The 72089-nt window shown below is 45.4% G+C and overlaps 2 protein-coding genes and 1 pseudogene across 2 annotated transcripts; all 3 read right to left on the minus strand.

Moving 5' to 3' along the window:
* Window positions 1-3187: 3187 nt before the first annotated feature.
* LOC132532734 (vomeronasal type-1 receptor 4-like) lies at window positions 3188-4129 on the minus strand. Its single transcript, XM_060171211.1, has one exon. It carries the CDS (start codon window positions 4127-4129, stop codon window positions 3188-3190), a length of 942 nt encoding a protein of 313 aa, XP_060027194.1.
* A 1757-nt stretch (window positions 4130-5886) lies between these two features.
* On the minus strand, window positions 5887-15528 carry LOC132532738 (vomeronasal type-1 receptor 4-like; annotated as a pseudogene).
* On the minus strand, window positions 15529-49254 carry LOC132532742 (vomeronasal type-1 receptor 4-like). Its single transcript, XM_060171222.1, has 4 exons — window positions 49184-49254; window positions 23238-23308; window positions 20243-21013; window positions 15529-15575 (listed from the first exon to the last, which is right to left on the minus strand). The coding sequence occupies exons 1-4, from the start codon at window positions 49252-49254 to the stop codon at window positions 15529-15531; spliced, it is 960 nt and encodes a 319-aa protein (XP_060027205.1).
* Between the last annotated feature and the right edge of the window lie 22835 nt (window positions 49255-72089).

Raw genomic sequence — 72089 nt, forward strand, 5'->3', positions numbered from 1 at the left:
TGTGTGGGAATCCCAAGACTCCCTGACTAGGGCCCCGCAAGATGGGGTAGCCTGATAGTGACCAAAAGAGTTATCATTAAAGTGCGCTGGTCTCCAGATTTTGGAGTCCTTACTTTATCTAACAAGATTAGACCTAAGAGTGACTGAAGGAAGTGAAATGGGAAGTAGGTGAAGAGGGTATCTAGGCATAAGTAGAAACTATTTGATTAACTACTTTATGGTATCTTTTTTTTTTTTTTTTAGGTTTTTCTATTTGCTTGCTGCGCTTACTGAGTCATTGCAAACTACTGTGCATTTTTACTTTAAGGTATATGTTTTCCCCTACCTTATGGATCCATGTGAACATATGCTCTGTCTCATGGTTGCTGGTCTATATCCAGGTTCTGTCACTTTGTCAGGAAGTGCACCACCCAAAATGGAGTCCTGTGAGCTAGGAAAGGTCTCCCCAGAATGATGGAGCTGAAGGGCTGACATTCCACACCTGGCATCTCTGGACACACTCCAGAGTGAAAGATGTCAAGGTGACACTGGTGCATTGATTTGGTTGAGATCAGTAGATGCAGTGTCACATGGCAAGGGATCGAAAGAAGCATGAGGAAAAACAAACAAAACCCCAGAGCTTCTAGGACTGGGAGAATGGTGGATGTTACAGAGAATGAGGAAGGTTGCTTTCTGCCTTAGAGTTTAAGAAGGAAATAGATAATTATTATTTTTAGTTCTTAAATTTTTTTGTTTTACTTATTTATTTATTATTGTATAGAGACAGAGAGAGATATTGGGAGGGGAGAGGAGAAAGGGAGACAGAGACACCTGTAGCCCTGCGTCACCACTTGTGAAGCTTTACCCCTGCAGGTGGGGACCAGGGGCTCGAACCAGGGTCCTTGTGCACTGTAATGTGTGTGCTTAACCAGGTGCGCCACTGCCTGGCCCCATGGCAATAGACAGTTATTATTATAATCAAGTTATTTGGGAACTTGGTTTACTTTGAAAATCCTATGGTTAGGATTTACTGTACCGTGTAAGATCTTACCATGATTATGTCATTTAATGGTATTTACAAATAACTGCTTCTTATATACTAACAAGACTAGTTGCTTCTGCTCTCCCTGGCCTAAGATTATAGGTGACTTAATATTTTTAAAAAGTTGTTATTATAAATGCATTAGCAATTTAATCCCAGTGGTAAAATTCAATCGGTGTACTAATTCACACCTTAAGTGCTTAGTTCAAGCCTCTGTCTTCTCACCTGAAGGAAGGTCACTTCGATAGTGGTGAATCAGGTCTAAAGGTGTCTTTCTCTCTCTGTCTCTCTGTGTCTCCCCTTCCTCTCTCAATTTATCCCTGTCTTATGCAATAAAACGTAAAAAAAAAAAAAGCCTCCAGGAGCATTGGATTCATAGTACAGGCATGCGGGTACTGGTCCTTGACTCTGAAATCTCCACCAGGCTAACTCAAAGTTAATCAAACAAGGAAATATATTTTAAGACCAAAGTTTATTCTAAGAAAGACCAGTGTGGCAAACACCTGTCTGAGGGAGACAGGAGAAGTGCGTGCCCTAAGAAAGAACAGCCCATCTTTTCATAGGTTTATAACAAAGAAAGTCCACAGGAAGCTGACATCAGCAAGAAGCATAAGGAGTATATCTGCAGAGGAGTTTAGGGACACAGCAAAGATATAGATGACACGGGGCAGGTATCAAATGGCAGCTACCTCAGTTATTGTTAGGGACTCGAACCTAGGAATCTCATTAGAAAATTCAGGAGACCGGAGCCAAGATTGGATGAAGGGGAAAGGAATTAATTGCACAAGCCAGAAAGCCCAAATCATTCAGAAAGCGCTGAGCCGCTGAGTTGCAGTCTGGATGCATTCTATGCCCCTTCAGCAAGGCAGAGGCAAGTTGACAGAAGCTGAGGTTGCTAGATATTCATTTTATCTGACACGCCCCACATGTATTCAGCCCTTAAGCTGCTAACTACATGGTAAGCTCCCTTTGATTCTCAGAAGGACTCAGCTAAGTGGAAGAGTTGCTATGACTTTGTGCTGAGCTCATCCTGTTTCTTTTTGCCTTCCTGCTGCCCTTCTGTTCATCTCTCCTTGTCTCATTTTCTCCTTCTCTCCAACTAATACATCCATGTCGTTTAACTTTTCCCACCATTATCTCAGGAGAAGTACAATACTTTTACTACTTTACTAACTAGTTCCACATGGTGTTGAGGTAGGTAATAATCTGCAGGTTAACAGGTCACCTAGTTTCCCATCAGTTCTGGGTGATCCCTGTGGTGGAGGGGAGGCTTTGGCCTCTCTCAATACCCACTGACCTCTGGGAAGCCATGGAGTGTCTTAGGGCCTATTGCTTTACTAAAACGCAGAATCAGGAGTTTTTTATTGTTAGAATTAAAATACTTTGAGTTTCATACGAGTGTATATAATGGAGATTCGGTGGTAGCACAGCGGGTTAAGTGCATATTTTGCAAATTGCAAGGACTGGTGTAAGGATCCCGGCTCCCCACCTGCAGGGAAGGTGGCTTCAAAAGCGGTGAAGCAGGTGTGCAGGCGCCTATCTTTCTCTCCCCCTCTCTGTCTTCCCCTCCTCTCTCCATTTCTCTCTGTCCTATCCAACAGTAAGAACATCAATAACAACAATAATAACTACAACAATGAAAAAACAAGGGCAACAAAAGGGAATACATAAATATGAAAAAAAGGAATCTACAAAACAAAAATAATTTGGGAACAGGGCAGTGACACACATTTTGAGTGCACCCATTAGTACGCTCAAAGACCTAGGTTTGAGTCCTCACTTCCCACCTGCAGAGTGGATGCTTCCTGAGCAGAGAGCAGATCTCCAGGTGTCTGTCTAATACACCTTTCTGTTACCTCTCCCCTCTCAATTTCTCTTTCTCTAAACAATAAAATAGAAGAGAAAAAAATAGAAGCCACCAAGAGTGGTAGATTTGTGGTACCAGCACGGAGCTCTAGTAATAACCCTGGAGGGAATAAAAAGATGGTACTTTAATATAATCTTCATTACCCGTTACTTTTTACGTATGGAGACAAAGCTTGGTCTACACTACTAGCTTGGTCTACACTACTTGACTGAATCATGAGAGTTTGCTAATCATAGTAAGCATATTGAAAAATATGAGGAGATAAGTGAGAAAAATATTACAACAACAAATGGTCATCATTAAAATTTCTTGATCATATTGAAGCAACTTGTATTCCTCATGCAGACACAGCAGGGCCCACACAACCTGGAGCTCTGGCTCATGAGGAGGAAGGGACTGACAGTGGGGAAAGATGCAGCCAGTAGAGCAGAGAGGTTCACCATCCACCAGCTGGGATTCTTTGACAGAGTAACACAAAGGAGAGAGGTGGAGGAGAGGACGTAGCAGGTGACAAAGGTGCAGACCAGCACCAGGATGCTCTGGGTGGCCCTGGTCTCAGGGGCAGCTCTGGGGCTGACACGAGCTCTGTGAAGGTGCTGGACCTGCTGCTTGTGCCTGTGGAGCATGGAGACCATGGAGCCACTGGCCCAGGTCATGAGGCCCAGAGACAGCGCTTCAGGGACTGAAAGCAGTGCTCTGTAGAGTGAAGCTATGATTCCACCTTTCAATGTGGCAGAACAATATCCAAAATCCTGTTTTTGTGTCATGTTTTTGCTTCTCAGTGTACTAGTCATACTTGCTAAAATGACGTAGTTGACTGACAGGTGCAGTATCCAGATGAGGACTGTGTAGCGCTCAATGTTCCTGGAAGCCCTGTTTTTGTGCTGGGCCCACCTGGAGGTCCAGGGGCTGATGGTGACCATCTGACACACACTCAGGAGACAGGTGGTGCCCATGGAAACCCCACTGCCCACCCTGTGAAGGTAGAAGACAAGTTTGCAGCCCAAATCACTGAGGAAGTCTGTCTCACCCAAAGCTGTCATGGTCTGTGTGACTCCTTTGGAGAGAATGACCATGGAGTTGGCGATGGTCAGGTGTCTGAGAATCATGTCTGTAGGCCTCACCCTGTGCTCAGAGAAGTGGAGCGAGATGTAGTGGAAAAGCAGACAGCAGTTCCCCAGAGACCCCACCAAGGTCTGGAATGCAAAGAGGAGTCCCACTGCCACATGCCCAGAGGACATTCTGGTTTCCAGATGACGGCCGTTCCCCTTCATGCTCAGAGCAGCAGGGAGACAGGCTGTGCAGGCAGCATGGGAGCTGGAAGCCACTGACTATGCTGCTGGGACTTCAAGCTCCAGGCTTTTTCAGATATAAAGCAAGGGACAGAGACAGACATGGAAAAGGGAAAGATATCACAGCACTGATGTTTCCTGCACGGAAGCAGGGGCCAGGTTCAAAGCTAGATCACAAGGCAAAGCAGGTGTATAGTCTAAGTGAACTATTTGGCTGGTTCCTGGTAAAGTTTTAACCACTGATGTTAATGACCTTTCAATAACAATTTGTATAAATCCCTCACAGAACAAGTGCACTGTGAAGTATAAAGAGCTCAGAGCTAAGACATGGGCTCTCCTGTCATTTCTCTGTGCAGAGACCAGAGATGAGACACGGATAAGGAAGCCTCTGTCAGACACACACAGTTCAGGAGCGGGGTGGAGGGGCGACTTGTGTCAAAGGCAGGACTTTCAGCCCCTCTCCACACCCCTCAGGACAGCTGGGGCACCAGGAGTGCTAGGCTGTGATATCACTGTCTCTTATTCATTCCATGTGACTTGACGGTTTAGACATCTAACAGATTTTGTTCTTATAATGACTCATGTTTTTGATCAGTCAATTCTGAATTGAGGTAAGAATCCTTGGTGAGCCCAGCTGAGCTGCTGCTGTCAACTGCAAAGGCAGCTGCCTCTGACCAAGGTCAGCTGAATGTCCACGTGCTGACCACATGTTTGAAAAGCCCCACTGGCTCTTCTACCAGAATCCCAGGCCACATCACAGGGCACAGGAGCTGAGAGGAATTTCCTGTTCTCATGCAGCCTAGTGACACACTGACTATGTGACAACACACACAAGTCTTTGATCAAGTGCAGCAGTGAAGGTTTCAGATAACCACGCTCTTTGGAGTGTATTGATTCCTCCCTAGTTTGAGAGAGGCAGTGTGGAGGTGAACACGACAGCTTGCACAGGGGAGAAAGGGACAGGCAGAGAAATGCAAGGTAAAAGTTGAGATTGATATAAACAACAAAATGCCATAAGGTATATTGTTGCTTGAAACTGCTTTCTGAAATATATATTTAAAATGTCCTACCTTATAGTTACAGAAAGAAAAGAGTCTTATCTTCCTCCTCAGACATGAATGCTCCCACTATAGACTGAACTAGTAGCTGCAGGAAGGCCTTGTCACCAGGGTTCAGAGGACACAGCTGGGGCTGCAGCCTGCTCTGTAGTGACAATCTCTGCACAGACCCCAGGATGCCAGTAGGTCCTTCCTGCTCTTTACAGAGGGACTAACAGGAATCTCCTCTCAAACTGAAAAGGGATATTCAGTTTTTGTAAGAATTACTGAAGTTAGATTTTCATACAGTAAATATTAAATATCTGAAAATCAAGCATTTGTTTTTTTCAAGTATGTTTACATATTTGTTAAAGAATTAGAGAGGGGAAGAGAAATAGTGATCACTGTGAACATATGATGCCAGGGACCAGCTGAGGGCCTCATGATGGAGAGTCCAAGGTTGATCCCCTGTGTCACCTTGCCAGCCATTCACGTGTCATTTGTGTTTAAAATAATGGCAGCAGTTCCTGCCAGCAAGGTCTGCAGCCGTGACAAGCTGTGTAGTCTGCAGCCCCATTTCTCCTCCCAGCCCAGCTCCAGTCTCAGGAACCTCCCACCCTGGGTCTCTGGGACTGGAGCCCTGTCCCCACAGAACCTCTTAGCTGACAGTCACTCACCAGAATCCTGCTGCACCTCCTTCCTTGCAGACTCTGCCCTGAGCTGGCACAGGAGGTCCCGGCTCTCTGCCACTGCAAAGACAGGGGACTCGGTGGGAAGGGGCCATGGCTTCTGCCCGTGTGAGCAGATGCAGCCAGACCCTGAGATATGGCCTTGTGACCAGTGACCTCACCTCCCTGCTGAGCCCCAGTGAGTATGTCACCAGGAGTGGCAGTGACAGGGCAGCCTTGGGGACTTGGGATGCTGATGCAAAGAGCCCAGGTACTGGCTGTGAGGACAGTGACACACTTTGCACAATGACTCCCACAGAGACCACTGCCCAGGGGAGAGGGACTCTGTTCTCCCAGGGTCCCTGGAGCAGCAGGGGCCCCTCAGAGGAGCAGGAAGGGCTGGGCTCTGACAGGAGCTGATGGCTCCTGGGCTCCTGGCTTCTCTGCTTGTTTTTCAGTTGGAAACTTTTATAATTTATAGAACTTTGAATTGTGTGAAGTCTCTTTTTTGTAAGATTTTTTGAAAATTTATTTTATTATCTTTTATTTATTGGATAGAGACTGCCAGAAATCAAGAGAAAAGCAGATGATAGAGAAGGAGAAAGACAGACACCTGCAGCACTGCTTCACCACTCACGAAGCTTCCCCCTGCAGGTGGAAACCAGGGACTCGAACCTGGATCCTTATGCATTGTAATAATAAAGTCTCTTGTTATGAGCTGAGATTTGGAGTCTGAGAATGACACCCACATGGTCTCTCCCTGGGATACAGGTAACAGGGGTGAACAGTCACCATGGAAGATCATTAGAGATTTTGGTCCTTTGCACAGCTCAGAGGCCATGAGCCTCCAGGGGTGACAGTGGACTCTGCAGGAACATGTGGCAGAGCTGTACTGACCCTGTGAGGACAGGAAGCCTGGACAAGCAGGGCCTGAGGAGAGAGAGCTTTATTAATTTTTATTAGTTAATTAATTTTTGTATATTGTATTTTATTTATATTTACCAGAACACTGTTCAGATCTGGCATTTGGTGGTGTGGGGATTGAACCTGTACTTTAGAACCTCAGGCATGAGATTCTCTTTGCAAAGCCATTATGCTATCTACCCTCTTTAGAAGTGAGAGCAGTGTAAACAGACAAGCAGCCTCTCCAGGTGGCATCCCTGGCCTTTTCTCCTCTTTGATCAAATCCATCAAGTCAGCCAAGCAAGACAGCTCACCTGGGAAGGTGTCTGCTTAGTGTCACCCGCAGCCTGGGTTGAGTCTGACCCCTGCACACTGGGGCCAGGTCTGCTGTGTGGTCTTGCTCTCTCTGTGTGTCTCAGACTCTCCATGGAAGCTGACTCACACTGAATCCCTGGCAATGAGAACAGGTTTCTTTGTTTTTTTGTTTTTGCCTCCAGGGTTATTGCTGGGGCTCGGTGGCTGCACCATGAATCCATAGCTCCTGGAGGCTTCCCTTTTCTATTGCTTTATCCTGCTGTGGCTATCATTGTCGTTATTGGTGCTGGATAAGACAGAGAGAAATGGAAAGAGGAGGGGAGACAGAGAGGAGGAGAAGAAGACAGACACCTGCAGACCTGCTTCACCACCTGTGAAGCGACTCCCCTGCAGGTGGGGATCCGGGGGCTGGATCCGGGATCCTTATGCCGGTCCTTGCGCTTTGCGCCACCTGTGCTTAAACCACTGGGCTACTGCGCAACCCTGTAAACAAATTGTAAATGTTTCTCCTCAGTCAAGACCCCGGGAATTCACAGCAGTTCTTCGCATTTGGTGGTGGTGACGGCTGAAATTCCACAATATACTTTGTGATGGAGAAAGTGACCAGAGTTTGCACGCAGTGTAATTTTCCAAGTTTCCAACTAGGAATTCCATCAATTCAGCAGATTGCCCACTACCATGGGCTCCCAGGTCAGGAATTTGAGTCTTAGTGGGGACAGACTGTTTAAAAGGGCTCAAGGGGAAGCCAGAGTGGCTGGCCTTGCCCCAGTATTAAAAGGTCCTTCATGCATTATCTCAACAAAGAATTGAGGAGAGCGCATGATTTCCGGTACTTTAAACTTTTGTTTGGTTACATTGAGAACAATGACATGTTCAAGTAGGAGAGGGTGAGAGGGAGGAGTGGTAGAGAAAGAGAGAGAAAAACAGAGTTTGTATTCACATGAAATCTGCTCTCACTGATTCTAGGGTTGAAAACTGAAGCCCTGCCTCCACCTTTCCAAGCCACACAGTCACCACCACTACCCTGGGCAGCAGGCTCCAGCAGGCTCACCCTCTCCCCACACCACCACATTCTATCACAGCACCATGCCCAACCCTCCCACAGCCTCCGCTCACGTCCTCACACTCGGACACACACAGTCACATGCAGATTCTCACATGGTCCCTGCACACCCACATGCTTGCTGTCAGGATCCCTCCCTCATGGGGGGAGCCCAGTGTCTGCAGAGCACAGGCTGAGGGTCACTGGCACCTCCTGGCCCTTTTCTCCAACCAGCCTCACACCCCTCAAAGGGATGATGTGTGCAGTGGGCGATGTCGAGATATTTCTTTGGGACCTCGCCAAGAGCAAGGGCATGTGGGGTGGAGCTCAGCGGGCAGGGTTCAGCTGGCGTGTGGAAAGCGAGCTCGTGGCAGGGAGAGGTGGAATGGACCCAAGGCCATTGTGGGACTCAGGTGACAGGAGACTTGCCATGTGACGTATTCTGCCTCTGTCCTGGCAGCTAAAGTTAAGGGAAAACATCAACATGAGGGTCCAGCAGAGGGTGGTTATGGCAAAGCACAGGGAGGAGGAAGGTCTAAAATGAAGGCCTTGGGAGGCAGCAGTAGGGACACAGACACAGACTTTAGATGGTGGGAATGGTGTTAACATATTTGGGAGCTACTCTCTTCCCTGATCCAGCTTTCTGGTCCTTTTTCCAGCCATGACATCATCTTCCCAGACAATAACTTGGATCCAACTGCGTATCAGGCTCCAAGGGTGGGGGGAAGTACTATAGCCACAGACCCTTTGAAATATAACTAAAATAGGCCTACTAGCTACCTACAAAGTGATCTCCCCCCCCACTCTTCATCTGCACTATTCCATGAACTTTAAGTTCATGATTAGTCAACAATTTGTTTAGCTTTGTATGTAAACTCTCTTTTCAACCACCATGTTCCAAATGCTAGCATGATGCCAACCAGACTTCGCTGGTGCTCATGTGGAATGGCTCCATCTTGGAGGTAAGCCTCGACCCTCCCTCACCAGCTCTAGTGACTGCGTGAATTAGAAAAAGGCATCAGGTGATATTCTGGTATTAACATCTGTTTATTTGGAGATGGGTACAGGATTTTATGTGAGTTAAACAAAGAATATTTTTCATACATGTCAGAAATTACAGGTTTCTTAAAGGTCGGCATGCCCCCATGGTGGATGGGTTGGTATGAGAAGATGATGAGATACATAAAGGTCAAGACAATTAGTTTGATTCAGGCAAGTTAATTATCTAAAGGTATTTGAGAGCAGCATAGGGGTTAAACCAGTAGGTGAGGTAGAGAAGGAGAAAAACAAAACTTGATGTAAATCACAGATATCAAAGGCACAAGGAAATAGAATATGGGGTCTCACTTCCCGGTACCGGCAAGGGTGTATGATAGAGTGTGTTCTCCTATATGATCAAAAGAAGACCTTATAGTGGATGTGAACTTTGAATAAACATAGTGAACTTTGAGTGAACCCTCAAGCAGGCAGCCATTTGGCCTGCTAGCAGGAGGAACTAAGTGTGAGAGGCTTGTAGGCTTTCTGTGATCTTGAGAGACTAATAAGGAGATCCCTCTTGCCTCATCTCTATAAGGAGAGAGGTTAACAAGTGGGGTGTCTTTCCAGACCTCCATCCAAGGATGGGAGAGCACCCCTAAGCTCTACCAAGATTTCACATAGACCCACAAGACTTCCCTGGACAGAAAACCCCACCAATGTGTCCTGGAGCTCTGATTCCCAAGAACCCCACTCCACTTGGGAAAGAGAGAGGCAGGCTCAAAGTATGGATATACCTGTCAATGTCCATGTTCAGCGGGGAAGCAATTACAGAATCTGGACCTTCCATCTGCTTATCAGATGTCAGGCTCTGGGGGAAAAAAAAACTTGTATAGCCACAGGCCCTTAGGACTATCACGAAAACAGGCCTACTAGCTACCTACAAAACAGAGACCCCCCAACTCTTCATCTGCACTATTCCATGAACTTTAAGTTCATGATTATTCAACAGTTTGGCTTCATATGTTAACTCTCTTTTCAGCCACCAGGTACCAGATGCTAGCATGATGTCAACCAGCTTTCCCTGGACAGATAACCCCACTAATGTGTCCTGGAGCTCTGATTGCTCAGAACCAGTCCCACTAGGGAAAGAGGGAGGGAGGCTGGGAGTATGGATATACCTGTCAACACCCATGTTCAGTGGGGAAGCAATTACAGAAGCCAGAACTTCCACCTTCTGTACCTGACAATGACCTTGGTTCCATGTTCCCAGAAGGTTAAAGAATGGGAAAGCTATCAGGGGAGGGTATGGGATACAGAGACCTGGTGTTGGGAATTGTGTGGAGTTGTACCCCTCTTAGCCTATGGTTTTGTCAGTGTTTCCTTTTTTATAAACAAAATAAAAACATACATTCCTATTCTGGTGATGCAGTAAACCTGCCACCATGGATGGAAATGCTGACACAGTGCTGATGTCAGCCTTGGTGACAGAGTATGCAGTGGTCTGCGCAGGCACGTGGGGGGACTGTGGGCAGATCCAGGCTGTGCTGGTGTACAAAGAAAAGTACAGCCAGCCAGAACTGGCTCTCTTTGGCTGTTGCTGCTTCTCCTGGTCAGAAACATCTTGGGGCAGAGGTGCGCCAGGTTCCACCATGGCTACTTCTACTGGGAACTGAACACATGTGACTCTGCTAGCCGGTAACTTTTAGGCACCTCTACAACCATGAGCAACCTTTACCAGAGCTGATCATTGCTTATCTTATGGGACTAAACTTTTGATAACTACATTCATATTTACAGACCTAGTGTACTCTTAACCTTTGATGATAAGTGCTTATTTGCCTTTTACCTGTTTCACCTAGTAAACCGTGTATTGTTTAAACCAGTTCCCAGCTCCCAGCTGTGAATCCTTTTATGTGCCACAGCAGCCCCCACTACCAACCCCTTACTAAGTTAAATTACAACCTCCTAGTAATCTATGCTTTTATAAATCATGGTGTAATCAATATTAGAGAAGAAAATTGATGAAATGTCTCAAATGTGTTAATGCTTTGACCCCAGTTCTGAGTATATCTTCCTTTAAACTAAGCATAGAAAGCTTAACATATATAACCTGATTGACTCTGAACAGTGGGCTTAAATTGTTAATACATTTCTAATGACTTTTTCTTTGAAATATCAAACCACCTATATAATCTTAGACCAGAAGCAACTGGCTGTGTCACTATATTGGCTACAGCTCTATGTCAATAGCTTGAAATGACATAAATCATGGTGAGGTCTTGTATGATACAGCAAATCCTAATAATGGAATTTTCAAAGTCAACCAAATTTCTAAATAATTTGGTTATCATAATAACTGTCTATAGCCTTCTTCAACTGTAAGACAGCAGGATCCCTCCCCATTCTACAGAAAACACACATTTCTGCCAGTCCTGGAACCTCTGGGTTGTGGCTCGTTTTCCTACAGGCTTCTCTCAACTGATACCAATTGACCCAAACCTGATCAATGCAACCAGTACCACCTCGACATCTTTCACTTTAGACTGGGCTCACAGATGCCAGGCCTGTGATGTCAACCCTTCAGCTCCTGGACTCTGACACCAAGTTCAGATACTACCTGGACACCAACCTGACTTTCTTGGACAAATGACTTCACCAGTGTGTCCTGGGACATCACCTCCCTAGAGCCCGGCCCCACTAGGGAGAGAAAGAAACAGGCTAGGGGGTATAGATTGACCTGCCAATGTCCATGTCCAGTGGAGGAGCAATTACAGAAGCTACAACCTCTGTTGGTATGCTTCTAGTTGTTGGTATGCTTCTAGTTGTTGGTATGCTTCTAGTTGTTGGTGTGCTTCTAGTAGTTGGTATGCTTCTAGTTCTGCTTCTGGGATCCCTTCTGTTACATGCTTGACATTGTGGTCTATTTACATGGTCATTCTGTTACATTGGTTTGGTCTCACTCCCCCTGCCTCCAGGAGATTTTGGTTGAGTCTTGCCTTTTTGTGCTTCTTCCTTCTCCCCACCCCCTATCCTACATACTGCCTTGGTTCCTGACCCTTCCGCCTGAGGAGAGAGAGGCAAAACAGAATTGGGTTGTGATTAGATTAGATTAGTTTTTTGAATTGTTTGCTCATTAATAAAGAAATATTGCTTCTACGCTCAGTCATGTGTCCCTGGTCATCTGACACTCACTGCAAAGCTAGCCCTGGCAACCTGAACTCTGACTGAAAACCCTCCACTTTCTTCACCCCATAATGATCCTGGGTCCGTACTCCCAGAGGGATAAAGAATAGGAAAGCTTCCAGTGGAGGGGGTGGGATATGGAACCCAGGTGGTGGGAATTGTGTGGAGTTCTATCCCTCTTATCCTATGGTCTTGTCAATATTTTTTATAGATAAATTAAAGATAAAATATTTTTAAGAATGAAGGCCCTGGCTAGTTCATGGTGGCAAAGCTAAAATAAGATGAGCACTGGAACAATGTCTTCCTTGATGTGCACTGCTTTACCTACAGTTGGGCCAGGTCCAGACTGTGCCCGCTGTACTGGAGGATGGCTTAGTGATGTGGGTTCATTATCTGTGTCTCTCAGTGTCTCTATCTGTCTGTCTGTCTGCCTTCATTTATCTATCTACCCTGTCATCTATCTATCATCCGTATCTAAGAGCATAATTCCAGAGTGGAAAAGACCTAAAAAAGGAGAGAGAGGAGAGGGAGATAGAGAGGGAAGAATGAAAGAGAGACAACACCTGCAGACCTGCTTCCCGACTCTTACAGTCTCCCCCCTGCAGGAGGGGAGCCGGGGCTTGAACCCAGGTCCCACACGGGGCAGTGTGCACTCAACCAGGTTCACCCCTGTGTTCATACTTGTTTCTTGTCTCTCATCTCATCATCATTATTCTGTTTACAGTGGATTTTGTTTTTATCATGGGATCAATACTTTCAGATAGACTTTGCCAACTATTGTATGTTGATTAATCCAATGTCAAACACTGTCACGATTTTAGTGACTTAGCTCTTGAACATCCTTTTGGTTCCATGTCTGACTGACTTTCCCTGATCTGTACCAACCACCAGTCAGCAACCCAGGTCCAGATAACAGGAGAGAGTTTCAATTTGCCATATTGAAATTCACATGAAAACACACACACACACACACACACTACCTACTTTCCAGACTGACATAGGAAACAGTATTCTGTTAACACACAGACTCAGAAACGCTAAACTCTCAGGGTTAAGAAGGGGCTGTACACCCAGGGGATGCATATTTAGGCCCTGGTGCAATGGGTAAGGAGCTGTGTCAACAGGGGAGGCTTTAGTGTTGTGTGTTCTCTCTCTCTCTCTCTCTCTCTCTCTCTCTCTGTTAAAAGCACAGTTTGGGACTGATATAGGCATGTGTACTTCTCAGTTCCATGAAGAAACAAACCTAAAAAAATCATGAAGTCAACTGACACCTTTCTTGCAAAAATATGCAAATGCTTTATTGTGAAGACTGAGATTGTGTCAACCAGTATTTCCTTCAAGTGACACTGGTGTTGGGAAACAAAAAAGAAGGAGGAGAGGAGGAGGAGGAGGAGAATTAGAAGTAGAAGAATGGGTTGTACAGTTGTGCACCCAGTAGAGATCACACATGACCACACACAAGGAGCTGGGTTCAAGCCTTCGGAGAGCAAGTTCTGTGGGGGAACTTCACAAGAGATGAAGCAGGGCTGCCGGTGTCTTTCCATCTCTTTCTCCATGTCTTTCTACACCTTCTCTCTCAATTTCTATATTTCTATCAAAATGAAAAGAATAAGTTAAAAGGGTAATAATAAGCACTGGGAACATGGAGTCACTGTGCAGGCCCCATGCCCCAGCAACAACTCTGTGTGAAAATAAAGAATTAAGAAAATGTTGAGGTCCTGTGGTGGTGCACCTGGCTGAGCACACATTATAATGTGCAAAGACCCGGATTTGAGCTCCCAGTCCCCACCTGCAGTGGGGTAGCTTTGAAAGTGTTGAAGCAGGGCTGTAGTTGTGTCTCTGACTTGCTCCCTTTCTGTCTCCCCCTTCCCTCTCAATTTCTTTCTTTCTTTCTTTCTTTCTTTCTTTCTTTCTTTCTTTCTTTCTTTCTTTCTTTCTTTCTTTTTTCTTACCAGAGCACTGCTCAGCTCTGGCTCATGGTGGTGCAGGGGATTGAATCCGGGATCTGGGACTTTGGAGCCTCAGGCATGAGAGTCACTTTGCTAAACTTTATGCTATCTACCGTCTGCACCCCTCTATATTTTTGACTTATTCCATTAAATAAAGATATTAATAAAAAATAAAATGCCAATAAATTGTCATTTACATTCCAATACACTACATTTTATTTGAAATTTTTAGCATTAGATACCATCTCAGCCTTGTTGACTACATTCCGATAGAGTAACAATAATACAGGGGCATCTGAGGATGGACTCAATACTGTGCAAAAGCACAGAAAGTTCACCTTCCTCATGACAGTGGTGGGGAGTTGAGTCCCTCATGCAGACACGGCAGGGCCCATACAGCCTGGAGCTCCGGCTCATGAGGAGGAAGGGGCTGACAGTGGGGAAAGATGCAGCCAGTAGAGCAGAGAGGTTCACCATCCACCATCTGGGATTTTTTGACAGAGCAATGCAGAGGTGACAGGTGGAGGAGAGGGTGTAGCAGGTGACAAAGGTGCTGACAGCACCAGGATGCTCTGGGTGGCCCTGGTCTCAGGGGCAGCTCTGGGGGTGACATGATCTCTGTGAAGGTGCTGGACCTGCTGCTTGTGCCTTTGGAGCATGGAGACCATGGAGCCCCCGGCCCAGAGCATGAGGCCCAGAGACAGTACATCAAGGACTGAGAACAGTGCACTGTAGAGTGAAGCTACAATTCACCTTTAAATGTGGCAGAACAATATCCAAAATCCTGTTTATGTGTCATATTTTTGCTTCTCAGTGTACTAGTCATACTTGCTAAAATAACGTAGTTGACTGACAGGTGCAGTATCCAGATGAGGAGTGTGTAGCGCTCAGTGTTGTGGGCAGCCCTGTCTTTGTGCTGGGCCCACCTGGAGGTCCAGGGACTGATGGTGATCATCTGACACACACTCAGGAGGCAGGTGGTGCCCATGGAAACCCCCCTGCCCACCCTGTGGAGGTAGAAGACAAGTTTGCAGCCCAGATCACTGAGAAAGTCTGTCACCCCCAAAGCTGCCATGGACTGTGTGACTCCTTTGGAAAGAATGACCATGGAGTTGGCGATGGTCAGGTGTCTGAGAATCACGTCTGTGGGCCTCACCCCGTGTCCTGTGAGGGACAGGGAGACATAGTGGTAAATCAGGAAGTAATTCCCCAATGTCCCCACTGAGGTCTGCAAAGCAAAGAGGAGGCCCAGTGCCGTGTGCTGTGAGGCCATTCAGCTGGCTTCTGGGTGACAGCTGTCTGCCTTCCTGTCAGAGAAGCCTGCAGGGAACAGAAGGCAGGAGGCAGAGGGACAGTGTTCTCTGAAATTCAATATTCTTCAGTTAGTACAGAATATCCTTTGGACAATTTGTCATTTGCACTGAGACAGTGGAATCTCCACCTCTGCTGGCATTTCACTAGCACTGAGTCTGTATTTCTCCTTGAGGCACTGGGCTCAGGGCAATGTCATTGTATTCATGACCATGCCACAGAGGCTCCTGTCTTCTATCCAGGTGCTAACCAGCCCTGCCCCTCCCTGCTTTGGTTCCAAAATCAGACAAGATCAGAGATGTTCAGACTGGTGTCTCCACAGACACACATTCCTCTCATCTCACTGTGCAGAGGGATGAAGATTAGACATGGATGAGGAGACTCACGGGGTTCAGCAGCTGAGTGGGATGGGGATGATGGTAAAACCAGGACTCTCCCCTTTCCACACTCCTCAGCGGGGACATCTGGGACTCAGATGACTCAGTTCTGTCTAGAGGTTTCTTTCTTTGAGTGAGTCATGTTATTCACACAACACGTGTTCTAATTTTTTGCTATTGTCATTTTCTCTTCATGTGTGAGAATTCTGTCAGTAAACATCACAGTCATAGTTGAAAATCCTAGTTACCATTTCATTACAAGGACACGTTGCTGTAGACTGTGATTAGAATCCTGCCCCTGCCCACACGGACCTGCAAAACACACAGCTGACTGGCCATTCACTGTCACAGAGACCCTGGTTCACTGTCATGTCAGGGTCACATGAACAATGTCACAGGTCATGGTGCTGAACAATCCCTTCTCACTGAGTCCCATTCTATGTGATTTACAAGACATAGAACATTATGTAAACAAGTTACGTTGTTATTATGGAGACAGATGAATTCTTATCTAACCCCACAGAACTCTCTCTTCATACCCTCGTGAACTAAAGAGCAGTTGGGCAAGACTTGTGAAACCTTGTGTAGAGTGGGGTATTCCCTCAAACTCTTCCAGAAAATAGAAGAAAAGGGAATCCTCTCAAACATCTCTTATGAGGATAATATATTATTTTGGTCCCTATAACAGAAAAGGAATCCACCAAAAACAAAAGCAAAACAAAAAAAATACTAGAGATCTATATCCCTGACAAATATTGACTCTCAAAAAATGTGTTGGCTTAGGGAGTCAGGTGGTAACACAGCGGGTTAAGCAATGGTGGTGCTTAAGCGCAAGGACCTGCATAAGGATCCTGGTTCCAGCCCCCAGCTCCCCACCTGCAGGGGAGTTTCTCCACAGGCTGTGAAGCAGGTCTGCAGGTGTCTGTCTTTCTCTCCCCCTCTCTGTCTTCCCTTCCTCTCTGCATTTCTCTGTCCTATTCATGACAACAATAATAACTACAACAACAATGAAAAAAAACAAGGGCAACAAAAGGGAATAAATAAATAAAATAAATATTAAAAAAAAGTCTTGGCTAATAGAATCCAGCTGTATGTTAAGAGAATAATCCGCTGTGACCAAGGGGGATTCTTGCCTGGGAAACAGGGATGGTTCAGCACTTGCAGGTCAATCAGTGTAATCCACCACACACACACACACACACACACACACAAGACAAAATTCACATGAACTTATCAGCTGATGGAGAAAAAGCATTTGATAAAGTCCAGCACCCATTTATGATTAAAAAAAAAAACCTTAAGAATTTAGAGTGAGAAGTAAAGACATGAAGAGTTACTTGTCAAGCTGATTGGTACAAAAATATTTGCAAAGTAGAAAACAGCAGAAAGCACAACATGCCCACAACCACTGATGTCTGCAGCAGGTACAATTTTATCGCTTACCTGCTATGTCTTAGCTCAAGGGAGAATCCGGGCTAAGGAGCTGACACAGGAGGCCTCCAGGAGTCACAGAGCCTGTCTGACTGAACTGCAGTGCAAGCAGGTGTTAGAGAAAAATTTTCAATTCCCAGACACTGTCCTTCCATCAGGGCAGTGGGTCTGTTTCTCTCAGTGTCTCTACCAGTCTGTCTGTCTGCCTTCATTTATCTATCTACACTGTCATCTATCTACCATCCGTATCTAAGAGCATCATTCCAGAGTGGAAAAGACCTAGAGAAGGAGACAGAGGAGGGGGAGATAGAGAGGGAAGAGAGAGAGAGAGACAACACCTGCAGACCTGCTTCCCCACTCTTACAGCCTCCCCCCTGCAAGTGGGGAGCCGGGGCAGGAACCCAGGTCCCTGCACGTGGCAGTCTGCACTCAACCAGGCTCATCCCTGTGTTCATACTTGTATCTTCTCTCTCATCTCATCGTCATTATTCTGTTTACAGTGGATTTTGTTTTTATCATGGGATTGATACTTTCAGGTAGACTTTGCCAACTATTGTATGTTGATTAATCCAATGTCAAACACCGTCACGATTTTAGTGACTTAGCTCTTGAACATCCTTTTGGTTCCATGTCTGACTGACTTTCCCTGATCTGTACCAACCACCAGTCAGCAACCCAGGTTCAAATAACAGGAGAGAGTTTCAACTTGCCATATTGAAATTCACATGAAAACACACACACACACACACACACACACACACACACACACACACACGCTACCTACTCTCCAGACTGACATAGGAAACAGTATTCTGTTAACACACAGACTCAGAAACGCTAAACTCTCAGGGTTAAGAAGGGGCTGTACACCCAGGGGATGCATATTTAGGCCCTGGTGCAATGGGTAAGGAGCTGTGTCAACAGGGGAGGCTTTAGTGTTGTGTCCTCTCTCTCTCTCTCTCTCTCTCTCTCTGTTAAAAGCACAGTTTGGGGCTGATATAGGCATTTGTACTTCCCAGTTCCATGAAGAAACAAACCTAAAAATATTATGAAGTCAACTGACACCTTTCTTGCGAAAATCTGCAAATGCTTTCTTGTGAAGACTGAGACTGTGTCAACCAGTATTTCCTTCAAGTGACACTGGTGTTGGGAAACAAAAAAGAAGGAGGAGAGGAGAGGAGAAGAATGGGTTGTAAGTGGTGCACCCAGTAGAGATCACACAGCACCACTCACAAGGACCTGGGTTCAAGCCTTCGGAGAGCAAGTTCTGTGGGGGAACTTCACAAGAGATGAAGCAGGGCTGCAGGTGTCTTTCTGTCTCTTTCTCCATGTCTGTCTCCACCTTCTCTCTCAATTTCTATGTTTCTATCTGTTGTATGCTTTACATTGGGTTCTAGTTCTCCCCCACAAAGAGAATTAGATCAGTCCAGTTAGTTTCGCGGGCCTGCTTGGCCCCGCCCCGAAGGAACCCCGCCAGAGTTTCAGAGTGCAAGAGTTCCTGAGTTCGGGAGTTGGAGAGGGACAGAGTAAGAGAGAGTGCTTGCGCCGCCACAAAGAGACAGCAGAGTTCTGTTTGGTGATTAGTTTGGTTTAGTTTATGAATCCTTGTTCCTGAATAAAGAAATACAGCTTCCCTGCCCAGCCGTTGTCTCCGCGTCTCTGTTACCCGCCCGTGAAGCTAGGCCGGTCAGCAAGAGCCTTCCGAATTTTAACAACATCTGTTGTTTTCGACGGGTTATGTTGTTTTCGCCGGGCTGGCTTCACGGGTGGGTAACAGACGACCAGGGACTCATGGTTGAGCTGTAGGCAGTATCTCTTTATTCATTCAGGGCGCAGCACAATCTAAGACGAGCTAAGTTAAACTCAAAGTACAGTACAACTCACAATGCTGTCTTTATATATACTTGCCAAGTAGGGTGGAAACAGGATGTGACATAGAGAGGGTGGAGAGAAAAATGACTGGTGAAAATCAGTGTGTGACAAGGAGGGGGCAGATTAGGTGAGAATCCTATCACTGAACCACAAATGCCCTGGAGGGAGGGTGGAACTTGTTAACAGTGGTTATGTAAATAGAATGAAGTGGTTATGTAAATAGAATAGTGTTAAGCAGGGGGGATTTAAACCAAATGAAACAGAAGGGGTCTCATGCATACCAACAAACATCTATCAAAATGAAAAGATTAAGTTAAAAGGATAATAATCACTGGGAACACGGATTCACTGTGCAGGCCCCATGCCCCAGCAACAACTCTGTGCGCAAATAAAGAATTAAGAAAATGTTGAGGTCCTGTGGTGGTGCACCTGGCTGAGCACACATGTTACAATGTGCAAAGACCCGGTTTGAGCCCCCAGTTCTCACCTGCAGTGGGGTAGCTTTGCATGTGGTGAAGCAGGGCTGCATATATTTCTCTGACTTTCTCCCTTTATGTCTCCCCCTTCCATCTCAATTTCTTTCTTTCTGTCTTTTTTTCTTACCAGAGCACTGCTCAGCTCTGGCTCATGGTGGTACGGGGGATTGAATCTGGGATCTGGGACTTTGGAGCTTCAGGCATGAGAGTCACTTTGCATAAACATTATTCTATCTACTTTCTGCATCCCTCTATTTTTGACTATCTTAATCTACTAAATAAAGATATTAATAAAAATAAAATGCCAATAAATTGTGTTTACATCCCAATACACTATATTTTAATTGAAATTTTAAGCATTAGATACCGTCTCAGCCTTGTTGATTGTGTTCTGATAGGAGAACAATAAAGCAGGGGCATCTGAGGATGGACTCAATACTGTGCAAAAGCACAGAAAGTCCACTTTCCTCATGACAGTCGTGGGGAGTCAAGTCCCTCATGCAGACACTGCAGGGCCCACACAGCCTGGAGCTCCGGCTCATGAGGAGGAAGGGGCTGACAGTGGGGAAAGATGCAGCCAGTAGAGCAGAAAGGTTCACCATCCACCATCTGGGACTTTTTGACAGAGTAACGCAGAGGTGACAGGTAGAGGAGAGGGTGTAGCAGGTGACAAAGGTGCTGGCCAGCACCAGGATGCTCTGGGTGGCTCTGGTCTCAGGGGCAGCTCTGGGGGTGACACGAGTTCTGTGAAGGTGCTGGACCTGCTGCTTGTGCCTGTGGAGCATGGAGACCATGGAGCCACTGGCCCAGAGCATGAGGCCCAGAGACAGTACATCAAGGACGGAGAACAGTGCACTGTAGAGTGAAGCTATGATTCCACCTTTAACTGTGGCAGAACAATATCCAAAATCCTGTTTATGTGTCATATTTTTGCTTCTCAGTGTACTAGTCATACTTGCTAAAATAACGTAGTTGACTGACAGGTGCAGTATCCAGATGAGGAGTGTGTAGCACTCAGTGTTCTGGGCAGCCCTGTCTTTGTGCTGGGCCCAACTGGAGGTCCAGGGGCTGATGGTGACCATCTGACACACACTCAGGAGGCAGGTGGTGCCCATAGAAACACCCCTGCCCACCCTGTGGAGGTAGAAGACAAGTTTGCAGCCCAGGTCACTGAGGAAGTCTCTCACCCCCAAAGCTGCCATGGTCTGTGTGACTCCCCTAGAGAGAATGACCATGGAGTTGGCAATGGTCAGGTGTCTGAGAATCACGTCTGTGGGCCTCACCCCGTGTCCTGTGAGGGACAGGGAGACATAGTGGAAAAGTACGAAGTAATTCCCCAATGTCCCCACTGAGGTCTGCAAAGCAAAGAGGAGCCCCAGTGCTGCGTGCTGAGAGGCCATTCAGCTGGCTTCTGGGTGACAGCTGTCTGCCTTCCTGTTAGAGAAGCCTGCAGGGAACAGAAGGCAGGAGGCAGAGCGACAGTGTTCTCTGAAATTCAATATTCTTCAGTCAGTCCAGCCCATCCTGTGGACAAATTGTCGTTTGCACTGAGACAGTGGAATCTCCACCTCTACTGGCATTTCACTAGCACTGAGTCTGTATTTCTCCTTGAGGCACTGGGCTCAGGGCAATGTCATTGTGTTCATGACCATGCCACAGAGGCTCGTGTCTCCTATACAGGTGCTAACCAGCCCTGCCCCTTTCTGCTTGGGTTCCAAAGTCAGACAAGATCAGAGATGTTCAGACTGGTGTCTCCACAGACACACGTTCCTCTCATCTCACTGTACAGAGGGATGAAGATTAGACACGATGAGGAGACTCATGGGGTTCAGTAGCAGAGTGGGAGGGGAATGATGGTATAACCAAGACTCTCTCCTTTCCACACTCCTCAGCGGGGACATCTGGGACTCAGATGAGTCAGTTCTGTCTAGCGGTTTCTTTCTTTGAGCGGGTCATGTCATTCACACAACACGTGTTCTAATTTTTGTTATTCTCATTTTCTTTTCATGTGTGAGAATTCTGTCAGTAAACATCACAGTCATAGTTGAAAATCCTAGTTACCATTTCATTACAAAGACATGTTTCTGTAGACTGTGATTAGTGTCCTGCCCCTGCCCACACGGACTTGTATAACACACAGCTGACTGGCCAGTCACTGTCACAGAGACCCTGGTTCACTGTCATGTCAGGGTCACAAGAACAATGTCACAGGTCATGGTGCTGAACAATCCCTCCTCACTGAGTCCCATTCTATGTGATCTACAAGACACAAAACATTATGTAAACAATTTAAGTTGTTATTATTGAGACAGATGAATTCTTATCTAACCCCAGAGAACTCTCTTTTCATACCCTTGTGAACTAAAGAGCAGTTGGGCAAGACTTGTGAAACGTTGTGTAGAGTGGGGTATTTTCCTTAAACTCTTCCAGAAAATAGAAGAGGGAATACTCTCAAACATCTCTTATGAGGCTAATATATCACTTCGGTCCCTAAAACTGAAAATGATTCCTCCAAAAATAACAAACAAACAAACAAAACTAGAGACCTACATCCCTGACAAAAATTGATTCTCTAAAAAAGTCTTGGCTACTGGAATCCAACCGTATGTTAAGAGAATAATCCACTGTGACCAGCGGTGATTCTTCCCTGGGAAACAGGGATGGTGCAGCACTTGCCGGTCAATCAATGTAATCCAACATACCAAAAAAAATTCAAAATACACATGAACTTATCAGCTTATGTAGAAAAAACATTTGATAAAGTCCAGCACCCATTCATGATTTAAAAAAAAAAAACCCTTAAGAATTCAGGGAAAGCTATCAGGGGTGGGATATGGAGATTGGGTGGTGGGAATTGTGTGGAGTTGTACCCCTCCTACCCTATGGTTTTGTTAATTAATCCTTTCTTAAATAAAAAAGAAAAAAAGATTCAGAGTGAGAAGTAAAGACATGAAGAGTTACTTGTTGAGTGATTTGTACAAAAATATTAGCAAAGCAGTAAAAGCAGCAGAAAGCACAACAGGCCCCCAGCCACTGACGTCTGCAGCAGGTACAATTTTATCGCTTACCTGCGATGTCTTAGCTCAAGGGAGAATCCGGGATAAGGAGCCGACACAGGAGTCCTCCAGAAGTGACAGCGTCTGTCTGACTGAACTGCAGTGCAAGCAGGTGTTAGAGAAAAATTTCAATTCCCAGACACTGTCCTTCCATCAGGGCAGTGGGTCCCAGGGTCCCAGCCCACCCTCCTGCTCTTGGTAACTGGCCCTGGGAATTCCAGGCACCACTCCAGAAAGTGGTATTGGTGTGTTCTGTTAGGAATACTGAGCATCAATTAAAAAGTTAAGGTCCATCTGAAGAGACTCATTTCTTTGTTAGGGAAAGGAAGAGTGAGGGAGGAAAGAAGAGGAGAGAGGGACATGCAGTGTTGGGTAATAAACAGAGGATGTCATCCTCTATCTTTGTCACTGGGACTGGAGCCCTGTCCCCACAGAACCCCTTAGCTGACAGTCACTCACCGGACTCCTGCTGCACCTCCTTCCTTACAGACTCTGCCCTCAGCTGGCACAGGAGGTCCCGGCTCTCTGCCCTGCAGGGACAGGGGACTCAGTGAGAAGGGGCCACGGCCTCTGCCTGTGTGAACAGATGCAGCCAGTCCCTGAGATATGGCCTTGTGATCTGTGACCTCACCTCCCTGCTCAGCCCCAATGAGCATGTCACTAGGAGTGTCAGTGACAGGGCAGCCTTGGGGACTGGGGAAGCTGATGGGAAGAGCCCAGGTGCTGGCTGTGAGGACAGTGACACACTTTGCACAATGGCCCCCACAGAGACCACTGCCCAGGGGAGAGGGGCTCTGTCCTCCCAGGGACCCTGGAGCAGCAGGGGCTCCTCAGAGGAGCAGGAAGGGCTGGGCTCTGACCAGAGCTGATGGCTCCTGGGTTCCTGGCTTCTCTGCTTTGCTGACTTGTTTTCTGCTGAAAACTCTGGTGATTTGCTGAACTTTATATTATACCAACTTGTATAACCAAGATCTGTCTTCCCAGCTACCTTTTCTTCTAAGTCACAGCTGCAGCTAATGATACTTCTGCCTTTTTCCCCAGCCTGTGCTGAATAAGACTACCCCTGGAATTTACTTTTAATCTTGATCATTTTTTATATATAAAATGGAATATTGACAAGACTACAGGATAAGAGGGATACGGCTCCACACAACTCCCACCATCATAGCTCCGTATCCTATCCACTACCTTGATAGCTTTCCTATTCTCTATCCCTCTGGGGGTATGGACCCAGGGTCATTATGGAGTGCAGAAGGTGGAAGGTCTGCCTTCTGCAATTGATTCTCCACTGAACATGGGCATTGACAGGAGGGTCTATAATCCCAGCATGCCTTTATCTTTCTCTAGTGGGGCACAGTTCTGGGGTATCTGAGCTCAAGGACACATTGGTGGGGTTGTCTGTCCAGGGAAAACTAGTTGGCATCATGCTAGCATCTGGAACCTGGTGGCTCAAAAGAGAGTTAACATATAGAACCAAACAAGTTGTTGAGTAATCATGAACCAGAGGCTGGAATAGTGCAGAAGAAGAGTAGGGGGCCCTCCAGTATGTAGCCGGCTAGTAGGCATATTTTAGTTAGATTCCAAAGGTCCTGTGACTGATTTCAAACCCATTTTCTAAGCTCTGCCAAGGTTCTTATGAAGCATCACACCACAACTCATCTGTGTGGCCCAGAGTGTTTCCACAGACTCAGGTGCCCAGTACAGACAGTTACTTTCATTTTCCCACCAGGGTGATTGCTGGGGCTCAGAGTCCCAGAGAACTGCTGTAGCTCACAATGGAGGGATTGGGGATCCAGAACTCTGGTGGTGGGATTGCTGTGGAGTTGTACTTCTGTTGTCTTGTAATTTGGTAAATTAGTAATTATTCACTAATAAAAATAAAGTGTAAAGTTTAAAGGATGTGCAAAAAAGTAAAACAAACAAAAAAGAAAAGAGAATATCATATCCTACTCCTTGTGAAATTACAGTTACAAATTCCCATGAGCTCGGAACTGTGCTGCACAGGTCTCTCCTTTCTGTCCCTCTCAAACTAGCTCTCTCTCTCTCTCTCTGTCTCTCTCTCCCTGTCTTTCACCCTCTCTCAAATGAAATAAAAAGGAAAAACTGGCCACTGGTGATGACTGAGTCATGCAGGCTCAGTGCCCTAGTACTGCTGTGGTAAGAAGAAAGTAGCCAGAAGGATGAAGAGAGGAAGGGTAACACTGACTGAGGTCCACCTGACTGGCCCTGTCAGAAGCTAAAGATTGAAGGGGACAGAAGTAGAAGAGGGAAGTGACTAGATGACACAGCACCAAAGCTTCCCTCAGTGCAGTGAGGATGGTTGAAACCTGACTCAAAAACAGTTCAAATGGTTGGGGTTTACAGTCAGTAATACTTATACACTTTTTCCATATTTGGGAGCTACTCTCTCCCCTGATCCAGCTTTCTTGTCCTTTGTCCAGACATGATATCATCTCCCAGACAATAACTTTGGTCCACCTGCACATCAGATGTCAGGCTCAGGTAAAAACTAGTAAAGTCTTGGGCCCCTTTGAGTAAGCCTAAATTAGACCACTAGCTATTTCCAAAATGGAGACCCCAAATCTCCCTCTGCAATATTCCAGTCTTTAGGATCATGATTAGTCAATACTTTGTATGGTTTTATATGTTATTGCTTTTTTAAAATATATTTTTTCTTTCTAAATTTTTTAATATTTATTTTATTTATTTATTTATTTTCCCTTTTTCTTGCCCTTGTTTTTTATTGTTGTTGTTATTATTATTGATGTTGTCATTGTTAGATAGGACAGAGAGAAATAGAGAGTGGAGGGGAAGACAGAGTGGGAGAGAGAAAGATATACTCCTTCAGGCCTGCTTCACTGCTTGTGAAGTGCCTCACCTGCAGGTGGGGAGCTTGAGACTTGAACTAGGATCCTTATGCTGGTCCTTGCACTTTTCGCCACGTGCACTTAACCTGCTGTGCTACTGCACAACTCCCATGTTAATTCTTTTTTACAGCCACCAGGTTTCAGATGCAATTACAGAAGCCAGACCTTCCACCTTCTGCATCCCACAATGACCTTGGGTCCAAACTTGTCGGGATAGCCTGAGGGTGCTTCTTCCCGAACTAGTGCTCTCTGGGTTGGAGAGAACTCAACTGGAGCCGATCTAGGCTGCTGCATGGGAGAGGGATCAGGAGCTCGTGCCGCACTAACTTCGCAGGAGATACACTCTGGAACTCTCAGAGCCAGAAAGCAATTTCCAAGTGTCTTTAATCAGAAGAGCAGCTGTTTTTATACTCTCCAAGTAGGGTAGAAACAGGATGTGACATAGAGTGGGTGGAGCAAAAAGTGACTGGTGGAAGATCAGGGTGTGACAAGGAGAGGATCAGGGTGTGACAAGAAGAGGGGGTGAAGCAGGTAAGAATTCTACCACTAAACCACCAATGCCCTGGAGGGAGTATAATGCTTTATATAAATGTAAAAGTAATTTATGTAAATAGACCAAAGCTTTGAATGGGATCAAATCAATCCCTATATAGGCATATAGTTAAGCAGAAGCCAGGGGGTGCTGGCATACTACCCAACACAAACTCCCAGAGGGATAAAGAATAGGAAAGCTATCAGGGGAGGGGAGGAAGGGGATACAGAGTTCTGGTAGTGGGAATTGTACTCGTCTTATCAGTGTCTCTATTTCATAAATAAAAATTTTTTTTAAAAAGAAAGGAAGGATAAATGTGGGATGATCACACTCACAGGCAGTGCCTGGCTAGCGTGGAGGTGCCTCTTCCTGGGAGTGTGCTGTGAGGGCCACTGTTACTTCACATTGTCCTTGAAGTTCCTCCATACTGTACCCCAACCTGTTACAGCTGCAGAGCAGCTGCCCCTTATGCTTGAGAAACCATTCTCAATGTTTTACTGATAAGCCATAGTTCTGTAAACGAAGGTCATGACAGCCCCGAAACCCAAAATTTGCTTAACAGACAAGACTGCTGGACTGCAGTCAAGGACAGTGTCAGAGACTCCTTGACAAGCAAGTCTCAACTTCAGGTTACCCCCCAAGTCCCCCTCCTGATGTGCATAAAAACAGTCTGTCTGCCTCTCTTCGGGGCTCACATGCCACTATTGGGAGGTGCATGGAGCCCAGGCTTAAGCTTGCTTCAGTCAAGGCTCTTTGCTTTCACATGTGATTCTGGCCTCCACTCTGTGGGATGGGATCTGAAATCTGGGCGTAACAGTGCTCTCTGGGTTGGAGAGAACTTGACCAGAGCCAGCCTGGGCTGCTACTCACTCAGTGACTCCAGAGAGATGACTCAGGAACCAAACAAGTGGACACATGGCAATGCAAAATCTTTATTGACCAGAGAGCCGAGTCTTTTAAAGAACAGACCTGGAAGCGGCAAGTCAGAAAAGTAAAAGGGCAGAGAAAGGCAAAAGGGGCAGGGCATGTAGAAACTTCCTTAGCAACTGCTGCAAGGGTTTTAACTGGTAGGATTAATATTAGCCTGCATGCAGGGAGGGTCTTGAGGGTAGAAAGAAGATAGATCAAAGGAATGGAATGGGTGGGGACCTTCCATATGATCCAGTAATTCCTCTCCTGGGGTTATACCCCAAGGACTTCATAACACCCAACCAAAAAGAAGTGTGTACTCCTATGTTCATAGTAGCACAATTCACAATAGCTAAAACCTGGAAGCAACCCAGGTGCCCAGCAACAGATGAGTGGCTGAGAAAGCTGTGGTGTATTTACACAATGGAATACTATGCAGCTATCAAGAACAATGAACCCACCTTCTCTGACCCATCTTGGACAGAGCTAGAAGGAATTATGTTAAGTGAACTAAGTCAGAAAGATAAAGATGAGTGTGGGATGATCCCACTCATCCACAGAAGTTGAGTAAGAAGATCTGAAAGGGAAACTAAAAGCAGGACCTGAGCAAATTGTAAGTAGGGCACCAAAGTAAAAACCCTTTGGTGAGGGGTAGACATGCAGCTTCCTGGGCCAGTGGGGGGTGGGGGTGGGTGGTTGGATGGGTCACAGTCTTTCAGTGGTGGGAATGGTGTTTATGTACACTCCTAGTAAAGTGTAGTCATATAAATAACTAGTTAATTAATATGAGAGGGGGAAAATTAATTGTATGTCTTGAAGTTTTTAAAACACAGACTGAATCTTTTTAATATATAGGCTGTGTAATTGACATGCAGACTCTATCAAAAGCCTAGAGAAAGATCAGAGGCAACCAATAGCACAGCTGGGTACTGTACAGCCAACCCTAACAAAGGACTTTTCAAAGTTAACCCAATTACCAAATAATGTGATGATAACATTAACTATCCATTGTCTTTTTGAACCCTAAGACAGCAGTAACCTCACATCTCCACTATAGAGCCTCTACTTCACCCAGTCCTGGAACCCATGGATAGGGCCCACTTTCCCGTATGCCTCTCCCAATCCATATCAAATAGTATTGCATCTGCCTATCACAACCTAATCAACATGATTGCTACCTCAACATGCTTCAGCTCAGACTGTGTACAGAGACTTCACATGTGGAATGACAAACCTTTAGCTTCATTACTCAGGTGAGACCTTCCCTTTCATAGTATACTCTAATTCCATCTCAGGTGGTTCACTTTCTAACAAAGTCCCAAAAGCTTGATATACATCAGTTTCTGTGAGAGAGAGCATATGTTTACAGGTATCCATAAACTACTGCAAAATATATACTGAAAGCAGAAGTACACTAGAGTATGCAGTGAGTATCCCCCTAATACTTTCTCACCACTATTCCAAGCTTTGGGTCCATTATTGCTCAACAGTTTGTTTGGCTTTGTATGTTAACTCTCTTTTCAGCCACCAGGTTCCAGATGTCATCAGGATGCCGGCCAGACTGGGAGTATGGATCAACCTGTCAGTGCCCATGTTTGGCAGGGAAGCAATTATAGAAGCCAGACCTCCCACTTTCTGCATGCCACAATGACCTTAGGTCCATACTCCCAGAGGGATATAGAATCGGAAATCTTTCCGGGGAGGGGTGGAATATTGATCTGGCTGTGGTTATTGTGTGCAGTTGTACACCATTTATCCTATGATTTTGTCGATGCTTCCTTTTAATAAAAAAAAGAAAAAAAAAGAAATGGTCTACATATTTGAAAACACAGCTCTTGTGAGCCAAACACCTGATCATTTTTACTGTGAAACTGATACATTTAATCAGAAAGCCTGACTTGCAGTGTTTGCCGTATTATGGGTCAAACTTCTTCATTTTTTAAAATATGTATTTATTCTCTTTTGTTGCTCTTGCTTTTTTATTGTTGTAGTTATTACTATTGACAGATAGGGCAGAGTGAAATCGAGAGAGGAGGAGAAGACAGAGAGGGGGAGAGAAAGATCGACACATACAGACCTACTTCACCACCTGTGAAGTAACTCCCCTGCTGCCCCAGGACATCTCCTTGCTCTGAGGGCTCAGTAACTCTTCAGCACCTTGGACAACCATCGCACAGGCTCCCCTCCATTCCACAGTGTCCATGAGAGAGGACGTGCCAAGATTCAATTTGTCATATTGCAGCCCACACAGATTATCATGCCCAGAATATTTTATGATGACCTGTCTTGTTAAAGCAGACATAGGCATAGGGTGTTTCCTCTGTCAGGCTTGTTAAAATTCATTCATGTGATGACACAAGAATGAACAGTCCCCCCTTGCTGTCACTGTTACTCTTGAATGCTTTCTAACAGGGGCAAAGCTGATTCTTCACTGTTTGACTGTGTCCCGATCAGTGCTCATCTTGAGAGTTCTGAGGAAGAGGAGCAAGAAGCATTGTTGCAGCAAAGCACATTAGTGATGCTTTCCTAACTATACTGGGGGTTAGTGTTCTTCACACAGACACGGCAGGGCCCACACAGCCTGGAGCTCCAGCTCATGAGGAGGAAGGGGCTGACAGTGGGGAAAGATGCAGCCAGTAGAGCAGAGAAATTCAACAACAGCCAGCTGGGATGCTTTGACAGAGCAATGCAGAGGTGACAGGTGCAGGACAGGGCATAGCAGGTGACAAAGGTGCTGACCAGCACCAGGATGCTCTGGGTGGCCCTGGTCTCAGGGGCAGCTCTGGGGGTGACACGAGCTCTGTGAAGGTGTTGGACCCGCTGCTTGTGCCTGTGGAGCATGGAGACCATGGAGCCACTAGCCCAGGTCATGAGGCCCAGAGACAGAGCACCAGGAACTGAGAACAGTGCTGCAATGAGTGGGGTTGACAATTCATGTTGAAATGTCACAGAGCAATAATCAAGAAATATTCTATTTGTGATGTTTTCACTGTTTGAACTCCTGCTCTTTCCTAGAGTAGTCAAAAGATTGAGAGAAAGGCTGAGGATCCAGGTCAGGACTGTGTAGTGCTCAGTGTTCTGGGCAGCCCTGTCTTTGCGCTGGGCCACCTGGATGTCCAGGGGCTGATGGTGACCATCTAACACACACTCAGGAGGCAGGTGGTGTCCATGGAAATCGCCCTGCCAACCGTGTGAGGGTAGAAGACAAGTTTTCAGCCCAAATCACTGAGGAAGTCATTCACCCCCAAAGCTGCCATGGTCTGTGTGACACCTTTGGAGAGAATGACCACAGAGTTGGCGATGGTAAGATGTCTGAGAATCACGTCTGTGGGCCTCACCCTGAGCTCAGAGAAGTGGAGGGAGAGGTAGTGGAAAAGCAGACAGCAGTTCCCCAGAGACCCCACCAAGGTCTGGAATGCAAAGACGAGTCCCACTGCCACATGCCCAGAGGACATTCTGCTTTCCAGATGACGGCCGTTCCCCTTCATGCTCAGAGCAGCAGGGAGACAGGCTGTGCAGGCAGCATGGGAGCTGGAAGCCACCTACTATGCTGCTGGGACCTCAAGCTCCAGGCTTTTTCAGATATAAAGCAAGGGACAGAAACAGACATGGAAAAGGAAAAGATATTACAGCACTGATGTTTCCTGCACTGAAGCAGGGGCCAGGCTCAAAGTTATGTCACAACATGGCGAGGCAGGTGTATAGTCTAAGTGAACTATTTTGGTGGTTCCTGGTAAAGTTTTAACCTCTGACGTTAGTTACCTTTCAATAACACTTTGTATAAACCCCTCACAGAACACAGTGCACTGTGTAGTATAAAGAACTCAGAGCTGAGACATGGGCTCTCCTGTCACTTCTCTGTGCAGAGGGCCAGAGATGAGACACGGATGAGGAAGCCTCTGTCAGAAACACATGGTTCAGAGCAGAGTGGGGCAGCTTGTGGCAAAGGCAGAACTTTCAGCCCCTCTCCACACTCCTCAGTCAGGACAGCTTGGGCACCAAGTGTGCTAGGCTGGGATCTCACTGTCTCTCATACATTCCATGTGACCTGACAGGACTTCCTGACAGTTTTCACAGCTTCCAGATTCTGTTCATATAGTGCATCAAGTTTTTCATCAGTCAATTCTGAATTGAGCTGAGAATCCCTGGTGAGCCCAGCTGAGCTGCTGCTGTCAACTGCAAAGGCAGCTGCCTCTGACCATGGTCAGCTGAATGTCCACGTGCTGACCACATGTTTGAAAAGCCCCACTGGCTCTTCTAACAGAATCACAAAGGCCACGTCACATGGCACAGGAGCTGAGAGGAATGTCCTGTTCTCATGCAGCCTAGTGACACACTGACTATGTGACAACACACACAAGTCTTAGATCAAGTGCAGCAGTGAAGGTTTCAGATTACCACGCTCTTTGGAGTGTATTAATTCCTCCCTAGTTTAAGAGAGGCAGAATGGAGGTAAACACAACAGCTTGCACAGGTGGGAAAGGGACATACAGAGAAATGCAAGGTAAAATGGAGACTGATATAAACAACACAAATTACCATCAGGTATATTGTTGCTTGAAATTGCTTTCTGAAATATATATTCAAAATGTACTACCTTGTAGTTGCAGAAAGCAAACAGTTTTATCTTCCTCCTCAGATGTGAATGCTCTCACTATAGACTGAACTAGCAGCTGCTGGAAGGCAGTAGGTCCTTCCTGCTCTTTACATGTGGACTAACAGGAACCTCCTACCTCCTCTCAAACTGAAAAGGGATGTTCAATTTCTGTAAGAATTACTGAAGTTAGATTTTTAAACAGTAAATATTAAATATCTGAAAGTCAAACATCATTTGTTTTTTCAAATGTGTTTACATATTTATGAGAGAATTCAAGAGGGGAAGAGAACTGGTGATCACTGGGCACATATGATGCCAGGATCCAGCTGAGGGCCTCATGCTGGAGAGCAAAAGGTTTATCCCCTGTGTCACCTTGTGCCGGGATATCCTGAGGGTGCTTCTTCCCGAGCTAGTGCTCTCTGGGTTGGAGAGAACTCAACTGGAGCTGATCTAGGCTGCTGCGTGGGAGAGGGATCATGAACTCGTGCTGCACTAACTTTGCAGGAGATACACTCTGGAACTCTCAGAGCCAGAAAGCAATTTCCAAGTGTCTTTAATCAGAAGAGCAGCTGTTTTTATACTCTCCAAGTAGGGTAGAAACAGGATGTGATATAGAGTGGGTGGAGCAAAAAGTGACTGGTGGAAGATCAGGGTGTGACAAGGAGAGGATCAGGGTGTGACAAGGAGAGGGGGCAGAGCAGGTGAGAATTTTACCACTAAACCACTAATGCCCTGGAGGGAGTGTGGTGCTTTATGTAAATGTAAAAGTGATTTATATAAATAGACCGTTTTGAATGGGATCAACCCAATCCCTTATACAGGCATACTGGTGTTTCATTAAGCAGAAGCCAGGGGGGAGCTGGCATACTACCCAACATCTCCCCCTTTCTTTTTAACTATTTGCCATAGTATCAGGAGTGCAGGACACTTTGTGAGGCAGGGAGACTGATAAGAGGCACACCTTTTGGGGTTCTACTGTCCCTCCTTGCTCAACCTCTCCGTAGAGAGAGAGACTAACAGGATTGACACATCCCTCAGGCTCAAGCCCTTCCAAGATCAACCATATCCTCACAATTCCTCAACATCTCCCTCTTACTTAATGGCCATATATAACTGGGTCAATGTCTGTAAAAAGCTTCATCTCTGTCAGGGGAATAGCAGTGTAGGGTTGAACAGAAACCTGTTGGGAAGAAAGCAGAATGATCAAGAGACAGAGTGAGCTTGATGGGTGGAGAAGTGGGGGCCTGATAAGCCGAGGGGCTAGAGGGGTGATCTGGCATTGCAAAATCCCGAGTCAGCTGGTGGAAAGTTCTATCAACTGCTACAGTCATTCTTCAAGAAGTCCACCAGTATAAAGGGATTGTCCAGCAAGTTCTATAGAAGCATCAGTCCAATGTCAACGGCCAGGAAATAAATGCCACACATCTATCTTGATGGAGGAGGACAGCCACTGGAACTTTTCTTCTCTGTAGAGAGTGACCTGGAACTGCCAAAACATGATGGGCGAAACAGAAGCAGGAAGAGCAGACACCGATGGTTGAGAGAAAGGCAGTAGGAAAGTCTTGTCCTTTGGAGTCTGTGAATTAGGTTCTCCAGATTGTGTCAGGTGACATCATGGGTTTCGGGGGATGGCTGTAATTGTGGGTGATGTCAGAGGTCAGGGGTCCAAGATGGATTTCTGGGGATTCTATATGAGCAGATACTTCTTTATGCGAAGGCTTGTCATAGCTGTAGTCAATTACTTATGAAAAAACTTTGTAACAAATTAGAAGTTTACTACAATTGATAACTCAATGATTATAATTGGTTTAGGTATCTTTATAATTTCGGGTAAAGGTCATCTTATGTGACCTCAAGTAGCAGTCTCTATATAGCAAAATTTTCATACCGAATTTAAGTCACATATATATTGATTCTTAACTATTTTTACATTGGGTTTTTAAGCAAACTCAGGTTACTAGAGTTAACACATTTTAGTGACAATTTTTTTGGTACATTTACAATGTCAGATTGATGCCAAATTTGTTGTGGATTAATTTCCACAAGATAGCTTACAGGACATTTTTGGGGGCCCTCCAAAAATGTCCTATATAGAGAATTTGTATTTTAACTTAGGAGATGATGAATTGTCACATTGAATATTTAGAGTTTTACCTTAAACACTCAGTACTTTAATGAATTGATTTTACCTCTCCTGGTAAGAATGTAGCTTCAAAGTTACACTTTAACCATTAAGTTAATGTTAACCAAACTTGAAACACGCATATTTAACATATAGTTTATAAACACACAGGAGGAGAAAAACTTGTAACTAAGACATATCATTTCAAATGCGAATTTAGATCTACTGTCATAGTTGAACCATCTTTACTCACACAGTTTAAGACTAAACATTTCATATTTATATCAAGACTTAAAAAAGAAGTCAAAAAGAGGAATGAACCATTTTTGGACTGTTTCTGGACGTCTCCAGAAACCATGGCTGCGTCCAGCCGTTTTATATAAAGTCAGTTAACTTTCAGAGTACTCTGAGAACAATGGGTTGTACAAAAAATGTTGGTCACTCAACTCACTCAATTTTTTTTAACTCACTCACAAAACACAACTGGCCAGTCATAGCATAAGACATTCGGGTGGGGGGGGGAGGAAGAGTTCTGTGAATCAGATTTTTTTAGATTCTGCCATGCTGTATTATGGATCCTGGGGTGCATCCTGCAGCCAGTCCTCTTGCAGCCAGTCTTCTTGCAGTGTTTCTTGTTCTTCAGGGATATCAGCGCCATCATGTGGGTATTGCCGAACATGGCAGTCAGGAACCCAAACAGGCTTGGAGTAATTTTGTGGAAAAATGCATGCAAAACCCCTCCCCATAGTCAACAGGGGGTCAGGTCCTTTCCAAATTTTATCAAGTGGGTCTTTCCATTTGACTTTAATAGCTGGGACGGTGGGTGGTGTTTGCCAATGAAGAATAATAGGAGGTTGGTCTGAGTTTTTGTAAATATTAGAGAGATTTAATGTAGTTAAGGCTTTTGCCAGCTGGATATTGGGGGGGGTACATTTCCCCTTTTTCTTTATTTAATTGAGCCTTAAGAGTTTGATGGGCCCTCTCAACAATATCTTGTCCCTGTGGATTATACGGAATGCCTGTAGTATGAGTAATGTTCCAGAGGGAACAAAAATCTTTAAATTGTTTGCTGGTAAAAGCAGGTCCATTATCCGTTTTAAGTCCCACCACAGCAAAACAGGAGAGCATATGGCTTATAAGCTTTTTTGAGTTTTCTCCATTCTGAGCTGTAGCCCACATAAACTTAGAGAAGGTATCAATTAAGACGAACACATATTTTTGTTTGCCAAAGTTGTGTGTGTGGGTAACATCAATTTGCCAAACCTCGAGGATTAACCCCCAGAGTTTGAATAGCAGGTGTTTTGATTAGACCTGCACAGGAGGAACATGTAGCAAGAATACGTTTTAATTGTAGCAGAGGAAAATCAGGAAATCGGCTCGAAGACCTTTAAGATTAACATGGGTTAGGGAATGAAAGTCAGCAGGATTAGAGACAGAGGCTAGGAGAATCCCTGTGGAGGCAAGGTGGTCGGCTGCAGCATTCCCTTCAGACAGGGGACCAGGAAGAGAGCTGTGGGAACATAGGTGCTGAACATACAGTGGTTGGGTTCAAGAACAGAACATAGAGGCAACTTGAATTAAAAGAGGAGAAAGTGGGTTGTCATCAATTCTTACATAAGATCGAGCAAGCCATGGAAGTAAGTTAACAGTATACACACTGTCAGAAAAAAAGGTTAGTCACCAGGTTCCAGGTGTCATCAGGATGCTGGCCAGACTTCCCTGGATTGAAGACCCCACCAATATGTCCTGCAGCTCAGCTTCCCCAGAGACCCACCCTACTGGGGAAAGAGAGAGGCAGACTGGGAGTATGGACCGACCAGTCAATGCCCATGTTCAGCGGGGAAGCAATTACAGAAGCCAGACCTTCTACCTTCTGCAACCCACAATGACCCTGGGTCCATGCTCCCAGAGGGATAGTGAATGGGAAAGCTATCGGGGGAGGGGTGGGATATGGAGATTGGGCGGTGGGAATTGTGTGGAGTTGTACCCCTCCTACCCTATGGTTTTATTAATTAATCCTTTCTTAAATAAAAAAAAGAACTCAAAAAAAAAGAATTAAAAAAACTTATTTATTCCCTTTTGTTGCTCTTTTTAATTATTGTAGTTATTGTTATTGATACAGAGAGAGATGGGGAAGACAGAGGGGGAGAGAACTATAAGACACTTGCTTCACCGCTTGTGAAGCGACTCCCCTGCATATAGGGAGCTGGGGTCTCAAACTGGGATCTTTATGCTGGTACTTGCCACCTGTGTTTAACCTGCTGTGCTACTGCCCGACTCCCATAGTAGATTTTTCTAAGTAAAAAAAAAAAAAGAAAGAAAAAAAGGTCGAAGGATTCTGGTACAGCTTTTACTGCAAGGAAAACAGCATAAAGTTCTTTGTACTGAGGGGAATTATCAGGAAGTTCAGTAAAGAGAGGTTTGGGGTATTGCTGGTCTGGATAATATATAAGGGCAGCAGCTCCCTTTTTTCCACCATCAGTGAACACTGTAGGAGCAGAGGGGATGGGATCTCGAGAGAAAAGTTTAGGTACTAGTAGAGGCAACAGAGGTAAAGAAGCTATCAAATTATTAGAGGGAAAATGATTATCTAATTATCCTGGAAAACCCATTAAACTTATGGCAAAACAAGAAGAGCCATTCTGTATCTGTGAGAGAAAAGGGAAGAATGATTGAATCTGGTTCCCTTCCTAAGACCTGAATCAATCTGTTTCTTCCATAGGGAACCATGAATGCTAAGGCATCAATCTCGGTAAGGAGTCTTGGAGCTCCTGCCTACTGGCGTATGAAGCCATTCGAGAATGCAATGTTTCTGCCACAATGCCCCCACTACCTAGGGGGTGGAGTTAAAGATTAGAAGATTTACCGGAGAGGAGGGGGAGAATCGAACGAGGTGCATGTCCTGGAGAGCCTGGTTAACTTTTTCCAGTGCCAAGGAGGCTTCGGGGGTTAACATACGCTTTGAGGAGGGCTGTTTTTTCCTTTTAACAGATAGAACAGTGGTTGCAGGCAGCTCGTAGGCAGATAAAGATACTGCCTAAGCCTATTCAAATTTCCAAGAAAACTTTGTAAAGAAGCAAGAGTGAGATTAGAAGGAAAAGTAACAGAAGGCTTTAAAGGACGAATCTGTGTTACGGAAATCTCTGAGACTAAGAAAGATATTGGAGGAATTATCTGTATATTCTCAGGAGCTACATTAAGTCCACTTCTCTTTAAGGCAGGGATTAGAAAATCACGTAGGGTGGAGAGATCCGTATCTAATTCTCCCCATATTAACACGTCAACCATATAATGAAAAACCTTAAGGCCCTTATGAATATATGGAAAAAAGGGCAGATTTAACAGCCTCTTGATAAATAGTAGGACTATTAGCCATGCCCTGGGGCAGTACCACCCATTCAAATCTATCGGCAGGGCTGGCATTATTAATAGAAGGAACAGAGAAAGCAAAACGTTTACAATCTTGTGGGTGTAAGGGAATAGAGTAAAAACAATCCTGTATATCAATGGCTATGAATGGAATTCCTGTGGGAATCACGGAAGCAAGAGGCAAACCCCTTTGGGGGGAGCCCCAAACCTGCATGGTTTTATTAACTGCACAAAAATCTTGGAGGAGGCGCCATTTTCCTGAGCGCTTTTTAATCACAAAGACTGGAGTATTCCATGGGCTCCGAGAATGACGAATGTGTCCCAAAGATAACTGCTCTTGGATGAGTTCTTTTAAAATTTCTAGCTTCTCCCTAGGCAAAGGCCACTGTTCCACCCAGACAGGCTCATTAGAAAGCCAATCTAAGTGGGGAGTTCTGTTACAAACAGTGGCAGTTAGTATTGGGGGTGCTGGTTGGGCCTAGCAGTCTCACAGGAGTGAGTGTGGTGTCCTGCAGAGGTGTCTGAGGATATCACTACATCTAAAGATTCCAGCAAGTCTCTTCCCAATAAACTGGTGCTTATATCAGCTATTAAAGGCTGAAAGCATCCGGTAGTTCCTTCTGGATCTTCCCACACAAGGGAATCTCATGTGCGGAATGCCTGAGTCAATCCTCCAACACCATGTAAGCGCAGTCCTGGGAGGAGTTCCCAACTCTGGGGAACCTCTGCTTGTCTTAAGATTGTCTTATCTGCTCCCATGTCAATCAAACACTTAAAAGGAATATTACCAATCTTTACTGTCATAGTTGGGTGACCCCTTTCTAAAACAGGGGTGGTCCATAAAATCTCAGGCTCCAAATTCGAGCTGTTCTCTTGCTCCAGCCGGTTATTTCTATGCTGGAAGTTCCCACATACCGCGGTTTCCTCCTTCTGCTCACCCTCTGTTATTGTTACTTGGCGTGGTGGGTGTAGCGACGGGTTGGGTCCCAAGCTGGGTTTCTGTTTGTGGAAGAAGGGCACAGCACCAAGCGGGCGACCTGCTTCCTTCCCTCTTGGGGGCGGGGCTAAGGGAAGCCCCACACCTAGTTTAAATCCCTGTTTACTTTTGGCAGAGGTGTGCCGTTCCTATGGAACCTTGACCAACAATCTCTCCTCCAGTGAAATCCTTTCTGGCATCTGGGACAAGGCATTCGTGGTCTCTGGTTCCCTGTATAGAGGCGGGGTTGCCCTGACTGGAGGTGAGGTTGCGGTCTATTTTCTGGACATTGGTTACGCCAATGGCCTTGGCGACCGCACTGAAAGCAAGCCCCTTTATGCTTATGTAAGGTAGCTGCATAGGCCTGTAACATAGGTCCTTGAAAAGAGCTTGATCTGAGATCCTGTGTAGCTATAATCCAAGTATCTGGGTGTTCGTTTTTAAGAGTGATACAGGCCTGTCGAAATTGCGGAAGCATTCCATCCCAGACTATGGATTGCAGGAGGAGAAAACGAGCGTCTGGATTACAAATCTTCCTTTCCAAACTCGACTGGACCCTGGCAATGAATTTAGCGAGGGATTCATCGGGTTCTTGTTGAAGGGAGAGAATGGGGGTTGAGGCCGCTCCCATGGGTGGTGTTAATCGCTCCCATGCTTTTAATGCACACAGGCATACCTGATCAAAATACCCAGGTGGAAACTTGGCTTCCGCCTGTTGAATCCCTGTTTCTAATTGGCCTGTTCCAAACAATGCATCAAAATTCCCCTCTGGCTGATTTTGAATATTTTTCCGTGATTGCTGTAAACATTTGCCTGGAAAAAATGCCTCCCATTGCAGGAAGAGGGGGCCTGGGAGCATAGCTCGAGTTACAACCCTCCAATCTTGGGGGGTATTAAGGTTCTGAAGCAGGCCTTGTAAAATGGACCTGGTCCATGGGGAATGGATACCATCATCCTTGATAGCCTGGCGTAGTTCCTTCAGGTCTGTGGCGGAATATGGATACCAGACCTGAGGTTTTTGTCTATTGGGGGCGACATTGACCGGAAATGTGTGGACTTGCTCTGATAAGTGTGTAGTGGTAGGAGGAGTCACCGAAGTGGAAGCTTCTGGACAAGTGGCCGAAGAAGTGGTTTTGGAGGCTACAGGAGAATTTGGACATGTGTCTGTCAAAAGGGGGGTGGGCGCAGTGGGTTAAGCGCACGTGGCGCAAAGCACAAGGACCAGCATAAGGATGCTGGTTCAAGCCCCTGGTGCCCCACCTGCAGGGGAGTCGCTTCACAAGAGAATTTTACCACTAAACCACTAATGCCCTGGAGGGAGTGTGGTGCTTTATATAAATGTAAAAGTGATTTATGTAAATAGACCGTTTTCAATGGGATCAACCCAATCCCTTATACAGGCATACTGGTGTTTGGTTAAGCAGAAGCCATGGGGAGCTGGCATACTACCCAACAACCTTGCCAGCCATTCACGTGTCATTGTGTTTGATATAATTGCAGCAGTTCCTGCCAGCAAGCTCTGTAGCCGAGATAAGCTGTGTAGTCTGCAGCCCCATTTCTCCTCCCAGCGCAGCTCCTGTCTTAGGACCCTCCCACCCTGGGTCTCTGGAACTGGAGCGCTGTCCCCAAAGAACCCATAAGTTGACAGTCACTCGCAGACTCCTACTTCACCTCCTTCCTTACACTCTGCCCTGAGCTGGCACAGGAGGTCCTGGCTCTCTGCAGCTGCAGGGACAGGGGACTCAGTGCGAAGGGGCCACTGACTCTGCCTGTGGGAGCAGATGCAGCCATACCCTGAGATATGGCCTTGTGATCTGTGACCTCACCTCCCTGCTGAGCCCCAGTGAGCATGTCACCAGGAGTGGCAGTGACAGGGCAGCCTTGGGGATTGGGGACGCGGAGAAGAGCCCAGGTGCTGGCTGTGAGGACAGTAACACACTTTTCACAATGGCCCCCACAGAGACCACTGCCCAGGGGAGAGGGGCTCTGTCCTCCCAGGGTCCCTGGAGCAGCAGGGGCTCCTCAGAGGAGCAGGAAGGGCTGGGCTCTGACAGGAGCTGATGGCTCCTGGGCTCCTGGCTTCTCTGCTGTGCTGACTTGTTTTCTGCTGAGAACCTTAGTGATCTGTGTCCCATTGAGTGAGTGCAACTCTTAGGTGATGAGCAGAGATTTGAACCTGACAGACAAGATAATGGTGTTTTCTGTGATACAAGTCATGGGATGAAGAGTCATCACTGAAGGTCTTTACAATCGTTTGCTTCTTTTCACAGCTCAGAGCCCATGAACCTGCAGGGGAAATGAAATAAGTAGATAGGGGCCATCATCATCACCATCATCATCATCATCATCATCATCATCATCATCATCATCAGGCTTCACTGGCAGTTTCTCCCTTTTAACAAAATAAGAAAGAAAAAGAAAATGACAGAGACTGGAAGTAGTGATTGGCTGTTCAACACCCATGGCCAGCTGAGAGGCAATTCCAGAAGCCAGACCTCCCACCTTCTGAACCATAAATATCTTTGGTCCATACTCCCAGAGGGGTAAAGAGTAGGGACACTTCCAGGGAGCGGACAGGGTACAGAAGGGGCTAGGAGACAGAACTCTGGTAGTGGGAACTATATCCCTCTTTTAAAATGTATTTTATTTATTGTTGTATAGAGACACAGAGAGATTGAGAGTGCGAGGTGGGGGGTAGAGAGGGAAAGAGAAAAAGAGATACCCATAGTCCTACTTCACCACTCGTGAAGCTTCCCACCACCCTCACAGTTGGGGTCCAGGGCCTTGAACCTGTGTCCTTGCGCACTGTAATGTGTGTACTTAACCAGGTGTGCCACCACCTGGCCCTAGAGTTATACGCCTCTAATCTCACAATATTGTTGATCATTATTAAATCACTAGTATAATAATATTTTTTAAAAAGTGAAAAAAAAAGCTAGGGGCATCAATAAATAGAACTTCCAGTAGCTACAACCAGTGGAGAAGCAATTCCCGATGGCAGAACTCGCACCTTCTGCACCACCAAAAATAATTTTGGTCCATACCCCAGAGTCATAAAGAACAGAGAAATTTCCAATGGAGAGGATGCAGCACAGAACTTTCAGGGTGGACAGGTTTGGAGTATGGATCGACCTGCCAATGCCCATGTACAAGGGGAAAGAAACTACAGAAGCCAGACCATCCACCTTCTGCACCCCATAACGACCCTGGGTCCATGCTTCAGGAAGGTTACACATTAGGAAAGCTATCAGAGGAGGTGATGGTATATGGAGTTCTGGTGGTGTGAACTGTGTGGAGTTGAACCACTCTTAAAAAATATAAAAATAAAGAAAGGAACTCTTATGGTGCAAAATGTATGGAATTATACCACAGTAATCTTACAATCTTGTAAATTAACAATAAATCACTAGTAAAAAATTTAAAATTACTAACTACCTTCATATAAACTATTCTTCATATAAACTCTTCCATCCTTTATGAATATGATTAGTCAACAATTTGTCTGGATCTATGTGTTAACTCTTTTTACAGCCACCAGGTTCCAGATGCTACCATGATGCCAACAACCTCTCAGAGCAGATGACCCCACCAATGTGTCCTGGATCCCTGCTTTCCCAGAGCCCCACCACACTAGGGAAAGAGAGAGGCAGGCTGGTAATATGGATCCACCTGTCATCGCCCATGTTCAGCGGGGAAGAAATTACAGAAGCCAGACCTTCCACCTTCTGCATCCCACAATGACCCTCTGTCCCATACTCCCAGAGGGATAAAAAATAGGAAAGCTATCAGGGTATGGGATGGGATGGGATACAGAGTTTCAGTGGTGGGAATTGTGTGGAGTTGTGCCCCTCTTATCCTATGGTTTTTGTCAGTGTTTCCTTTTTATAAATAAAAATTAAAAAATTACAACTACTAACTACGACTGAAAAAATTATGGGTATCAACCCTTTATTGACTGTTTTATAGCTTTTACCAAATGATTCCATCTTCTCTCTAATATTTTTAATTGCCTCCAGCGTTATTGCTGGGGCTCTGTGCCAGCACTGTGAATCCACAACTCCTGGAAAACACTTTGACATGTTTTTTCTTTCTATTTGACAGGAAAGAGAGATACAGAGAATGAAGAGGAGATAGAGAGGGAGACAAAGAGACATCTGCAGACCTGCTTCACCTGCTAGTGAAGCTTCCCTCCTGCAGGTGTGGAGTGGGGGCTCAAACCCAGATCCTTGTGCATGTGTCTGCTCAGCTGAGTGTGTCATCACCCAGCCCACTACAGTCTCATTCTCTGTGATTGCAGGATAATATTTTTGGTCCATCTGTTTTGTTTATTCATTTATTGATTTATTATTGGGGGGAATTAATGGTTTGCAGTTGATAGTGAAATACAGTAGTTGGTACATGTGTAACATTTCTGTTTTCCATGTAACAATTCAACCCCCACTAGGTCCTCCTCCACCATCTTGTTCCAGGACATGGACCCTCCCCACCACCCCAGAGTCTTTTACTCTGGAGTGGTACTCCAACTCCAGCCCATGTTCTGCTAAGTGTTTTCCCTTCTATTCTTCTTATTTTTCACTTCTGTCTATAAGTGGGATCGTCGCATATTCATCCTTCTCTTTCTCTTTGTACAACCACTAGGCATCTCTCCAACTCCCATAACTTCTTTTACCTTGTCTTGTTCTGTTGTTGGGAGTTTAGGCTGGGTCTGCATTTTGTCTACGTGAATAGCTGAACCATGGACATAGGAAGCAAATACAATTAGAAAATGTTGTATTATCTTTTTTTATTGGATAGAGGCAGCCAGAAATCAAAAAAGAATGGGGTGATAGAGAGAAAGAGAGACAGAGAGACACCTGCAGCCCTGCTTCACCACTTGCAAAGCTTTCCCCCTGAAGGTATGGACCAGAGACTCGAACATAGGTCCTTGAGCTCTGTAACATGTGTGCTCAACCAGGTGTGCCACTACCCAGCCCCCCACAAATACATTTTGCACTAGTGCTTTTTAATATTTGGACATATGCAGTAGTGGCACTTTTAGTTCATAAGGTTTCTCTGTCTGTTTGTGTGAGGACTCACCAGCCTGCTTTCCACAGGGGCCACACCAGCACACAATTGGGTGATCATTTTTTTTTTTTATCAGAGTAATGATTAACTCTGCCTTACAATGGTGCGGGGATTGAACCCGAGACCGTTGATAATAAAAGGCTTTTTGAATAGACATTATGCTATCTCTCCAGCCCTCAACTGGATGTTTCTATTTAATGGAGATTAAAAACAAAAACAAACAAATGAAAAACAACAACAACAACAAAAACCCAGTACAGTTTGTTTCTAGTTTATGTGGATGCTGGATATTGAACCTGGACTCTTGAGTCTCAAGCATCCAAAATGTTTTGCATAACCACGTGCTACACTCCCAGCCCTCTGATGTATAGTATAAGTCACTTTATTTATCTGATAATTGTACAGACAGCTGAGACCTCAGGGTAACTTCTATATCTCCCTAAAATATGTGCCACCACAACTCACCCCTCTGAAACCCCTTCCTGATCCCTGGGTCCACCCCCTACTGGCTCCCTCCCCTTCACAGGTAGGAACCCTGGTCCTATCTTGACAAGGAAAGAAATTAGAGACAGGGATGCAGAGTGAAAGTGTCCATGGCTCTGAAGCTCCTTCAGTGCATGCGGCTGGTCTCACCCAAATTGCACACATGCAAAGCAGTACACCATCCAAGGGAACCATTTTGCTCTCCTGATTTCATATAAATTTTTATTATTATTGTCACCAGGATTGTGACTGGGTATCAGTACCGGCCATTTTTTTCCTTTCTTTAATTTTTTTTCTATTTTTTTTTTATTTATTGAAGAAAGCAGACATTAACAAAACCATAGGATAGGAGGGGTACAACTCCACACAATTCCCACCAACCGGTCTCCATATCCTCTCCCCTACCCTGATAGCTTCCCCATTCTCTATCACTTTGGGAGTATGGACCCAAGGACATTGTGGGTTGTAGAAGGTGGAAGGTCTGGCTTCTGTAATTGCTTCCATGCTGAACATGGGCATTGTCTGATCAATCCGTACTCCCAGCCTGCCTCTCTCTTTCCCTAGTAGGGTAGGTCTCTGGAGAAGCGGGGCCCCAGGACACATTTGTGGGGTCATCAGTCCAGGGAAGTCTGGTTGGCATCATGCTGGCATCTGGAACCTGGTGGCTGAAAAGAGAGTTAACATACAAAGCCAAACAAATTGAATAATCATGGACTTAAAGCCTGGAATAGTGCAGATAAAGTGTTGGGGGGTACTCTCTGCAGACTCTTGTGTACGTCTGCTTTCAGGTGTATATTTTATCATGGTTTACGGAAACGTGTGAACATATGCTCTATTTCAGGGGACCTGATCTATATCTAGGTTTGAGGACTTTATTGGGGAGTGGACCACCTGGAATGGAGTTAGAGAATACTATGAAAGGAAAGGTCTCACCCGAGTGATGAAGCTGAAGGGTTGTCATTCCACACCTGAAGTCTCTGGACACAGTCTGAACTGAAGCAGGAAATGTGAGGTTCCTGTTATCTTAGGGATCAAGAAGACAATGGATAGTTATTGTTATCATCACATTATTTGGTAATTGGGTTAACTTTGAAAAGTCCCTTTTTAGAGTTTGCTGTATAATACTCAGCGTCTTGTATATGGCGGTACCACCAGTTGCTTCTGTTCTCCCTGGTCTAGGCTTTTTTAAATTTTTTATTTAAGAAAGGATAGATTAACAAAACCATAGGATAGAAGGTGTACAACTGCACACAATTCCCACCACCCAATATCCATATCCCATCCCCTCACCTGATAGCTTTCCCATTTTCTATCCCTTTGGGAGCATAGACCCAGGGTCATTGTGGGATGCAGAAGGTGGAAGGTCTGGCTTCTGTAATTGCTTCCCCGCTGAACATGGGCATTGATTGGTCAGTCCATACTCCCAGTCTGCCTCTCTCTTTCCCTAGTAGGGTGGGTCTCTGGGGAAGCTGAGCTCCAGGACACATTGGTGGGGTCTTCAGTCCAAGGAAGCCTGGCCAGCATCCTGATGGCATCTGGAACCTGGTGGCTGAAAAGAGAGTTAACATACAAAGCCAAACAAACTGTTGAGCAATCATGGACCCAAAGGTTGGAATAGTGGAGAGGAAGTGTTAGGGGGGTACTCACTGCAAACTCTAATGTACTTCTGCTTTCAGGTATATATCTTGCACTAGTTTATGGATAAGTGTGAACATATGCTCTCTCTCACAGAACCAGGTCTATATCTAGATTTTGAGACTTTGTTAGAAAGTGAACCACCTGAGATGGAATTAGAGAATACTGTGAAAGGAAAGGTCTCACCAGAGTAATGAAGCTGAAGGGTTGTCATTCCACACCTGAAGTCTCTGGACACAGTCTGAGCTGAAGCATGTTGAGGTGGCAATCGTTGCGTTGATTAGGTTGCAATCGGCAGATGCAGTATTATTTGTTATGGATTGGGAGAGGCATGTGGGAAAGTAGGCCCTATCCTAAAGTTCTAGGACTGGGGGAAATATAGGCTCTCTAGTGGAGATGTGAGGCTCCTGCTGTCTTAGGGTTCAAAAAGATAATGCATAGTTAATGTTATCATCACAAGCTGGCCCACGAAACTAGCAGGACTGATCTAATTCTCTTGGCGGGGGAGAACTAGAACAACCCAATGTAAAGCATACAACAATTCCCCCTTTTCTTTTTAACTAAATGACTACAGTATCAAGGGTGTGGGGTGAACAGAAACATATATCATACAGGCATTTTAAAAAAAGAAACTGGCACAAACATGGAGAAACATGTAAGCAAGTAACAAGAACAAGTGTGCTGCCAAGGGAAGGCCTGAGGGGGCCTTTTTTGCCTCTGTGGGCAAAACTTTATCAGCTTAAAAAAACATTTCTTGCCTCTGGGGGGCGTACTTGTCTCGATGGACATTTGTATGGGGGTGGGGAACGGCCTAGAGTCCCAAAGGCAGCTGGCTGCAATTTACTTACTATGAAACAAAACTTGTTATTAGCATATCCACAGCACAGTCTAATGGTCTAATAGAGAAGGAATTTGAGACTTTTACATATCAACAATGTCTTTTTAACCTTTTGTTACACCCATTCAAGATGGAGCCACACCCTAGGTGTGCTCAGGAAAGGAAACCTCAGACATGAGAATAATTAGCATAGCCATTGTGCGATCTACCATTTCTAATAGAGAAGGTAATGGAGAGTTTTACATATCAACAAGTCTATTTAACCTTTTGTTTAGACCAACTTAGTTAAAATATATTGATTGTTAACTAATTTTTACCTCAGACTTTAAATGTAAGTTAATTTTATCTTTATGAGAATTACGTTGAAAATCTTTTTCATTTAACTTTCACTAGTAAGAATTTAGCCTTAAAGTTAGTGTTTACCAAACTTTAAACATACACATAAACATGGTCATTAATACACAAGGAGAGAAACCTTTGTTACGAAGACATGTCATTTTAAACACGAATTTAGATATGTACTGTCTTAGTTGTTGAGGGGGGTTCACCATCCGGAGGTGGCTTCCCATGCAGCTTCACTTCTAGGAATTGCAGGTTGCGATCTCTGCACAAATCTCTGTGTACTACAGATTGTCTGCCTTCAGACCGGACCGGCAGCTGGAGATCTCATGTGCCCAGTTTCGGCGGGGAGCCCAGGGGTCCGGGAGGTCCGGGATCGTTCCAGAATTCATAGCAAGAGGGCGGGCGGGCCAGCATTGTAGAAGGCATGGGCCTAGGTGCTCAGGGGTGGCGGCCATGATAGGCGGCCACGGCCCTGCCCCATGGCCATGCCATGTCTGCTGCCCTGCTTGCAGTTGCCGAGCAGTGTGGAGGGATCACACGTCCAGTGCCCTGTGCCACGCGGTGGAGAGCCAGCTCTTGTGGGCTGGCCTGCGTGCTGGCATTGGGCTCCTGTGTGGTGGCATCGGGCTCCTTCGTGTTGGCATCGGGCTCCTGCGTGTTGACATCGGGCTCCTGTGTGGTGGCATCGGGCTCCTGCTTGCTGGCATCAGCCTCCTGCGGGCTGCGGGGTTGCAGGTGCGGTGCGCAGGGTTGTCTGGGTGCAACCGGCTGGCTGGCTGTTTAACCAGGTGGAAACAGCAGCTCCATGCCTCGCCTCCCACCCGCTGGCTATTCCCGCTGGCTGTTCTGAGTTCGCCAGAGTGAGTGGAAACCACAAAGTGGTCCAGAGATAAATGTTCCAGAAACAGCAAAACAGTCTCGTGAAGAAAGAGCAGAGGCCTTTGGAGATCTCTTCACAAGCAGAAGAGAAGGCCATAGTACATAGGTAGCCAAGTTGTCTTTACTTATCTGAGAGATGTGTAGGTCAGGTCCATGTGGGCGCCATTTGTTGTTAAAATTCGGAGGCTCCAGCTGGCCGGGCTAGCTTCATGGGCGGGTAACAGAGACTCAAGGACACATGGCTGGGCAGGGAAGCTGTATTTCTTTATTCAGGAACAACGATTCATAAACTAAACCAAACTAATCACCAAACAGAACTCTGCTGCCTCTTTCTCGTGGCAGCGCCAAGAACTCTCTCTAACTCTGCAACTCTGGAACTCTCGAACTCTGGCGGGGGTTCCTAGGGGTGGGGCCAGGCTGGCCCGCGAAACTAGCAGGACTGATCCAATTCTCTTGGCGGGGGAGAACTAGAACAACCCAATGTAAAGCATACAACACTTTTCCAAAAGGTAGTGCCACCAACAATGACTGTCAGGCAACAGCACACCCCCCTCAACCTTTTCCCATCTTTTATACCTGATGCAGAACTGTCTCCTCCACCCTGGAGCTGGACTGCAGAGCTCACAGTCTCCCTATTGCCTAGATAAGGAAAGGAGGGAGAGAGTTGGAGGGTCTCTGCTGGAGGATTAGCAAGCACTGCAAGGAGCTCACCTAAAGAGTACAAAACTACTGGCCACAGGTGGTCATAGACAACAATTTATAAGAAGAATTTTTTGTACTAAACGGTTGCTCTATTCATGTTCTTTTGAAGAGAAGACCTAACCACTTCTCACAGGCAGAACTCAGGACCCCAGGCTGGACAAGCAGAGCTTTCTCACTGCACAACTCCAGCCTAGAGGCACAGAACATGGGGAAAGAACGACCCCCCTCCTCCCACCCCCTACACTGTAGGTGAGACTGCCGAGAAATCTCCTAGTGTCTTCACATCCATCCTGTTTCCCTAAGGCCTGGTCCACAAATGCCACTGATACCGGAGTTGATTCCATTACTCTTGGCAGACTTTGGCTTTTTTCTTTTGTCTTTAGCATGGAGGCTGAGAGAGGAGAGTCTCCACAGTAAGGGTCTACCTCTCAAGAAGCTTCCCCTTTGCACGGTGTTGCGAAGGTGGCTGGGGGTCCAAACTGGGGTCCTTGCATGTGGTAAAATTCACAATTCTAAAAGGTAAGCTACCTCCCAGTGCCACGCCCTACTCAAATCCAGAACGATGGGTCTGACAGGGTCAGCACCCAAGAAAACTCTCAAAGGAAGAAGAATTCTGGGAGTGAGCCTTGGCATCCCGAGCAGATCTAAATTGGAAACTCTGATTATTGTTTTCATTATGTACATGGTAATGATGCTGTGTAATCAGGGACAACAAACAGCCCCTGTTCCCAGATTAGATACAGATGAACAAGAAATGAGGTAGACAAAGTTATGGGTCATCAAATACATAAAGTTTTAGGAAAAATTCTTAATAATACTTACCTCCTCTTATGAAATATGTTAAAATTCTACGTAAAATACTATCTGCTAAACCTATTACTCAGAAATGCATCACCCCATAAAGTACGACATTATTGTATAAAACCGCAAGGCCATCTAATCAAGAAATGAGCTTTACTTTCTGTTTCAGATATTGTTTATGTAAGGCTGAAAGATATATAAGTTCTCACTGGCTGAATAAAAATTGAGTTCAGATTCACCCTCCAACAGAGTGCAGTGTATTCTGTTCTCCCCTGCGCCGACTCCTGACCCATCCTGGTGGTCGCCTTCAGAGTTCCCTGATCCTTCCTGCTGCTCTTCCACTGTAGCAGTCCGTCGCATCCCAGGCTCTTTAGAAGACAGCATAATGGTTCTACAAAGAGACTCCTGTGCCTGAGGCTCTGAAGTTCCAGGGTCAATCCCCCACACCACCATCAGCAGAGCTGTTAAGAGCTCTGGCTAAATAAATAAATAAATAAATAAATAAATAATAGATTTGCTTGATTTCATAGGGGGTAGTGAGGGAATTGAAAGAGAGACTTCAGAACACCATTCTTGGTCCCAGCGGTAGTGCAGCAGGTTAAACGCACATGGTACAAAGCTCAAAGACCTGCTTAAGGAACCCAGTTCAAGCCTTCAGCTCCCCACCTGCAGGGGGGTCACTTCACAGGCAGTGAAGCAGGTCTGCAGGTGTCTATCCTTCTCTCCCCCTCTCTGTCTTCCTCTCCTCTCTCCATTTCTCTTTGTCCTATCAAACAATAACAACAATAACAACAAGGGCAACAAAATGGGGGAAATGGCCTCCAGGAGCAGTGGATTCCTAGTGCAGGCACCGAGCCCCAGCGATAACCCTGATAAACATGATGATAAACAAGATGATGATAAACATCATCTTTTTTTTAAAAAAAAAAGATAATTAATTTTCTCTTTTATTGCCCTTGTTTTTCATTGTTGTTGTGGTTATTGTTGTTGTTATTGATGTCATCAGTGTTGGATAGGACAAAGAAAAATGGAGAGAGGAGAGGGGGAGACAAAGATATTTGCAGACCTGCTTCACCACTTGTGAAGTGACTCCCCTGCGGGTGGGGATCTGGGGGCTAGAACCCAGATCCTTAAGCTTTGTACCACCTGCGCTTAACCCGCTGAGCTACCACTTGACTCCCCAAAACATCATCTTTTACACATAAATGTCTCCAGGTTGTGCCACTGTCACACACCTGATTTCCAGGAGCGAGCAGGAATCAGTCACATATCAAGAGCCAGTGCAGGGGGCTGAGTGGTAGCGCAGCAGGTTAAGCAATCATGGCGCGAAGTGTAGGACCGACTAAGGATCCAGGTTTGAACCCCCAGCTCCCCACCTTCAGGGGAGTCATTTTACAGGCAGTGAAGCAGGTCTGCAGGTGTCTGTCTTTCTCTCCCCCTCTGTCTTCCCCTCCTCTCTCCATTTCTCTCTGTCCTATCCAAATGACAAAACAATAACAAAAATAACAAGGGAAAATAAATACTAATAAAAATAATTGAAAAAAAAGGCTTGGGGCCAGGTGGTAGCACATTCAGCTAAGCTCAAGGACCCCCCCCCGCAACTTCACAAGAGGTAAAGCAAATATGCAGGTGTCCATCTTTCTCTCTCCCTCTCTCTCTCCCTCTCCTCTCTCAAGTTCTTTCTGACCTGTACAATAAACAGGATATCCAGGAGCAGTGGATTTGTAGTACTGGTATCAAATCCCAGTGCTAACCTGGAGGAGAGAAAAGGGGGGGGCTCACACTGGGCTCAACCAGCAGAACATACAGTTTGCTTTCTCAAAGAACTTGGGTTTGAACCCCTAGCAGCACACGGTGCCATGAACAGTGAAGTGGTTCTGTGCTATTTCTTCTTCTTGCTCTAAGTCTCCCTCTCTTTCTTTTCCAGGACACAGGTCAGTTCTGGCTTATGGTAGTTCTGGAGATCAAACCTGGGACCTCAGACCCTCAAGCTTGACAGGCTTTTGCATAACCATGATGCTGTCTCCCCATAAGTCTTCATCTCTGTCTCTATCTGAAATTGAAAGAAATAAAAGGCTCATGGTCATTGTAGTGAGGCAGTCCCAGAAGGTTTTGCATCAGATCAGACAGATGATGCACGAGGGAGTGCATGCCCTCTGGCATCAGCCCAGCCCACCTTTGAGTCCAGGCTGGACATGTGGGAGGGCCTCGGCTCCCAGGGAGCTCTGACACCATGCTCTTTCCTCCTGTCCATCTAAATGTCAGCCTAGCAGTGGTGACATCATGCATAGTTTCAGGTTCACAAAGACAAAAGGAAAGAAATGAAAAGAAGTCAAATGATCTCTGGCTCAGTGAGTTAGACAGCCTATAGAGCTGGGGAGATACCAGCAGTTGTGCAGAGGGCTTTCCTGTAAAAGATCCCAGATCTGATTGCTAGCCCCATCCACAGACAGAGGTGAGCAGGGCTCTGGTGAGATGCATAAACCATTAGTACCACTAATGAAAGATCAAACAAGAATGACTAGAGGTTAACAACTCAGTGGTGAAGAGTTAATAAGGCTTCAAACTACATTTGTGCACATCTCTATTGAAATATGGAGAATTTATATTATTATTATTTGCCAGGCTAGCCTGAGGGTGTTTCTTCCCGGGCACGTGCTCTCTGGATTGGACAGAATTCGACCAGAGCCAGCCTAGGCTGCTGTTTACTCAGCGACACGGGAGAGGAACCAGGAACTCTCATGGCTGAGCGGGAACGCAGTGCAATGCTGCCTTTATTGATCAGAAAAGAACTGCCTTTATACCTTACGGAGTGGAAGTGCCAGGCCAGAAAAGGAAATGGGAAGAATAGGGGGTGGGGAAAAGGAAAGAGAGAGAAAGTAGCAAGATTCCATCTGACCAGTGGGGATTAAACCAATGCCCTGCAGGCAGGGTGGGTCTCAGACAAAACAATGATTATGTTAATAGACCACAGCATCAAGCAATAGAGCAGGGGGGAGCTGGTGTAATGCCCAACAATTATTTTCTTAATTTTTAAAATTTATTTTAAAAAGGAGACATTAACAAAACCATAGGATAAGAGGGGTACAACTCCACACAATTCCCACCACCAGAACTCTGTATCCCCTCCCCTCCCCTGATAGCTTTCCTATTCTTTATCTCTCTGGGAATAGGAACCCAAAGTCATTGTGTGGTGCAGAAGGTGGAAGGTCTGGCTTCTGTAATTGCTTCCCCACTGAGAATTTGTATTATTTATCTGTTTTATAGAGAAAGAGAAATTGAGGGCTGGGAGATAGCATAATGGTTCTGCATAGAGATACTCATGCCTGAGGCTCCGAGATCCCAGGTTCAATCTCAAGCACCACCATAAGCAAGAGCTGAGCAGGGCTCTGGCACAAAAACAAAACAAAACAACAAAAGAGAGAGAGAATTGAGATGGGAGAGAGAAAAGAGTGAAAGAGAAAGTTGTATCACTGCTAATGAAGCTTCTCTGCTCCTCCCTTCCCCCAACCCCTAAGCAGGTAGGGATGAGGGGCTTGAACCCAGGTCCTTACACATGGTAACATGTGTGCTCTACCAAGCATTTTGCCACTCAGCCCCTATGAAGGATCACTGCAGAATTCTGAGTGGTCTGGGAGATGGTAAGATTGTGGATAGAGCACTGAATTCTCAAGCATGAAGTCCCACGTTCAGTCCCTGGGATCACAGGGGTCTAGATTGTTTTGGAGATTCTGTATGAGCAGTTGGTTCTTCATGTGAAGGCTTGACATAGCTGTAATCATTTACTTGTGAAGAAAAAACTTGTACCAAGTTAGAAGCTTACTGGATCTCAACAGGAATCTGAGGATGACTGGGGAACAGAGAACAAGAATTAGTACTAGAGTAACAGTTCCAATCATGATAAGATAATGGATCCAATTTATAGGATTAAGTGAAATGATTTTATCTTAACCCATTTAAAGAAATCTGCTGCAAAGCATGTAGACTCTTCTCTGGCCAACTCCCACACATATGAAAGTTTACCAACCTCCAGCTAATGAAAATTCACTTACTCTTACCCACACAATCACTTACTCTTACCCACACAAGTTCACTTACTTTTACCCACACATCTTCTAAATCTTACAGCTTTTCTTTTTTTAACCCATCTTAACCCATCTAAAGAAATCCTCTGCTGCAAAGCATGGGGACTCCTCCCTGGCCAACTCCTGCACATATGAAAGTTTACCAACCCTCAGCCAACAAGTTCACTTACTCTTACCCACACAGTCACTTACTCTTACCCACACAATCACTTACTCTTACCCACACAATCACTTACTTTTACCCACACAAGTTCACTTACTTTTACCCACACATCTTATTTACATCAAACCTCATTTACCAGCCTCTTTCTAATTTCACTTTAGTTTTCTTTTTACTTTCACCTTACTGTAACATTCTTTTAGTTTTATCTACACACTCTCAAGTACGATTATCTCTCTTAAAAACTTAGTACAAGGAGGAAAGGGAATAACAGAAAATTTACTCTAAGCATCACTAAATCTTTTGTATCTCAACATCATCAATTTAAAAATCTACAAAATCTTTTTGTTACTATTTAAATTAGAGGGAGTTGATGAAGTCTTTTGTTGGATCGCCTGCTGTATCTGTCAAGTGTGCTGCTTTGTGGCAGGGGTGGAGGTATCCTCAGGTCCTTTGAAGTTCCAAACACCCAGTAACATTAGTGTCATTGTTGGTATGAAGGCAAATGGGCACATCGGAGCTAATCTCTTCAAAATCAAAATGAGTGTTCTGTTCCCATCTTATGTGTTTAGCAGAATGTCACCTTTTCCATGCCAGTCACCATCTCTCTCAGGTTCCTCCATTCTCAGGCATTCTGTCTCCTTTTCTTCCACTTGCTGGACGCACCTTTCTGGTAGCCAGCGGGCTTCATTATCTGAACGGGAGAAAACACAGACATGTCCTCGTCCCCATATGAGGACGGGATCTGGTCCTTTCTAGGACCCTGTCATGGGGTCTTTCCATTTAGCCAGTGCATATCCACTGTTAGTTATGGTTTTCCAGAACCTGTCACTGGCAGATTTCACTTTGTGCATCCAAATTAAAAATATTAATGGTAAAGAGTGCTCTATTAAGGATATTATGTGGAGTCTGTGGTCCTGTCTCCCCCTTTTTGTTTTTCAAAAGCACACAAATTGTCTATCAGCAAACCTTTATATTTAACCAGGGGTTTGTTAATGGTGCTTTTTTGGTCCCAGTGATGAGAAACTGAAGCAAAGGCTGTAAAGGAATTTTCTCCCCTCCGTCCTCTTTTTTGCCACTTTTCTCTCTCTCTCTCTCTCACCCTCATGGGGGTGTGGTGGAGAAGGCAGTGGCAGCAGCCAAGGCTATGGAGGATGTGAGCCTGACTCTTTAAAAGAACTAATTAAAGTTTGCCAAGTAGATCTATTCTCTCAAAAGCCAATTATTTGATAGTAATTTTTGTAATTTTTCTAAATAGGGGAGTTATCTCAGTAACAACTATATCAGAAGTAACAAGTCACTGTGAAAGCGAAAGTAACTCATGAGTAAGATCTAAAGAATCTCTTAACAAGTTTTAAAGTGAAAAGGTTTAAACCAGAACATTTTTTTTGGTCCATTCAGACATAAAACTCTCTTAAAAACTTAACTCAATTTTACCTGATTAGAACTTCTGTTTTTATACAGTTTCACAGTTACATAAACATTGGTACGATATGAAAGCAAAAGATAAGCATCGGGGTTTGGGGTTTTGCCTCGAATCATAGTTCCTGCTCTGTACTGTACATGCAGCACTATTTGTTTTTCTCTGGACATTTGTGTGTTTGTGTGTGCGGTGCCATCTTCTAGTCTTAGGGGATTTATCATGCATAGGGGCTGCTTCTGGAAAGTTACCAGGTTCCCAAGCTACTACAGCTAGCTCTATTATCAGCCCTTTGCAGCATCCTAGCCCATTCCAGGGATGCAGCTTCCTTAAAGTCTATCATCCTCATGGCCATGGCAGCTGACCTTGTCAAGCTCCACAGGGGCTCAAGGCATGGGGCGCTGCATCTCCCTCTTTTTTATTTAATTTGTTTTATTCCATGGGAGAGATTGGTTATAAGGTAAAGGAGTCACACACAGAGCTTTGTAGTTGGAGGGGCATCGAGTCAGAAGCTGATATTTAATGTTTTGCAGTTCTTGACCCAGTGTTAAGACCACATCTTCTAAAGCACTCAGTTTTGTATCTAGTTTTCTATCTATAGTGTGCTGTACTGCTAGGCTATAAGAAATATTTTGAGATAATTGATTAACATAGTGAGCAGTATTTACTTGATTTACCAAAGCCAATGAGGAAACTGCAACAGAAGTGACCAGAGCAATTAGTGCTGTGATGCCTAGTATCAGAGCAGCAACAAATCTCTTTGGCCTGATCAATTCTTTTAATTCTCTCAAGGTTTGTCATAAATTTTCTGTGCAAATTCTAGGGAAAATTAAGTCTGTTTCTTTTGCAAATTTAATCAGAGGGTGGCTAGGATAATGATATCCCAGAAATCCTGTAAATCCTGAAAGAGAGATTACCCAGTCATCTTCCAACTGATATAATGTATCTACTTGAGCTTTGTTATATGGGACTGTCATTTCTTGAGGATCTGTCCCAAATAACTCCCTACTTCTTTTCCTACCTTTTTCCAGTCTTAAAGAGACAAGGTCCCCTCTTTAGGGAACCAGGGGCTACTCTTCTTAATAAAGGCTAGGAACTGTCTTAATTGCTTATGGGGTATCTTGATTCCTCTGCCCATCAGCATCTGCTGCAGTGCAGAGAGGAAGAGCTCCTCATTGTTTGAGCACTCCTGCCCCATTCTAATTCTTCTCTTAGCTTCCCGCTTCCTATGAAACCGCTCTTTCTTTTCTTCTAAGTGGAGGGACAGCAGCTTCCTTAACCTGCGGGGTCCTTATCCTGACAGAGAAGATATGATTCTGATAGTCGTCTTACCTGGTCGGTCTTCCTTCATGTCCCTGTTCTGGGCACCACCTGCGACAGCGGAAGAGCAGCAGGAAGGAGCAGAGTCCCCAAAGAGACTGGGGGGGGGGTTAGGAGTCGGCGCAGGGGAGAACAGAATACGACACACTCTGTTGGAGGGTGAATCTGAACTCAAATAAAACTCAAGTTTTATTTAGCAAGTGAGAGTTTATATACCCTTCAGTCTTACATAAACAATATCTGGAACAAAGCTCATTTCTTGATTAGATGGCCTTGCAGTTTTACACAGTAATGTCGTACTTCATGGGGTGATGTATTTCTGAGTAAGAGGCTTAGCAGATAGTATTTTACGTAGAGTTTTAACATATTTCATAAGAGGAGGTAAGTATTATTAAGAATTTTTCCTAAAACTTTATGTATTTGATGACCCATAACTTTGTCTACCTCATTTCTTGTTCATCTGTATCTAATCTGGGAACAGGGGCTGTTTGTTGTGCCTGATTACACAGCATCATTACCACGTACATAATGAAAAAAATAATCAGAGTTTTCAATTTAGATCTGCTCAGAATGCCAAGACCCACTCCCAGAATTCTTCTTCCTTGAAGAGAGTTTTCTTGGGTGCTGACCCTGTCAGACCCATCATTCTGGAGTTGAGTGGGGCGTGGCAGGTGGGGATCTTTCAGGCAAAACAATGATTATGTAGATAGGCCATAGTATCAGGAATCCAGGGTGCTTTGTGAGCCCTGTTGAGCTCAACTACCCCCTCAGAATTTCCTTACAATCTTAGCCAATTGTATACTTTGAACATGTATGATTAATTCCATCTCAATATACCTTAGTAGAGGCAGGAGAAGATAGTATTATGGTTCTTTATGGTTATGCAGAGACTTTCATGCCTGAGGCTTCAAAGTTCCAGGTTCAACTCCCCACACCACCATAAGCCAGAGCTGAGCTGTGCTCTGGTGAAAAATAAATAAGGGAGTTGGGTGGTAGCATAGTGGGTTAAGCGCAGGTGGTACAAAGCTCAAGGAATGGCCTAAGGATCCCAGTTTGAGCCCCGGCTCCCCACCTGCAGGAGAGTCGCTTTACAAGCAGTGAAGCAAGTCTGTAGGTGTCTATCTTTCTCTCCCCATCTCTGTCTTCCCCTCCTCTCTCCATTTCTCTCTGTCCTATCACAATGACATCAATAACAATAACAATAATAACTACAACAATAAAACAACAAGGGAAACAAAAAGGAATAAATAAATTAATTAATTAAAAAATATAAGTCAAGCAAAGACAGAGGCCACAGCAGTGGAGCTTAGCTTCCACTGGAACTGAGGCACTGCTGTGGAGAGACGTGTGTCTGGGTGGCATATGGCAACGTGGGCAGGTCCTATGCCAGGTGAGCTAACTTCTGGCCACATTATACTGCCCATTCATTTGTGTTTTTTTTTTTAAGATTTTATTTATTTTATTAGTGAGAAAGATAGGAGGAGAGAGAGAGTCAGACATCACTCTGGTACATGTGCTGTTGGGAACTGAACTCAGGACCTCATGCTTGAGAGTCTAGTTCCTTAGCCACTGTGCCACCTCCCAGGCCACTATACCTCCTGTTGGTTTTCTGGCAGGGTGATCTCCAGCAGGAAGGCAACCAACCGGCTCTCTCTCGCTCGCTCAAAGGACAAAAAGAAGCAAAGACACCGGGGAGACTGAAGCATGCTCAGATCTCGTTTATTAGCAGGTGGACAAGAGTTTAAATAGAAAACCAAACAAAGAACATATTTCAAATATGTCAGAAATTACAGGTTTCTTAAACGTCAGCTTGCCCCTATGGTAGGGGGCTGGTATGACAGGAATTGATGAGATACATAAAGGTCAAGACAATCATTCTCCATGATGCACGCAACTTAATTATCCAAAGGTATTTGAGAGAAACACAGGGGTTAAGTCAGCAGGGTGAGATAGGGTAAAGATAAACAGAGCATGGTAGGTATCAAAGCTATAAGGAAATAAAGTTTGGTGCTTCACTGACTGTTGTCAGAGAGGTGTGTGATGGAGTATGCTTTTTCTAGTGATCAGAAGTGGGGTGGTTGTGTGAACTCTGGGTGACTATGTGAACTTTGAATGAACCATAAGTCAGGCAGCCATGTGGCCTGCAGTTAATGGAGAAGGGTATTGAGGTTTCTGTGTGCTTGAGAGTCAAGAAGGGAAGAACTTAGTCTGAGAGATGGTTTCTCCCCTTTGCTCACCTTGGTTGAGAGAGACTAACAAGAGAGTATCTTCTCAGACCTCCATCCGAGAATAGGGGGAGTTCTCCCTAAGCTCTATCAAGCTTACACAGAGCCCCAGCAACCTCCCATTCTTAAGAAAGAAAAAAAATCAGGTTTGGAAAATCTATATTAACTCTACTCAACCATCTGTGTTGCCTTGAGTGGAACTTTTCCTCATGGGCGGGAAAGATAAACAGTGAAGGCCACTGTGACTTGAGTCCAGAGAATGGCTGACTGGGCTGTGAGGGTCACATCCCTGCCCTAGAGACTCCTTGAACTCAGCAGTGGCCCTGAGGAAGGAGAAGAGCTCAGAGGCAGGGGGCCAGGCAGGGGCACACCTAGTCAAGCCCTCACATTACAGTGATCAAGGACCCAGGTTCAAGCCCCTGGTCCCCCACCTGTAAGGGGGAAGCTTCACAAGTAGCAAAGTAGGGCTGCAGGGGTCTCTGTGTCTTTCCTTCTCTATTTCCCTCTCCCCTCTCAATGTCTGTCTCTATGCAATAATAAATAATTTTTTAAAAATAAAGATTTAAAAAAATTTATTCATGAGAAAGATAGGAGAGAGAAAGAACCAGATGGCACGTTGGTACATGTGCTGCTGGGGATTGAACTCAAGACCCTATGCTTGAAAGTCCAATGCTTTATCCAGTGTGCCACCTTCCAGACCACCAGGTGTCTATCTTTCTCTTGCCCTCTCTGTCTCCCCTCCTCTCTCAATTTCTCTCTGTCCTATCCAACAACAAAAACTAGTGGCAATAATAATGACAACAACAAGGGCAACAAAATGGGAAAAATGGCCTCCAGGAGCAATGGATTCATGGTGCAGGCACTGAGCCCCAGTGATAACCTTGGAGGCAAAAAAAAATATATATATATATATATTTAGGACTCAGAGGCTAAAGGATGCACTGAGCCTTTCTTATGTCTGTTCAGGATATGCACTGTCCATAAGCATAACCAGGGGCTCTCAGGTTTATATACACATCTGCCTCAAAGACGATCACTAGGACACGTGTAGATAAGTGTTTGGAAGAGACATAGCCCATATAGTCTGCTATAGTTTCCTCCACTCTACCAATCCAGTGTTTCTGTACCTTCTGTTTTCCTATGCCCTGTAAGCTCACAATTAGTGATGCTAGCCTCCCCCAACCCCATCACTGATCAGCTCTGCTTTCGGTGGTGCAGGCTTTTGAACCTGGGGCCTTTGTTGTCTCAGACGTGAGAGTTTTTGTGCATAACCATTGTGCTATCTCCCCAGCCCTGAAATCTTTTAATTGGGGGATTCAATGGCTCATAGTTGACAGCAAAATGCAATAGTTTGCATATGTACAATACTTCCCAGTTTTCCACAAAATGATTCAACCCCCACTAGGTTCTCCTCTGCCTGTATTCCAGGACCAGAACCCTCTCCCCAACCTCAGTCTTTACTTTGTTGCAATACACCAACTCCAGTCCAAGTTCTGCTTTGTGTTTTCCCTTCTGATCTTGTTTTGCAACTTCAGTCTATGAGTTAGATCATCTCATATTCATCCTTCTCTTTATGGTTGATCTCACTTAACATGATTCCTAAAAGCTCCATCCAAGATGGGGTGAAGAAAGTGAATTCACCATTTTTAATAGCTGAATAATATTCTATTGTGTATATAGATCACAACTTACTCAGCCACTCATGTTGTTGGTCACCTGGGGTGCTTCCAGATTTTGGCTGTTACAAATTGTGCTGCTATGAACATAGGTATATACAAGTCTTTTTGGATGGGTGTGTTTGGTTCCTTAGGATATATTCCCAGAAGAGGAATTGCAGAGTCATAGGGTAGGTCCACTTATAGCATTCTGAGAGTTCTCCAAACTGTTCTCCACAAAGATTGGACCAATTGACATTCCCACCAGCAGTGCAGGAGGGTTCCTTTGACCCCCACAGCCTCTCCAGCATTTGTTGCTGCTACCTTTTCTGATGACATTCCCACAGGGGTGAGGTGTTATCTCATTGTTGTCTTTTTTCCCCTTTTTGTTGCCCTTGTTTTATTGATGTAGTGGTTATTAATGTTGTAGTTGTTATTCATGTTGTTCTTGGATAGGAAAGAGAGAAATGGAGAGAGAAGGGGAAGACAGAGAGGGGAGGGAAAGACAGACACCTGCAGACCCGCTTCATGGCCTGTGAAACGACTCCCCTGCAAGTGGAGAGCTGGGGGCTTGAACCAGGATCCTTATGCCAGTCCTTGTGCTTTGTGCCACCTACGCTTAACCCGCTGCACTACAGCCCAACTCCCTCTTTTTTAAAAAAAGAATTTATTTATTGGGGAGGAGTGGTTTATGGAGTAGCTGCAATCAGCTCTCCCCGTACAACTATTAAACATGGGTGTAGGGTAGATAGCATAATGGTAATGGTTATGGAAACAGACTGTCATGCCTGAGGCTCCAAAGTCCCAGGTTCAATCCCCTGCACCATCATAAGCCAGAGCTGAACAGTGCTCTGGTAAAAAAAAGAAAAAAAAAACTATTAAACACAAGAGACCGAATTGGAGACATAATCTGAAAAAATATCCACAGCCTCAGTTGGATGCTGGTGCATGCGGCTGCGGAAACGGGAGTGGGTTGGAAGACACAATTGGTCAAAACTTTAGCTCTAGGCTGATGGTGCTGGCACTGACCCGCACCATCTTGGGCAGTAGCGCAGTTAGCAGACTCCCCTGAAGAAAAGAAATTGGAGCTTAAAACCCCTCAGTCTTTGACTTGGGGTTGTGTTCGCTTTTGTTTTTTCTCAATCAGAGTTTAAGACAAAGACTAAACTCAGCCCACAAGGTAGCCCAAAACACCCTTCCCCCCATCCAGTGCTGCAGATTCAAATAAGTGGAAAGCAAAGAACACAACGGCACCACCTGCTGGCCAACATAACCAACACCATACATGCAAAAGCAAAGAGGCAGAAAGTTAAATAGCATGTCACATCAAACAGAGAAAAGTAAATCAGACGAAATCCAAGAAATTCTAGATACAGAGAGTCTATCAGAGACACTAAGCAGTTAAACAGCATGGAGGAAAAATTTTCAAATAGAACTGCAAGGACTGAAAGACATCTGTAGTACAGTTCAATCTCAGGTAGAAAGCTTAGGAATTTATTTATTTATGAGAAAGATAGGCAGAGACAGAAAATCAAATGACAGGTACCTCAGTTATTGTTAGGGAATCAAACCTAGGAATCCCATTAGAAAATTGAGGAGACTAGAGCCAAGACTGGATGAAGGGGAAAGAGATTTATTGCACAAGCCAGAAAGCCCAAATCATTCAGAAAGCGCTGAGCTGCTGAATTCCAGTCTGGATGCTGTGACTTTGTGCTGAGCTCATCCTGTTTCTTTTTGCCTTCTTGCTGCCCTTCTGTTCATCTCTCCTTGTCTCATTTTCTCCTTCTCTCCAACTAATACATCCAGATCTCATTGAACTTTCCCACCATTATCTCAGGAGAAGTACAATATTTTTACTACTTTACTAACTAGTCCCACATGGTGTTGAGGTAGGTAATAATCTGCAGGTTAACAGGTCACCTATTTCCCATCAGTTTTGGATCTGGGTGATCCCTGTGGTGGACGGAGAGGCTTTGGCCTCTCTCAATACGCACTGACTTCTGGGAAGCCTTGGAGTGTCTTAGGGCCTACTGCTTTACTAAAATGCACAATCGAGACATTTTCATTGTTAGAATTAAAATACTTTGAGTCCCATAAGAATCTACATAAAAGGAATTGGGTGGTAGCACAGCGAGTTAAGCGCATGTGGCACAAAGCTCAAGGACCAGCATAAGGATCCTGGTGGGAAACCAGGCTCCCCACCTGCAGGGGGGTCAGTCACTTCACAAGCAGTGAAGCAGGTCTGCAGGTGCCTATATTTCCTCCCCCCTCTGTCTTCCCTTCCTCTCTCCATTTCTCTCTGTCCTATCCAACAATGATGACATCAATAACAACGACAATAAATACAACAACAGACAAGGGCAACAAAAGGGAATAAATAAATAATAAAAAAGAATCAATATAACAAAAATAATTTGGGGGCAGGGCAGTGACACACCTTTTTGAGTGCACCCATTAGTACGCACAAAGACCGAGGTTTGAGTCCTCACTTCCCACCTGCAGAGAGAATGCTTCCTGAGCAAAGAGCAGATATCCAGGTGTCTGTCATATTCTCCTTTCTGTTACCCCTCCCCTCTCAATTTCACTCTGTTCTAACCAGTAAAATAGAAGGGAAAAAATAGAAGCCACCAAGAGTGGTATATTTGTGCTGCCAGCACCGAGCCCTAGTAATAACCCTGGAGGGAATAGAAAGATTGTACTTTAATATAATCTTCATTACCCTTTACTTTTTAAGTATGGAGACAAAGCTTGGTCTACACTACTAGCTTGGTCTACACTACTTGACCGAGTCATGAGAGTTTGCTAATCATACTAAGCATGTTTAAAAAGATGAGGAAATAAATGAGAAAAATATTTAAACAACAACGGTCATTGTTAAAATTTCTTGATGATATTGAGGCAATTTGTATTCCTTATGCAGATACAGCCGGACCCACACAGCGTGGAGCGCCAACTCATGAGGAGGAAGGGGCTGACAGTGGGGAAAGATGCAGCCAGTAGAGCAGAGAAGTTCAACAACAGCCAGCTGGGATGCTTTGTCAGAGCAATGCAGAGGTGACAGATGGAGGACAGGGTGTAGCAGGTGACAAAGGTGGTGACCAGCCCCAGGATGCTCTGGGTGGCCCTGGTCTCAGGGGCAGCTCTGGGGGTGACACGAGCTCTGTGAAGGTGCTGGACCTGCTGCTTGTGCCTGTGGAGCATGGAGACCATGGAGCCACTGGCCCAGAGCATGAGGCCCAAAGACAGTGCGTCAGGGACTGAGAACAGTACTTTGTTCAGTGAACCTTCGATACCAACTTTCAGTGTGGCAGAACAATATCCAAAATCCTGTTTTTGTGTCATGTTTTTGCTTCTCAGTGTACTACTCATATTTCCTAAAATAACATAGTTGACTGACAGGTGCAGTATCCAGATGAGGACTGTGTAGCGCTCAGTGTTCTGGGAAGCCCTGTTTTTGTGCTGGGCCCACCTGGAGGTCCAGGGGCTGATGGTGACCATCTGACACACACTCAGGAGGCAGGTGGTGCCCATGGAAACCCCCCTGCTCACCCTGTGAAGGTAGAAGACAAGTTTACAGCCCAAATCGCTGAGGAAGTCTGTCACCCCCAAAGCTGTCTTGGTCTGTGTGACTCCTTTGGAGAGAATGACCACAGAGTTGGCGATAGTCAGGTGTCTGAGAATCACATCTGTGGGCCTCGCCCTGAGCTCAGAGAAGTGGAGGGAGAGGTAGTGGAAAAGCAGACAGCAGTTCCCCAGAGACCCCACTAAGGTCTGGAATGCAAAGACGAGTCCCACTGCCACATGCCCAGAGGACATTCTGGTTTCCAGATGACGGCCGCTCCCCTTCATGCTCAGAGCAGCAGGGAGACAGGCTGTGCAGGCAGCATGGGAGCTGGAAGTCACTAATATGCTGCTGGGACTTCAGGCTCCGGGCTTTTTCAGATACAAATCAAGGGACAGAGACAGACATGGAAAAGGGAAAGATATCACAGCACTGATGTTTCCTGCACTGAAGCAGGGGCCAGGCTCAAAGTTAGATCAGAACGTGGCAAAGCAGTTGTATAGTCTAAGTGAATTATTTTGCCAGATCCTGGTAAAGTTTTAACCAGTGATGTTAGTGACCTTTCAATAACACTTTGTATAAACCCCTCATAGAACACAGAGCACTGTGTAGTATGAAAAACTCAGAGCTGAGACATGGGCTCTCCTGTCATGCAGAGGCCAGAGATGAGAAACGGATGAGGAAGCCTCTGTCAGACACACACAGTTCAGGAGCGGGGTTGGTGGGCGGCTTGTGGTAAAGGCAGGATGTTCAGCCCCTCTCCACACTCCTCAGTCAGGACAGCTGGGGCACCAGGAGCGCTAGGCTGTGATCTCACTGTCTCTCATACATTCCATGTGACTTGACAGGACTTCCTGACAGTTTTGACAGCTTCCAGATTCTGTTCTTATAGTGACTCAAGTTTTTCATCAGTCAATTCTGAATCAAGCTGAGAATCCCTGGTAAGCCCAGCTGAGCTGCTGCTGTCAACTGCAAAGGCAGCTGCCTCTGACCAAGGTCAGCTGAATGTCCACGTGCTGACCACATGTTTGAAAAGCCCCACTGGCTCTTCTACCAGAATCACAAGGGCCACGTCACAGGGCACAGGAGCTGAGAGGAATGTCCTGTTCTGATGCAGCCCAGTGACACACTGACTGTGTGATAACACACACAAGTCTTAGATCAAGTGCAGCAGGGAAGGTTTCATATCACCACGCTCTTTGTAGTATATTGATTCCTCCCTAGTTTAAGAGATGCAGAGTGGAGGTGAACACAACAGCTTGCACAGGTGGGAAAGGGACATACAGAGAAATGCAAGGTAAAATTGAGATTGATATAAACAACAACAAAATGCCATCAGGTATATTGTTGCTTGAAATTGCTTTCTGAAATATATATTCAAAATGTACTACGTTGTAGTTGCAGAAAGCAAACAGTCTCATCTTCCTCCTCAGACATGAATGCTCCCACTATACACTGAACTAGCAGCTGCTGGAAGGTCCTGTCACCAGGGTTCAGAGGACACAGCTGGGGCTGCAGCCTGCCCTCTAGTGACACTGTCTGCACAGACTCCAGGATGCCAGTAGGTCCTTCCTGCTCTTGATAGGGGGACTAACAGGAACCTCCTCTCAAACTGAAAAGGGATGTTCAGTTTCTTTTTTTCTTTTTTTTTAATTTCTCCCCACCCACCCACTCACCCCAGAGTCTTTTACTTTGGTGTAATACTCCAATTCCATTTCAGGTTCGACTTGTGTTTTCTTTCTTTTTTTTTTTTGTTTTTGTTTTTTTATTCTCTCTGTCTCTCCCTTTCTATCTACTCCTCCCTTCTCATTTTCTCTCTGTCTCTATCCAATAATAAAAATAAACAAAAAGAATTTTTAAAAAAAACTTCAAAAGCTGGGCAGTGGATCCATATTTAAGCTCCCAGTGCCCACCTACCTGTAAGGGAAAAACTTCACAAACAGTGAAGTGGTGTAGCAGGTGTCTCTCCTTCTCTATCTCCCCCCTCTTGATTTCTCTGTCTCTATTCAATAAATAAATAAAATATTTTAAAAGGCAAATTTCATATACGGAGCTCTGAAATCTGAGGTGGAGGATTTCTTTGAACTGAAAACTTTTCCCTATATAGTGGAAGGACTCTCTGTAGTTCTCTTTCTTATCGCTCTTGAGAGGACTTAATTCTCTTATTGTTGATCAATGGAGAAGGTGAAACTTAAGCCTACATAGAAGCCAAAACTCTATATTCTTCTAATTTCTCTTTAAGCCCTGTTTTCGGTAACCTTCTTACCTAACGGACCTGCCTTTCCCACTTTCCATCATCCTCTGCATTAGAAGGCTATAAGGCTATACTTTTTCTTTTTTCTTTTTTTATTTTTTTATTTAAGAAAGGATTAATTAACAAAACCCTAGGGTAGGAGGGGTACAACTCCACACAATTCCCACCGCCCAATCTCCGGATGTTCAGTTTCTGTAAGAATTACTGAAGTTAGATTTTCAAACAGTAAATATTAAATATCTGAAAGTCAAACATCATTTGTTTTTTCAAATGTGTATACATATTTATGAGAGAATTAGACAGGGGAAGAGAAGTGGTGATCACTGGGCACATATGATGCCAGGGTCCAGCTGAGGGCCTCATGCTGGAGAGTCCAAGGTTGATCCCCTGTGTCACCTTGCCAGCCATTCACGTGTCATTTGTGTTTGAAATGATGGCAGCAGTTCCTGCCAACAAGGACTGCAGCAGTGACAGGCTGTGTGGTCTGCAGCCCCATTTCTTCTCCCAGCCCAGTTCCAGTCTGAGGAACCTTCAACCCTGCATTTCTGGGACTGGAGCCCTGTCCCCACAGAAACCCTTAGCTGATAGTCACTCACCAGACTCCTGCTGCACCTCCTTCCTTACAGACTCTGCCCTGAGCTGGCACAGGAGGTCCCGGCTCTCTGCTCCTGCAGGGACAGGGGACTCAGTGGGAAGGGGCCACAGCCTCTGCCTGTGTGAGCAGATGCAGCCAGACCCCGAGATATGGCCTTGTTTCCAGTGACCTCACCTCCCTGCTGAGCCCCAGCGAGCATGTCACCAGGAGTGGCAGTGACAGGGCAGCTTTGGGGACTGGGGACACTGATGGGAAGAGCCCAGGTGCTGGCTGTGAGGACAGTGACACACTTTGCACAATGGCCCCCACAGAGACCACTGCCCATGGGAGAGGGGCTCTGTCCTCTCAGGGTCCCTGGAGCAGCAGGGGCTCCTCAGAGGAGCAGGAAGGGCTGGGCTCTGACAGGAGCTGATGGCTCCTGGGCTCCTGGCTTCTCTGCTGTGCTGACTTGTTTTCTGCTGAGAACCTTAGTGATCTGTGTCCCACTGAGTGAGTACAACTCTTAGGTGATGAGCAGAGATTTGGAACCTGACAGACTAGATAAGGGTGTTTTCTGTGATACAAGTCATGGGATGAAAAGTCTTCACTGAAGATCTTTACAATATTTCGGTTCTTTGCACAGCTCAGAGCCCATGAGCCTATAGGGGAGATGAATTAAGTAGATAAGGGCCATCATCATCATCATCATCATCATCATCATCTTCACCAGGCTTCACTGGCAGTTTCTCCCTTTTAACAAAATCAAATCAGGGCCAGGGAGATAGCTCACCTGGGGACGTGCCTGCTTCCTCAGGCCTGCAGCCAGGTGTGAGTCCAGCAGCTACCACACGGGATAAAAGTGTAGTGCTGCCCTGCCTAAATCTGTCTAGCATCTGTCTGTCAGTCTTTCTATCTATCATCTTATCTATCTACTATCTGTCCATTATCGGAACAAACTGGTCACAGCAGTGAATTTCTGGGTCGAGCTGAGACAAACTATCTCAGGTCTCCTCCCTCAGTTTGAGAAACCTAGATTCACAGCCTTTCTCTGCACTTGCTGGTGGTGATGGCTACCCATTCTGTAATGTACTTTGCTGCCTCTTGTGATGAATGAAGTGTCCAAAGTGTAAGTACAGTGGGTTCTTCATCATTTCCATTGAGGAATTCCAAAACTGACAGTTTGCCAGTTGAGGGACTTGAGTCTCAGTGGGGTTGGTCCTCCCTCACACAGGCCACAGGCTGAAGCAGACCCTGGGGCACAGGCTCCAGCAGGCTCACTCTCTCCCCACACCCCCCAGACTGTCACAGCACCACGCCCAGCCCTCTCACAGCCTCAGCTCATGTCCTCACACTCTGACACTCACGCAGTCACACTGTGTCAGGTTCACACATGGCCCCTGCACACCCACATGCTGGCTGTCAGGATCCCTCCCTCATGGGGGGAGCCCAGTGTCTGCAGACCAGAGGGTGGGGGGTCACATGCTCCTCCTGCCCCTTCTCTTCTCCTTCCAGCCTGGCACACCCCATAAAGGCAGTCTGTCAGACTGGCCATCATCTAACAAGTGCTGTAGTGTGGCCTCACTGGTGTGACAGAATCCAGGGAATCTGTGGTTCTGGTGCGACAGCACATGGCTGTTTCGTGGAGCAGCTGAGAGGGAGGTGTGGAGAGAGGTCAGGGAAGACGTGGGCTGTGGGGAGAAAGGGTGCGAGCAGAGTGCGCGTGCAGAGCCAGATGACATGAGCCTGACACTGGAGAGAATCAAAGGGCAGTGTGGGCAGGGAGTGTACAAGCCCTGAGTGTGTAATGACTTTCTATACTTGGTCCTTCTGGGTACTGAGGACACAGCAGTGTGGAATGTGAGAGCAGAGAATGTGGATGACTAGTTCAGTGGTAGGAAGACTATGGACACTCTCTCTCTACCACTGTTGTCTTCTCACTTTGCCCTTCTGCTCCGTGGGTTTCATGGCACAGTCGTTTGGACATCACACCCTCCCCAGTTTGCAAATATTTATCCTTTAACTACAGGGTCACGAGATACCCACATTAATTTTTCTATATTATTTATTATTCTCTAAGCATTTATTGAATAGACAGCCTGCATCTAGTAGGAAAGGGGAGACAGAGATTTTAAATTGCTAAACTAGTTCTGATCAGACTTGAACTCAGTGAGGTGTGGGGTGTCCGGCCCCAGGAGCTCTCTCCCAATGTGGGGCACCAGGAACCCACCCAGATGTGTGGTGATCAAACTCATGCCAACTACCTGACTTCCCCGGGGGCTACAGACTTACCTGTCCCCACAGCCTGGCTTACTGAGAAGGGTGACCCCAGAATACAGCCAAGGCGTGCTCTTCATGATTCTGTCCCTGGAGACCAGGCTGTGGCCCCAAAGAGAGCACCTCCCCCACCCCCAACCCAGCTATGGTCTTTGGAAGTCCTTTGTGTCAGGCATCTGAGTCAAGGCACCAGAAATGTTGCAGAAATTCACCCCAAACAGGAGAGCTGAGCCTGGTGTGGTGAAAAGAGAGGAGTTTATTTCAAAAGTGAGCGAGAGAACTTGACAGCTCCAGGATGTTCTCTGCTGCTGACAGAGAAATAGCACAGGCTTCAATAGAGTTCAAGGCATGGCTACATTTCAGTTACAAGGGGAGAGAGGCCAGATGGATTGTTTCCTAAGAATGAAGACAAAGTTATTGTTTCTTTAATTTAATTCTTTATTTATAAAAAGGAAACATTGACTAAATCATAGGACAAGAGGGGTACAACTTCACACAATTCCCACCACCAGAATTCTGTATCCCATCCCCTCCCCTGATAGCTTTCCCATTCTCTATCCCTCTGGTAGTATGGACTCAGGTTCATTGTGGGTTGCAGAAGGTGGAAGGTCTGGCTTCTGTAATTGATTCCCTGATGAACATGGGCGTTGACTGGTTGATCCATACTCCCAGCCTGTCTCTCTCTTTCTCTAGTAGGGTGGGTCTCTGGGGAAGCAGAGCTCCAGGACACATTGGTGGGGTTGTCTGTCCAGGGAAGTCTGGTTGACATCATCCTAGCATCTGGAACCTGTTGGTTGAAAAGAGAGTTAACATACAAAGCCAACCACACCTATGGACATTTAATCTTTGATAAGGGGGCCCAAAGGATTAAATGGAAAAAGGAGGCTCTCTTCAATAAATGGTGCTGGGAAAACTGGGTTGTAACATACAGAAGAATGAAATTGAACCAGTTTATCTCACCAGAAACAAAAATCAACTACAAATGAATCAAAGACCTAGATGTCAGACCAGAAACAATCAAATACTTAGAGGAAAACATTGGTAAAACACTTTCCCACATACACCTCAAGGACATCTTTGATGAATCAAACCGAATTGCAAGGAAGACTAAAGCAGAAACAAACCAATGGGACTACATCAAATTGAAAAGCTTCTGCACATCCAAAGAAACTATTAAACAAACAGAGAGACCCCTCACAGAATGGGAGAAGATCTTCACGTGCCATATATCAAACAAGAAACTAATCACCAAAATATCTAATGAGCTCAGCAAACTTCGCAACAAAAAAGCAAATGACCCCATCCAAAAATGGGCAGAGGATATGAACAAAATATTCACTACAGAGGAGATCCAAAAGGCTAACAAACATATGAAAAACTGCTCTAGGTCACTGATTGTCAGAGAAATGCAAATTAAGACAACACTAAGATACCACCTCACTCCTGTAAGAATGGCATACATCAAAAAGGACAGCAGCAACAAATACTGGAGAGGATGTGGGGACAGAGGAACCCTTTACATTGCTGGTGGGAATGTAAATTGGTCCAGCCTCTGTGGAGAGCAGTCTGGAAAACTCTCAGAAGGCTAGACATGGACCTTCCATATGATCCAGTAATTCCTCTCTTGGGGTTATACCCCAAGGACTCCATAACACCCAACCAAAAGAGGTATGTACTCATATGTTCATAGCAGCACAATTCATAATAGCTAAAAGCTGGAAGCAACCCAGGTGCCCAGCAACAGATGAGTGGCTGAGAAAGCTGTGGTATATATACACAATGGAATACTATGCAGCTATCAAGAACAATGAACCCACCTTCTCTGACCCATCTTGGACAGAGCTAGAAGGAATTATGTTAAGTGAGCTAAATCAGAAAGATAAAGATGAGTATGGGATGATCCCACTCATCAACAGAAGTTGAGAAAGAAGATCTGAAAGGGAAACTAAAAGCAGGAACTGACCAAATTGTAAGTAGGGCACCAAAGTAAAAACCCTGTGGTGAGGAGTAAACATGCAGCTTCCTGGGCCAGTGGGGTTTGGGGTGGGTGGGAGGGATGGGACACAGTCTTTTGGTGGTGGGAATGGTGTTTATGTACACTCCTAGCAAAATGTAGTCATATAAACTGAATCTTTTTAATATATAGGCTGTGTATTTGATATGCGGACTCTCCCAAAAGCCTAGACCAAGTAGATCAGAAGCATCCAATAGCACAGCTATATACAAGATACTGGGTACTGTACAGCAAACCATAAAAAAAGGACTTTTCAAAGTTAACTCAATTACCAAATAATGTGATGATAACATTAACTATCCATTGTCTTTTTGAACCCTAAGACTGCAGGAACCTCACATCTCCACTATAGAGCCCCTACTTCCCCCAGTCCTGGAACCCTTGGATAGGGCCCACTTTCCCGTATGCCTCTCCCAATCCATATAAAATAATATTGCATCCACCGATCACAACCTAACCAACGCAACGATTGCCTCCTCAGCATGCTTCACTTCAGACTGTGTCCAGAGACTTCACGTGTGGAATGACAACCCTTCAGCTTCAGTACTCGGGTGAGACCTTTCCTTTCATAGTATACTCTAATTTCATCTCAGGTGGTTCACTTTCTAACAAAGTCCCAAAACCTAGATATACACCAGTTTCTGTGAGAGAGAGCTATGTTCACACGTATCTGTAAACTACTACAAAATATATACCTGAAAGCAGAAGTACACTAGAGTTTGCAGTGAGTACCTCCCTAACACTTCCTCTCCACTATTCCAACCTTTGGGTCCATGATTGCTCAACAATTTGTTTGGCTTCGTATGTTAACTCTCTTTTCAGTCACCAGGTTCTAGATGCCATCAGGATGCTGGCCAGGCTTCCCTGGATTGAAGACCCACCAATGTGTCCTGTAGCTCAGCTTTCCCAGAGACACACCCTACTAGGGAAAGAGAGAGGCAGACTGGAAGTATGGACCGACCAGTCAACGCCCATTGTTGTTAAAATTCGGCGGCTCCAGCTGGCCAGGCTAGCTTCACGGGCAGGTAACAGAGATAACCAGAGACACACAGCTGGGCAGGAAAGCTGTATTTCTTTATTCAGGAACAACGATTCATAAACTAAACCAAACTAATCACCAAACAGAACTCTGCTGCGTCTTTCCCCATGGCGGTACCAAGAACTCTTGAACTCTGGCACTCTGGAACCTCTCGGGGTTCCTTGGGGCGGGGCCAGGCGGGCCCGCAAAACTAGCAGGACTGATCCAATTTTCTTGGCAGGGGGAGAGCTAGAACAACCCAATGTAAAGCATACAACAGCCCATGTTCAGCGGGGAAGCAAATTCAGAAGCCAGGCCTTCTACCTTCTGCAACCCACAATGACCCTGGGTCCATGCTCCCAGAGGGATAGAGAGTGGGAAAGCTATCAGGGGAAGGGGTGGGATATGGAGATTGGGTGGTGGGAATTGTGTGTAGTTGTACCCCTCCTGTCCTATTGTTTTGTTAATTAATCCTTTCTTAAATTAAAAAAAACATACAAAGTCAAACAAATTGTTGACCAATCATGAACCTAAAGGCTGGAATAGTGCAAATGAAGAGTTGGGGGGCCCTCCATTTTGTACATAGCTAGTAGGCATATTTTAGTTATATTCTCCTAAGCTGAATATGGGCCCC

Source organism: Erinaceus europaeus, chromosome 2 (assembly GCF_950295315.1).
Source record: "Erinaceus europaeus chromosome 2, mEriEur2.1, whole genome shotgun sequence".
Lineage (NCBI taxonomy): Eukaryota > Metazoa > Chordata > Mammalia > Eulipotyphla > Erinaceidae > Erinaceus > Erinaceus europaeus.

Bases quoted from the DNA above. Each gene is read 5' to 3' on its own strand.
- LOC132532734 (XM_060171211.1), bottom strand. From the start codon at position 4,129: ATGTCCTCTGGGCATGTGGCAGTGGGACTCCTCTTTGCATTCCAGACC.
- LOC132532742 (XM_060171222.1), bottom strand. From the start codon at position 49,254: ATGCGACGGACTGCTACAGTGGAAGAGCAGCAGGAAGGATCAGGGAAC. The intron at 23,309-49,183 runs GTCAGGAGTCGG...CTGTCCCTGCAG, and splicing joins GAAGGCGACCACCAGGATGG to GGCAGAGAGCCGGGACCTCC. The intron at 15,576-20,242 runs GTGGGCCCTGCA...TGTTCCCTGCAG, and splicing joins GAGCCGGAGCTCCAGGCTGT to GCTTCTCTGACAGGAAGGCA.